Raw genomic sequence first — 60,948 nt, forward strand, 5'->3', positions numbered from 1 at the left:
AGCAATGAACAAAATAGGCAAAAACACCTGTCTTTGTGGAATTCACATTCTAGCTCACACTCAGTATGTCCCAAACCGAAGCCATATACCCTAACCCTGTCCACACCACTCAGTTGCTCTGGCTAAAAACCACAGCTTACTAGCTTTACCTCTAAGGTATTTTTCCTCTTTGGTGCCAGCACATTGATCCAAGAAATCTGTCTCTTCTCCCTGAGCATCTGTAAAAGTTTCCTCATTGGCTTTTTTTCCTCTTCCATTCTAAGCTAGAATGGTTACTTTATTTCATTTTCTAAGAGTGATCCATTTATGTATGTATGTATGTATGTATATATTTATAGAGAGTGATCCTTTTAAATGGCACATCTGATCACAACAATCCCCTGCTTAATTTTTTTTTTCAAATGCAGATCTAATAATATAGAGCCCGCCAGACCCGGCAGGGTCTTGCTTCTGTTCTCCTCCCCAACTTTGTCCTCTTGACTCTGAGTTCCAGGTCCAGCGACTTTCAGTGCATTCTAACCTACGCCTGTCTTTTTCACTTGAGTGATAGTCTTCCTTTTCCATTTGACTCAATTCATGCTCAAATCTCAGGATGAACGTCATTTTTTTTTTTCTAGTCTACAATTCCTGCCACATCACCATGAGTCCCTTGAAGTAGATATTTCTAGTATTTTTTTCCTTATGCTTGCTATTAATGTAATTAATTACCTGTGTGATGATCTGCTTACTGTTTCTACCACCAGATTGTAAGCTCCATTAAGGCAGGAACTGTATGCAGCTTTCTCACCACAGACTTTGCTGAGAGATCACAGTGGAAATAGTAGCCACTCGGTATGTGTTACATTGGTTAAATATAAGGAAAACTCTAACTCCTTCAATTAAGCCACTATTATAACACATTAATGAGAAATAAAATTTCACCATGAAGGGTGTAATTATGGAAAAGGAAGGAGTACTAGTGTACTATCTAGAAAAAATAATGTAACTAAAACTTTCATTGTTTAGGTGACAATAGTGAATTAATACAGATGTTACAGGAGAGAATTAATGTCGATAATGAATGAAAGTGATAGGAACAGAGAAAAACACTAGAGCAGCTCCAACCTGGAAAGACTGGTCGTAGAAATGTCATTAAGGATGGGAAGTAATCTTTCTACAGGAGGATCCAGCAAACCTCACAGTGATTGTTAATAGAATTTCCAGGGACCCCACCCAATGACTTTGAAGCTATCACCTCCCTACACTCAGATACTCCGATGTGGTTGAATAAAGTTGTATAGAGAATAGCACAAAATGCTAAACTGGAATGGGTGGGAGGCTTAGGAGCTGAAAAATGGAGAAAGAAGAAAATACTGAATAGTGTGCATGCAGGTTGATTCCCATGATGACTTTTAAATATGGTTTAGAAGGGATAAATACTTAATGAACTGAAAACTTCAAGGTTGGGAGTGGCCTTGTGCACTGAAAAGTAGTAATTTTCAGCCACTCTGGAAAATGGTTTGGCAGTTTCTTAAAAAACTAAATATGCAATTACCATATAGTCCAGCAGTTACACTGTTGTGCATTTATCTTAGAGAAATAAAAATTTCTCATATAAAAACTTATAAATGAGTATCATGAACATCTTCTGCACATAACTCCTTTGGGTTTCAGATTTCAAAAGAATAGACTGGGCCAAAATTACTTGCTGTGCGGTAATAATGCCATAATGGGAATGTTATGTCTCAAGGTTTAGAACGTCCTAAATTATTCAAAAATCTTCTGAAATTTTTATTTTTCAACCTCAAATGTTATGGTATATCTTGTTTTGGGAAGAGAAAATGCATCTGTATTTCTGAGAGTTTGTTTTTTAAATAAAAGTAAACCAACATGAACAGGTATACATATTGGGAACATATGGAATATATTTCCTATATTTTAATTTAAAAATGTTAGGTCAAACATTCAGAAGCGGCTCCATGCCAAATATTACATCAATATATCATGTAAGTACTACTGATACTGAGGTTCTAGGTCAGTGTTAAAAATACTTAAACAAATCTTCATTTGCATTATTAACAAATTGCTCTTCTTTCAAAGATACTTCATAATATTGCACTGTCACCTTTCTCATTAATTAACTATGATAAGAGGGTCTTAATAGGATTCTAGTTTCCTATTCTTGTTAAAGACCTAAGCCTGAATATACACTTGATCTTAGCCAAAAGGCAGAGAAGCAATGAGACCTAAGCTTGAATAAAAATGGGCTTTCCTTTTCTTTCTGTTGTGTGGTCAGAGTTAACAATGCACAGAACTACTTTTTGAAAGATAGTAATTCTCAGCCACTCTGGAAAACAGTTTGGCAGTTTCTTAAAAAACTAAATATGCAATTACCATATAGTCTAGCAGTTACACTGTTGTGCATTTATCTTAGAGAAATAAAATCTTCTCATATAAAAACTTATAAATGAATATCTATAACAGCTTTATTCATAATAGCCCAACAGTGGGAAATAACCCAGTATTCTTCATTGAGTGAGTGGTTAAACAAACTGTGGTACATTTGCCACTTAGAAATAAAAAGAATGGTTTATTGAGATACAGAACAACTTGGATGACTCACCAGGGAATTACACTGAGTGAAATAAAAGCCAATCCCAACAGGTTACATGCTATGTATATGATTCCCTTATATAACATTTTTTAAATCACCAAATTAAAAAAATGGAGGACTCATTAGTGGTAGTTGTGGGGCAGACAGGAGATGAAGGCGGGGAGTGGGGGAGGAGGTACAGTAGCAAGGGGAGTAGACTGTGGTTATAAAAAGGCAACATAGGAATCCTTGTCTTGATGAGAATACACGGTATCTTTATTTATACATTCACTAGCCAGTGGACATTTGGATTATTTCCAGTCTTTGGCTACTATGAATAATATTGCTACGCATATTCATGTACAAATCTTTATATGGATATAAAGTTTCATTTTCTTGGGTGGATACCTTAGGGCAAAATTGCTCGGTAATTGTAAGGTAACTATCATAGTAGTTAGTGTTTAACTTTTGAAGTAATTGCCAAAATGTTTTCCAAATTGGCTGTGCCATTTTACATTCCCACCAACAATCTAAGGGGATTCCAGATTTTTCTCATTTGCTAATTGAGCATTTGCTAACACTTGGTATTTACAGTCTTTTTCTTTTTAGTCATTCTGATGGGTCGGAGCGGTATCTCACTTTATTTTGCATTTTAATGACTAAAGATGTTCAGTATCCTCTCATGGACTTACTAGCCATTCATATATTTTAGTAGTGAAATATCTGTTCAAAACTTTTGCCCACTTTTAAACTGGGTTATTTTTATTCTTATGACTGAGCTTTAAGAGTTCTTTATATATATTGAATATAAACCCTTTATCAGATATGATTTGTAAATGTTTTCTACTAATCTGTGGCTTATTGTTAATGATACTTTTTGAAGAGCAAGTTTGAAATTTAAATTTAAAAATTTAAGGTCCAAATTACCAACTTTTTCTTTTATGGATCATGCTCTTAGTGTTATTTCTAAGAAATCTTTTCTAACTCAATATCGCAAAGATTTTCTCCTATATTTTCTTCTAGAATTTTTATATTTGTAGCTCATCTATTTAGGTCTACGATTCATTTTGGGTTTATTTTTCTGTATTTTTCAGCTAAGGGTCTAAGTTAACCTTTTTTGCTTATGAATATGCAGGTGTTTTAGCATCATTTGCTGAAAAGACTTTTCCTATTGAATTGCTTAGCACTTTGTCAAAAATCAGTTGACGATAAATGTTTCTTTCTCTTTTATTGTATTGATCTACACGTCTATTCTCATGTCAATATTATATTATTTTGATCACTGTAATTTTACACTAAGCTCTGAAATAAAGTGTAAGGCCTCCAAATTTGTTCTTCAGAATTGTTTTGGTTATTCCTGGTTTTTTGCATTTCCATGTAAGTTTAGTATTGACCTGTCCATTCCTATGAAACAAAACAAAACAAAGCCTTGCCAAGTTTTTTTTTTTAATATATATATATATTTTAGGATTTATTTATTTGACTGAGAGGGAGAGAGCAACCAAGAGAGAGCACAAGCAGGGGAAGCATCAGGTAGAGGGAGAGGCAGAGGCAGAGGGAGAGGGAGAGGGAGAATCAGGCTTCCCGCTGAGCAAGGAGCCCAATGCGGGGCTCTGTTCCACCACTCAGATCATGACCTGAGCCAGAGGCAGATGTTTAACCTACTGAACCACCCAGGTTCCCTTCTTGCTGAGTTTTTGATAGGGTTGACATTGATTTGACTCAACTCTGTAGGTCAACTTGGGAAGAATTTCTATTTTAATAATTTTGAATCTTCCAGTCTGCAGACATGTTATGTGTTTCCATTTATTTAGGTCTTTTATTTCTTTAAGCAAAGTTCATGGGGTACAGGTATATGTCCTTTTTGCTAAATTTGTTCCTAAGTATTTTATACTCTTTAATGATACTGTGAATGCAATTGTTTGTTTTCAGATTGTTCACAGCTTGCACATAGAAATATAATTTATTTTTTGTGTTTTGTATCCTGAAAACCTGCTACACAGATTAGTTTTAGTAGTTTTTTTGGTGTATGGATTTTCTACATATAAACACCATGTCATCTGCAAATAGAGTTTTATATCTTCCTTTCTAATCTGAATGACTTTAATTGTCTTCTTGCCTTATTATGATGGCTAAACCTCTGGTACAATGTTGAATGGGAGCTATATGAGTGGATATCCTTCCTTTTTTTTTCCTGATTCCAGGAAGAAAACATCTATTCTTCCTCTGTGAAGTATACTTAATATATATATTTAATATCTTATATTAAGTATATGCTATATACTTATATATAAGTATATATTAAGTATATGTTAACGATATGGTTGTGCTTTTGGGTTTTTGTGGGGGGGCTTGGGTTTTTTTTGTGGGATTTTTTTTGTTTTTGTTTTTGTTTTTGTTTTAGTGATGTAAAGATTAACATTTTCAGCATTACGTGTTATCTTGTAAAATTAGGAGGACCTCAAATGGCCTAACCACAAGTTCTCCTCCTCATTCTGTTGCCAAGGATAAGGTCCCCCAGCTAAACAGTCCTCCTTATCAAACAGACCAGGCGAAGTTCATGCTTATCTTCTCTCTCAGTATAGGGTTTCAGTTCCCTGCCAGCCCATGAATTCATTCAAACAAGCCAATAACATTCTCCTGCAGGCACCATGGGGCACTTCATTCTTTTGATACTACAAAGCCTGATTGTTCACTCTGTTCCCCACTGCAATTACTGTGTGACTCTTAATGGCATGTAGTGTCCTCCTCCCCTGGACTGTGAGCATATGTGATTAATAAACTGCCATTGATTTCATCTTTCAAGTTCAGGTTTATGTGTTCAGTCACCCCCAAAATCTGGGGTATTAATCCCTCCTTGCCAGTGGAGTGAAGGGGAGGCAATTAACAAATTTTGTAGACTTCCTCTATCAGGCTGAGGAAGCAATCTTCTACTTCTAGTTTAAGAGTTTTTGTCATGAATTGAAGCTGGATTTTGTTGAATGGTTTTTCTCAGTTTATTGAGATAATCAGGTGTTTTTGCATTTATTCTATTAATATGCTGTATTACATTAGCTGGTCTTCATTTGTTAACCAAGTTTGCATTTCTGAGATAAATCCCACTTGGTCACGGTGTGTGATTTTTTTTTTTTTTAATATGTTGCTAAATTTAATCTCTAGTATTTTGTTAGGAATTTTTGTGTCTGTTTATGCCGGTCTGTTTATCTTCTTTCTTATGAAACCTTTGCTATTGGTATCAAGGTACAACTAGCCTCTTTGAATGGGTCTGGAAAATCTCCCTCCTCGTTATTTTCCTGGTCATTAGTGCTTTTCTTCTGTTTAGGGTTTAATTTGCTCTTTGTCTATTATTATTATGCAAGAAATTTACATTATTGATTTGATACTTCTTTTCATATATTAGTATTTAGACCTATATTCTTATTTTTAATTTCTGTCTTAACTTCATCCCATACATTTGAAATGTGCTTTTTCCATTAAGCTTAAAAAATTTTCTAATTTGCCTTGTGATTTCTTCTTAGTCTCACAGATTAATTATAAACACGTTATTTAATTCCAAATATTTGGCAATTTCTCATTTATTTGTGCTATTGATTTGTAATTGAACTTAATTGAGGTCAGAAGACACACTCAGATTGTTTTATGGTTTACCATATGGTCTGTCCTGGAGAATGTTCCCCATGTACTTGAAATGACTTTCTCTGTTGGGTGGAGGGTGTGTGGCTTTTTGCATCTTAACTTGTTATCATCTATATCAGGTTAAATGGATTGATAGTGTTCAATTTTTCTATATCCATTTTGATTTTTATGTCTAGTCATTCTATCCACTACTGACAATGGGGCATTGAAATCTCTAATTATAGTTGTCTCTCTGTCCTTTGAATTTTGTCAGTTTTTATTTCTTCTGATTGGAGGCTTTTTTATTGGGAGTATAAATTAAAAATTGCTTTATTTTCATGATATGTAGACTATTATTACTATAAAAATCTCTGTTTTTGGTAAGACTTCTTAAAGTCCATTTTTTCTTAATGTAGCCACTCCAACTTCATTAATATCCTTTTATTTTCAACTATTTGTGTCTTGCAATATGTACTGTGTCTCTTAGAGACATCATATAACAAGGGGTGCTGTTTAAACCCAGTCTGACAACTCCTTTTGATTAGAGTGTAATCACAGTAATGTAATTATTGGTTTTGTTGGAAATATGTCTATTTTTTGCTATCTGCCTTCTAGTTTCATGTATTTCTTCTTTATATGTTCCTCCTTTATGGCTGTCTATGCCAAATACCATATAGTGTATCATTTAAATACCTTTGCCAATGTTTTAAAGTACACTGTGGAGTTATTTTGTTGGTGGTTGTGTTAGAGACTATATAAATTATAATTCATCACAATCTATGTCAGGTTAATATAGACTTTATTCTGGTAAAATAAAGTAATTCAGCTCCAATACAGCCTCTTTCCCTTTCTCCTTTTTTGTACTATTATTGTCATATAGATCACCTCAATTTAATTTATAAACTCAGCAATACAGTGTTATAATTACTGCTTTACATAATCTCATCTCATGTCTCTTAAGGTAATTAAAAGAAGGAAAGAAAAAATATTTCTACTTTTTTTTTTTTTTTGGTAGTTACCTACGTATTTACCATTTCTGGTGTTCCTGGTTTCTTTTTGTAGATTCAGGTTACCATCCTCAGTCACTCCTATCAGTATGAAGGACTTTCTTTAGTATTTCTTTTTAGGTAGACTTTTCTATCACACTTTCCTGGGTACAGAATTCTTGGCTGTGGTAGTTCTTTCTAGTACTTTGAGTATATTCCTTTACTATCTTCTCAGGCAATCCTAAGCAAATTTGGCTTCCACTTTCTTTTTGAACTCAAAATCGGGTCCTTTTTAGCCTACAATTCTGGTCTTTATATCATCCTGTGCTGGGCTCTCTTGGCTTGTGTTTCCTGTTAGTCCTGAAAACTCCTGAGCTTAGGCAATTGTGCCTCCCCATTATACACAGACTAATCTCTGGGAGAAAATAACTTTGTTGCTTGTTCATAAAAGAAGTGCTGTTGCCATGGCTTGCCAGAAAAACTCCATGAGAAAATATAATCATTGACTCTTGGCATAATTACCTTCTCTTTAGAGAACTAGCCATCTTTCTACCAACCTTTTAAATTTTTGGTTTTTAAATACTCTGATAGCAAATTATTAAAGAAACCAGACTTCTGGTTAGATTTAATTCTTAAGATGCTAGGACCACTGTCTTCATTTTATTTACTAAGCTATCAGATATCAAAATTAGCTCTGGAGTATGGGGCTTTTCTGACCCATACATGACTCATGCAGTCATGGGTTTAACACAGCTCATTCGTACATTCAAAGAATGCAAATTACAATCTTTACAATAAGCGTTTTTCCAAAAATTAAAAAGGGAGTAGAACTGTTTTATGTGCTTCCTTGTTAAAAGAAACATTACCTCTAACAAAAATTGGATATCATGAGAACATCTTTTTTTGTGACCAAAAAGGCAAACAGAAAAAATAAGAAAGCTACTACAAGAAGCATCTTCCACATCTAGGACTGGGTAAACAAAGGGAAAAGGTGGGTGGTATGAAACCTTAAAAGCTTGGTGAAGAAGCCACAGGGAACTGAAATTCAGATTTTTAAAGAGGGGTCTTCAGGCCACTGGTCCTGGTTATCTGTGAGAAAGCGTGCTTATAGGAAATGTTGTTATGGTTGTGCAAGTGTATGTTATGGGAAGGAACTGCCATCTTGGGGCACAGAAGTGTTGCTGGGTTGATGCTCCCAGGAACAGGAAACACGCTGAAAGCAAGCAGTTTTTTCTTTCTGCTTCTGTCTAACACTCCCTCTGTCACCTGCCCATGCAAACACACTCCCCCTCATCCCCCTCCACATTATTGCCACCACAATATAACCATCATACATACTCACCACAAACACATATATACATACCACATATACACACATATTACCAAACATAAAAACACACAACCATGTACACACACATCACCATATGCACAGATATCACCACATACACACACATTACCACATACACATACTACATACACACACCACATATACACAAACACCAAATACACAACTACTAACACAGACACACTCACACACTGCAGTTGGCAGAGCCTAATAGGGAGCCAGCTGGCAAAGCAGAAATGTAGCTTACAAAGTCTGCATTTTGACATCATGTAACACAATAGAAAGTGTAGGTTTGGTGCTGAGAAACGAAAGCTTAGGAACGGACATAGTCATTTAATTCTCAATAAAATCTTTCCCCTACCTACCCACTATTTTTGTTTCTTATGTACTTGAGATCACTGGGATATTCCAATATAAAATAATCAAATTTTATTGTGGTTTATGGTTTCCTATAATTTTGACAAAGGTTGAATCAAAGTTGACTCAAACTTTCTATTATTTGGAGGGATTAGGAGGAAAAAAGGGAAGGGGTTGCTTTTCATTTCCATAATGGACCTAATTTTATTGTTAACCACCTCAAAAATGTTGGAGATACATGAAGTATAAATGGTAGAAAAATAAAACTAAGCTGTGCCAACTAATAAAAGAGATTCCCAATCATTCCCTAAGTGTCTGACCTGGGGAAGAGAGTATAATTTTAATGGTGGATATTTCCAGTTAGGTCGCAGGAGATGATGGAAGAAAAAAAAGACAGTGAGAGCAAATAGAGCATCATTTCTTGAATCTCACCTGCATTTCTCAGTCACCTGAGGACCATCCAGCCTAAATGTGTAGTGCCTTCCAATTTCTGGATGGAAAAACCACTTTGGAGATACAGAAAATGACTAAGGACATATATATATCTAAAGTAATAGAGCTAAGATTTCTTCAAATTAAAAGCAAGGTGGAAATAATTTTACTCTCTGAAAAACTTCAGAATACTGTTGAATAATCTTTGGTACATTAAAAGGAAGAATCTTTAATTACTTTTCCCCTTTAGCCAAGATTTTAAAAACTAACAGGATCTTTGTTAATTTAGTTATGAAAGAATCTTTAAAATGCCTACAAAACTATATACTGATACATCTTTTTATGTCATGGTACTTAACATAAAACCAGGATGTTTTTACTTATGCAAGGAAAGCTTGGTTACATACCTGCTTTTAAAAAAGCATAGAGCCCTCCTCCTAGTCATAAAAAAAAGTATGGTTTATAAATTCCAAAGGATCTTGAAATTGTTATTGTATTTAAGATTTTTGAGGGATTAGAGAAATAAAGGCTATCCTCCATATTTTACAAGAATGGTGGGGTTTTGTTTTGTTTTTTTTCTTTGTTCTTTTAGGAATGGTGGTTTTCAACATAATACAATCTTGCAGAAGGGAAGGGTAACTGGTATGGGTTCTTAAAAACTTTTCCTAGGTGACTTTGATATCTGCTCTCTCCCCACACACCAGGTTTCTAACCAGTGGAAGAAGGAAACATGGAGGTAGAGAATTGGACTATCAGAAAAGATGTTACCCCGTACAAAAAGATTTTCCATCTGATGATATTTGTGATTTTTTTTTTATTATTTTGCATTATGTACTGTCTTAAATAACAATGAACAGCACTAACAAAAAATTCATTGATAACGGGGATTACAATGGTTCATCAAGGCAGGCAGCTCAGTGTGACTGGCATCTGTCGCAGGGAATATTAGAGTACACAAAACAATAGAATAGGAATGAGGACACAGTGTAATTAGGTAAGGACTAGTCCTACTGAGACAGGGCCAAGGGGCATGGAGATCAGAGTCTGTGAGGCTGCCCAAAGAGTGGGCACAGGAGACAGGAGAACCGCCCAGAGCGGAGAGCTGCACTGGGAAAGGGCAGTTCTCTGGGGACAGGACCCTGAGTACAGACTTGTTTCTAATTTTTCTATGGTACAGCTAAAGAATTTCATCCTGCTAGGTCAGCAGCCCAGCTGAGGGCTTTTCCTTTTCCTGATGAGATTTGTGTTCTCCTCCTGCAGTTTCAGACTCCCTTGACTTGGGAAAACAGTCTTTCAACCATCCCAATTTCCACATTATCTGACCATTACTATCCCATATGCCTCCTGTAATTATCTGTGTTATAAAAACTTAGTTATCAGAATAACTTTATGTTGCTCTGGTCTCAAGTTTTGCTTTTTTTTGTTTTGTTTTAAAATTTCTTTATTTTTAAGCAAACTCTACTCCCCACATGGGCCTCGGGCTCATGAGCCTGAGCTCGAGAGCCACATGCTCTGCATGTAGCCAGCCAGGTGGCCCTGTAGGTTCAAGTTCTGAAGGTAAAACTTTTCATGAGGAAATCTATGAAAGGATGTAGAAATACATTAAACCCTTGGCATTTTTAGAATATCTGTGGTGTCCTCTGCCCTCATTTACAAAATGTCCATGTCCTGTGCGTCTATTTGTTTGTTTGTTATTTATTTTAAAGATTTTATTTACTTGACAGAGGGAGAGAGAGAGAGAACAGGAACAGAGGGACAGAAGAAGAGGGAGAAGCAGACTCCCCGCTGAGCAGGGAGCCGGATGCGGGGCTCCATCCCAGGACCCTGGGATCATGACCTGAGCTAAAGGCAGAGGCTTAATCAGTTGAGCCACCCACATGCCCCTCATGTGTTAATTTAAATGAAAATAAATCACTGTAGTCTGTAGGGTTGTTGGGAGAATTTTTTAAATGAGATCATAGAGCCCTGAGCAAGAATTTAAATGTCAGAAGCGGAAAGTCTACAGGGTAGTTTTTTAGGGAAGAATCCAGGGAGAGTCCACTAATCGAGTTAATGATTGACTCATTTTGAACATTATTCAAGGACCACGTGTTCTTCTCTGTCTTTAACAAAAGAAAACATTTTAAGCTCAATTCGAACACTTCAGTTGAAGAGAGACCATTTAGGACTATGGTTAGAATCAGGCTTCAGGGGCCCCTGGGTGGCTCAGAGGGTTAAAGCCTCTGCCTTCAGCTTAGGTCATGATCCCAGGGTCCTGGGATTGAGCCCCGCATCGAGCCCCGCATCAGGCTCTCTCTTTGGCAGGGAGCCTGCTTCCTCCTCTCTCTCTCTGCCTGCGTCTCTGCCTTCTTGTGATCTCTCTCTGTCGAAAAAATAAATAATATATTAAAAAAAAAAATCAGGCTTCAGAGAGCAGAACCACCCAGGTTAGAGCCATCTTTTCCTACTGAGTGAGGTAGGCAGGCTAGGCTATCTCCCTGCCTCATTCTCTCATCCCTAAAATATCAGTAATGATAATACCTGCTTCATAGGATTGTTGGAAGAGTAAATGGGTTAACACATGTCATGGCTTTCAACAGAGGTTGGCTGTTAGTCAGTGTTACATATTCTCTAGTGGTAAATTCAAAAATATCTTCCAAATTAATCTGGCTTCTGGAAATTTATTTTTAACTCAGTTCCGGTAACAGCAAAGCTAGCCTTAACAGTTTTGCCCTACATGGAGAGTAAACTTACAAAACCATGTTTAAAACCTTATTTTCTACTTATTTTTTAAAACATGACTTAAAAAACTATTCCAAGGAACTCTACAAACCTTAATGAATCACTAGTTTATGAAATTGTCATCTCCAGCATCCACTTTGAAAATTAATATATTCGGCTTATTTTAATCTGCTTTGTTTTGATGTGCAACAGTTTCCAAATCTGTTATCTATCTATCAACAACAAATACCTAGTGATGCAGATGGCCTGACTGGGATTGTCAGAAAACTTGGCTGAAAGATGCCGTGGAAACACGCTCAAAGAAAGCAATGGTATCTTCATTTTCCAAAAGTATCTTCATGATATGTTGCCATTTTTAAGGTCATTTCAAATCAAGTAGCAATTATAGCTGCCACATTTGACATTTCATAATTAGTAATTTGTATCACAAAACAACACTGGCTCATCAGCTTTTTGTTTCTTTGTGAATTACTCTTTGGGATGCTTTATATAGATAATACAGTGAGCCTCACAATGTAACTAGTTCTTCTTATAAAGCTTAATTTAAAATGTATATAAAGGATGGTAGATGCTCCTAAATAATGAACATAGGCATTAAAAATCAACTGCTGATAGAATTTGGGCATAAAATTAATGATGCAGTTCATGTTTTCTGGTTATTTTTCATCTATTGCATGGGATTTTCCATTAGAAACAGAGTTTAAGGGCCAGTGTGTCATCCATTTATTTTTTTCTAGGGACAGTTTTTCTTTCTTCAACTTGTTCTCTTATAATAGTCTTGGAACAAGCTATGGTTGTTTCAGCATTATATTGCATATTAAAATACAGTGAACAAACCAGAATAGAAGGCATTCGAAATTAAACAACAAAAAAAAAGTGAGGAAAACAAAAGTGAATGGACCTGGAAATAAGTGACATGTGGGAAAACTATCAAAGTCTTCCTTTTTTTTTTTTTTTTTTTAAATCATTTAGGCAACAAAGTTCTCATTTTGTGGTAGATAATGCATTCCTCATTTCTGAAAGATTATAAAAATAGATTGAATACTTTTAAAAAGCAAGATGGTTGGACTGTAACCATGCTGTGTAAAGAATCATAGCCAGCATCAGTTTCTTCCTGGGAAGTCATTAAAAGAGAATTGATCAGCAGGTTTGATATTTTTTGGCATAAATTAGATTTTATTTTGGACAAATCTTGGCTGAAAACGAATTTGCAAATTAAAATGTCTTCTGATGTAATTACATTGTCTTCTAGTACAAATCATTTCAGAAATGAAAAGTCCAGTTTTAACAAGAAATGAATGCATATTCTTAGTAGAATTAAATGGAGATCCAAATAGAAACTGAAATGCATATGCATTGCGGACCACAAAATGGAAAATATAGGATGCATGGCATCCCCAAAATGCTTATAATATGAGTAGCTGCACATATGACTGTAGGCTAAGTTTGGTACATTTGTTTTAAGGATCTATTTATTTGTAACTTAAGAAATCTTAAGAATTCGAATTTTTTAAAAATGGGGTTTGTTGCAAAACTTTTGTCCATCTGTTCTTGTAGGCAATTAAGAACTTAGGTTATATTTAAATAACATGACTACTGTGTGTTTACTAAGTGGTGGAAATTCTGTCATAGTTAGATGTGTTTGGAGGTTGGGATGAATCTGAACTGGTTTGAATCCTGTTTTATCATTTACTATCTGAGCAACCTTAGGCAAGCCTCATCTCTAAACTGGGGATAAAAAAAAACTTAACTTGCAAGTTCATGGTGATGATAAAAAAGATAGATGAGAGTGACTTGCTGGTGCTCTGGATTCCTGAAATACTCAAGAAGTAGTGATTTTTAAACTTTATGGGATCTTATTAAAAAGGATGTCTTATGTCCTAAGACAAGCAAGCCGTTTGACTAAATTTATTACTCTCTTTTCTGTCATACTCCCATGTACTATCCTCAGAAGTCTTAGAACAGTAAATGTGGGTTTAAATCTACCTTCTTTTTATGTATCATGCCTTTTTTATGTTCTGTTTTTCTCCCTTTCTTGCTTTCTTTTGGAATCACTGCTTTTTTTTTTTTTTTCTAATTCCGTTTTTTCCCCCTCTGTCTGTCTGAAAATGTTCCCTTATTTTATGGGAATAAATCTATGCCATTTTTTGCCCCAGAAATTACAAGTTTATTAGTATTTTAACCCTAGCACAGGAAAATCAACCAATATGCTATTATTTGTATATGTTCTTTTTTTTCATTTTCTCTGTATTTTGCACCCCATGAGACTTATTATTACTTGACATACTCTGTGTTCATTTAACTTCACCCACTTATATATGGCTGTCTTTGGAATTCTTCCTTTCTACAGTCTGCCTTCTAACTGGTGTCATTTTCTGTCCAAAGAATATAATTCCTTCCTTCCTGAAGATCTGCTGGTAGCAAATCCTATCAGTTTTTGCCTGTAATGTCCTTACAATATCTTTATTCCTGAAGGATATCTTTGTTGGGTATAGATGTTGATTATTATTTTCTCTCAGCATATTGATTATATAATTTTTTTGTCCTTTGATTTTTTTTTGTTGTTGCTGTTACTGAAATAGAGCTTATTAGCATACATTTTCCACTTTGAAGATACTTAAAAAAAATGAACTGCTTTAGATTTCTCTTTGTTTTTTTCTGCAATTTCATTATGAAAGTCTGGATGTAGGTTTTTCTTTCTTTCTTTTTTTTTTTTTAAATTTCAACCTGTTCAGAATCTATCACTAAAATAATTCCTTTTTACATCATAGCTAAAGTTATAAGATCATTCCTCATTAGAACCCTCATCTGTAAAAATCTAGTTTTAACCACCATTTTCTACAATTTTAACACCTACTACACTCAAAACAATTTCTTGACTTACAAAATAAAGGAACATTGAAATTTTAAAATTTATTTTCCACCTTTCTTCTGGATGACAGAATGTGAATAGAACACTTGTTACTTTTTTTTAGCTTTCTACTCCTATAGGCAGGAGGTTGAAAATTAAGGGCAAGTGACTGCCTAAGGATGAAGAAAAGCAATTGAATGGTTTTATTGAACTCTTTTTGACTACAGAAAGCCTGTTGGGCTGAAAAACATTTTTTTTAATCTACTGTAACAAGTGTGACCTACCAAAGTGTTGGCAAGTACAACACGGTGTTAAATGGTGGAATTCATGTTATCCAGAAGGGCCAGATGAGAAGACCTGAGGCAGAGTACTTCCCATGCTTCCAGGATACTCCAAAGCAATTGTGGATCTTGTTGAAATTCTTACCTTGGAAGCCTTTTATCTCAGGCAGGACAAAGCTGTTATCCCTAGTCTATGCTAAGAATGTCTAATTTTAAGTGCCAGAAGAAACTTGGCTGTATCTCTTGATAGAATGGTCCTATTCATAAGGGGCTTCAGTAACTGTATGCAAGGGGAAGAATCATTTCCTAAAGTCGGCCCAGGCATTCTGTGAAACATTGTCTTCTTTCAAGAGATAGGGAGAATGGTTCCATGTGAGGAGGGTCTGCATGCATTGGTGTGTTGGTGGTTTTATCTTTCATGGTTCTGTAATCCTCCACAAGGGGAACCCCAGGGACCCTGGATTGAAAAATGGCCTCCAGTTTCTCGTATATCTTATATATCCTTGGAGAAATCTCTGTGATTTGGTTGTTCACTAAAACATGCCTTTACCATATATTTTAATTGACAAACTCTTTCCAGATGTCATTTGACCTGTAAGCGTAGTTAAAAGTGAACTTCTATATTTGGTGTATGGACAGTGTAAATAATCTTGCCTCGATGCTGGCTTTACTCTAGCATTTGCTTAATCTACCAGCAAAGCTGGGATATAAAAACAAAAGTATTTTGAAGAAGTTTGATATTTAATTAAAATATTTTAAAATTTCCCTTGTGACTTTGACCCAGGATTTACTGAGAAGTTTGTTATTTTATAGTATTGTGGGATTTTTCTAGATGTCTTTTATGATTGATTTTTAATTCATATCTGTTATGGTCATAGAAAATATTTTGAGGACAGCCATTGTATTTTAATGAGACTTGTTTTTTGGCCCAGCATATGTTGTTCTATCTTGGTGAAAATTCTGGGTGCACTTGAAAAGAATATATACTCTGCACTTATTGAGTGCACTATTCTGAAAATATCACCAAGTCAAGTTTGTTAAAAGTGTTGTTCAGGGGCACCTGGGTGGCTCATTTGGTTAAGCATCCAACTCTTGGTTTTGGCTCAGGTCATGCTCTCAGGGTAGTGAGTCTGGCCCTTTGTTGGGCTCCATGCTCAGCACAGAGTCTGCTTGAGATTTTTCCTCCTCCCCCTATGCCTCCCTCCTCCTTGTCTGTGCATGTTCTCTCTCTCTCTCAAAATAATAAAATAAAATAAAAATAATATAAATAAGTCTTTAAAAGTGTTCAAATGTTCTGTAATCTTACTGATTATCATCAAGTTATTCTGGCAGTTACTGAAAGAGCAGTGTTTAAATCTCCCCATATGATTGTAGATCTTTACTTTGTTTCTGTCAATTTATGCTTCCAGTATTTTGAATACCTCTGCTATTTGAGCACCTCTGTATTTGAACACTTCTGTTATTAGGTGCAAGCACATTTAAGCCCTTTGGATAGGTATGTCTTTTTGTCAATTTGAAACATCTCTATTTCTGAAAATGTTCTTTGTTTTCAAATTTGCATTGTCTAATACTAACATAGTCACACCAGCCTTCTTATGATTAATATTTGCATCTTTTCCCCATCTTTTTCCTTGAAAACTGTTGGTGTCTTTATATTTAACATATGTTTCTAGTAAACAGCACATTGTTGAATCTTGTTTTTCATCTAGTCAGGTGGTTCTCAACCAGGAGTGATTTTGTTCCCCAGGGCATATTTAGAACTATCTGGAGACAAGTTTGATATTAAAACTGAAGGGAAATGGGTTATACTTCTGGTACCTAGTACTAGAAGCCAGGGATACTATCTAACATCCTGTAATGCACAGTACAGTTTTCTACAACAAGGAATTACAAGGTCTAAAATGCCAATAGTGCTGAGGTTGAGAAACTCTAATTTAGTTTGACAATCTATGACTTTTAATTGAAGCAATTAGTCTACTTACATTTAATGTAATTATCAGCAAGGTTGACTTTAAATCTGATATCTTGGTATTTGTCTTCTATTGTCCTATTGGTTCTTTGTTTCTTCTCCTTTTCTACCTTCTTTTGAATTAATCAAGTTTGTTTTTAGCATTCTACCTCCTCTATTAATTTTATTATGCCTCTTTAATATATCTTGTCCTTTGAAATTTTTGTGTATGTATGCATTTACATCGTTAGGGCATATAGTTTCCTAGTTTACTCAATGGGTTATAGTCTGCTACTATCACTGTTTATTTTCAAATCGTCTAAAATCTGGCCATTGGGAGTTGCTTTAAGCTGACATATATGCCTTTTTAAACAGTTACCTCATATTCTTTGAGCACTGATTGCTTTCTGAAACTAATAGATATTCCAGGCTTATCTTGTTTTTTGCTGCTCCAGCAAAAGTTATGAGAAGTAATCAGTTATTTCTCCAAAGAACCCTGGTTTATTTTAGTGGAGAATAATATCAAGAAGTCACAACATGGGATCTAGGTCTATTCATTACTTTTGGGGCATTAGCAATCTCAAACTCTCTTACAGGCAAAACTAAAGATTATATGTATAAAAACACACACACATAAATGTTTAAACATCCTTACCTCTCTATTAATTTCTCTATCAATTACTTCCTCTTCCAACCCAACATCTTAGAGGTCATTCTAGGTCTCTCCATTTTCATATTTGCAATTCCCTTTTGAACAGAAAATATGCTTCTATCATCCTTAATATATTTTTATATTTGATAAATCTCTCCTGTGTAACCAATCTTCCATTATCCTCTCTCCCTTATCCTTAGTGTGCCCTTTTTAGCACATACCAGATCACCCCTTTTTGTGGTTCTAACTCATTATAACATCCCATGCCATGGACTACACACCCCACCATGAGTGCCATCCAGGGATTTTTTATTTCTAATATATTTATCAGTCCTAGAATATCTATTTTGTTCTGAAATTTCCTCTGTGCCCATTGTATCCATCCTTTCCTGTAAATTCTTCAACACACCTTAGTTTTTTAAAACATTCTTGTCTGCTAGTAATCTACAAGTGTCTCTTGACTGCTTATTCTTTTTTTTTTATGTTTACCTTTTTTATTGTCTCTTTTATTTTAATTCCAGTAACATTACACAGTGTTGTATTAGTCTCAGGTGTACAATATAGTGATTCAACAATTCAATACATCACTCAGTGCTCATCATGATGCTTGTACTCTTAATCACCTATTTCACCCATTCCCCCACCAACCTACTCTGGTAACCATCTGTTTGCTTGTACTCTTAATCACCTATTTCACCCATTCCCCCACCAACCTACTCTGGTAACCATCTGTTTGTTTTCTGTTATTAAGAGTGTTTTTGTATTTGTCTCTTTTTTTTTTCATTTGCTTCTTATTTTCACGTGAGTGAAATCACACAGTATTTGTCTTTTTCTGACTTATTTCACTTAACATTATACCTTCTAGATCCATGCATGTTATTGCAAATGATAAGATTTTATTTCTTTTATAGATGAGTAATATTCATGCATAGACACACACACATATAGATCTATATAAATATCTATATATGTGTATATATTATATCTTTATCCATTTACCTATTGATGGGCACTTGGACTGCTTCCATAATTTGGCTATTATAAATAATGCTGCAATAAACATAGGGGTGCATATATATTTTTAGAGTAGTGTTTTTGTATTCTTTGGGTAAATACCCAGTAGTGGAATTATACATCATACAGTAGTTCTTTTTTAATTTTCTAAGGAAACTCCTTACTGTTTTCCACAGTGGCTGCACCAGTTTGCTTTCCCACCAACAGTGCATGAGGGTTTCTTTTTTTCTCCACATCCTCTCCAATATTTATTGTTTCTTGTGTTTTTGATTTTAGTCATTCTGACAGGTGTGAGGCAGTATCTCATTGTGGTTTTGATTTGCATTTCCTTGATGATGAGTGATGTTGAGCTTCTTTTCATGAGTCTGTTGGCCATCTGTATGTCTTCTTTGGAGAAATGTCTATTCGTGTCTTCTGCCCATTTTAAAATAAGATTATTTGTGGTTTTGGTGTTAAGTTGTATAAGCTCTTTATATATTTTGGATACTAACCCTTTAACAGATACATCAGTTGCAAATATCATCTCCCATTCAGTAGGCTGTCTTTTTGTTTTGTTGATCATTTCTTTTGCTGTGCAGAAAATTATTTTGATGTAGTTCCAATTGTCCATTTTTTGCTTTTGTTTCCCTTGCCTTATAAGACTTATCTAGGAAAATGTTATGGCCCATGTCAGAGAAATGACTGCTTGTATTATTTTCTAGGATTTTTATAGTTGCAGGCCTCACACTGAGATTTTTAATCCATTTTGAATTTATTTTTATGTATGGTGAAAAAAGTGGCCCAGTTTCATTCCTTTGCACATAGCTTTCCAGTTTTCCCAACAACATTTGTTGAAGAGATTGTCTTTTTCCCATTGTATAGTCTTTCCTGCTTTGTTGAAGATTAATTGACTGTATAATTATGGCTTTATTTCTGGGCTCTTTATCTGCTCCATTGATCTATGTGTCTATTTTTGTGTCACTACTATACTGTTTTGATTACTACAGCTTTATAGTATATCTTGCTATCTGTGATTGTGATACTTCATTTTGTTCTTTTTAAAGATTGCTTTGACTGTTTGAGCTCTTTTGTGGTTCCATACAAATTTTATGATTATATGTTCTAGTTTTGTGAAAAAATGCTATTGGTATTTTGATAGGGATTGCATTAAATCTGCAGATTGCTTTGGGTAGTATGGATGTGTAAACAGTATTTGTTATCCCAATTCATAAGCATGGAATATCTTTCCATTTGTTTGTGTCATCTTCAATTTCTTTCACCAGTATTTTATAGTTGTCAGATAGGTCTTTCACCTCTTTATGTAAGTGTATTCCTAGGTACTCTTTTTGGTGCCATTGTGAATGAGACTATTTTCTTAATTTCTCTTTCTGCTACTTATTAGTGTATAGAAATGCAATGGATTTTTGTATATTGATTTTGTATCCTGTGGCCTAACTGAATTCATTTATCAGTTCTAGTAGTTTTTTTGGTGGCATCAATATAGTATCATGCCATCTGCAAATGGTGAAAGTTTTACTTCTTCCTTACCAATTTGGATGCTCTTCATTCCTTTTTCTTGTCTGATTGCTGTGGCTAGTCCTTCCTGTTGACTGCTTACTCTTGATAATAGGTCCAATTCCTCCCCTCTTGATATCTGAAAATTTTAAAAAATGTGTTCTGTATTGTACATAAAAGAATAGTGGAGAGTAAAGTGTAAGCTTGTGTCTACTGAGGGAGTGCACGCCTTTCATTCTGTGGTGATTAGGGTGAGGAACTTATCCTTCGGAATTCTCCACAAGTTGAATTGGGCTGGAGTTGGGCTGGAGCTTTCATTAGATTGAGTTCACCTTCACTTGGCCCTGTCCCTAACTTCCCATGTTGAATCCCTCAAGAGATTGAACAATTTGGTTATTTTAGTGTTCAAACTGGAATAAGAGTTGTTTCACTTTTACATAGTTAAGAGTCAAATGTGATTCCAACTCTGGCGATTGTGATTCACAAAGCTACCTAAATGCCCTTTGTGTCTCAGTCCTCTTCCACTGCCAGTTTCTTGGCAAAATTTCAGGGCAAGGAGGCATGCTTTTTGAGTCAATCTTTTAATGACCTTTGAGACCCATCTCACCAGCCCACAATATCCTCAAAAGTTCAGCCAGTTTCTTTTCTTCTGCAAAATCTTCTCGTCTATGGCAGTTCCATTTCTAAGTCCCCAGCACTCAGACAGGCATGTGTCCCAGCTATAGAAGCTGCTCCAGTCTCTGCTTGCTTATGTAGAACTCATCTCTTTAGATTTATTGCACCTAGACTTGCTTGTATATACTACTCTGCAATAGCTCCAATAAATTGTATGCTTATTTTATCTGGAATTTTTCTCATGCTTCCACTGAACCAAAGTTCTTTTGTATTTTACATCCTAACCAGAAGTGGATGTCAATTTCACTGTTTTTGTAAAAATGAAATTTATATTTGCTTCAAGTTCAAGATAGTGAACACATGCCTTTGTATCTTCTCCTCCAGTTCCTATTAAATTACTAGTAAAGGAACAGGGCATAGTGCCATCAAGATGTAGAGAAAGGCAGGAGCCTTCTCACTAGACCAGTGATTTCAGTACACATCCAGAAGGCAAAATGGTTAGAAGAGTATTGAACTAGGGAGCCAGAGTGAAGCAAGCTGTAGCCTAGTAGCTTCACAGAAGATGCTTCTGGAGAGGAACCTCTGACCAGTCCAGAGCAATCCCAGAAGGGATCTAGCATCAAAGATTGCTGGGAAACGGAGGGGCTAAAAAGTGAGGGTGATATTAGTACAATTAATAATTGAAGGTCTTTATATTGGCAGTTGCTCCTCTTGGGTAAGTTTATGAGCTTATGGCCAGGTGACTGGCCCCTTGACAAAATACTCAAAATAGGTCAGTCAGAGAAAGACAAATGCCATTATGACTCACTCATAAAAGTATATCCATCATAAGAGGTGGTTGTGAGGACTTAATGAAATAATGTATACAGAAGTGCTTTGCACAGTTCCTAGAACATTAAAAAAAAAAAATCGATAGCCATTGTTGTTTTTATTGTGACTGATGAATTAGTTGCTTTATATAGAAAGGAATCCAAAGGTTAGGTGTTGGAAAAAAAGAGTAGTATGGTAGAACAGAAATAGGTGAGAATGGTTATCAATATAGGTAGATATGGATTACAAATTAAAATCCTCACCCCATTTTCCTTACTAATACCTTCTTCTGGAGAAGAAGAAATCAATATATGTAATGGCACCCAACTGAAATTCCATATATACAGAAACAAAATTGTTGAGAAAGTCATTGTGCTATTTGCATTTCTAACCCAGAAGACAAAGGATTTCTTGAAAAAAAAAAAATCTCTGTTGAGTGTCATTAATATCCAATATTATACCTAAAGAATCTTCAATGTCCTGGGGTTAGAAGGATAGAACAAAAGACCTGCTACAAAAATAAAACTGCTTTGAAGTCTCCTGACTTAAACTAAAAAATAATATAAATCCTGCTTATCAATACACTGTTCTATCTTAATATAAAAATACTTTTGCTCTACATGGAGTAAACATTGCTGGTCTAGGAAGATATACCATGTTCCTCTCTAATCCTTGGCACACTACTAAAAATCTTCAGTCTTGGGACACCTGAGTGGCTCAGCTGGTTAAGCATCTGCCTTCAGCCCAAGTCATGATCCCAGAGTCCTGGGATCAAGTTCCGCATCTGACTCCTTGCTCAACAGGGAGCCTCCTTCTCCCCCTACTCATACACATTCTCTCTGTCTCTGACAAATAAATAAATAAAATCTTTAAAACAGAAATCTTCAGTTTGGGATAGATCAATATTTATAGGTACAGACCAAACAGTAACAACAAAAATTAACTAAAACTATCTACTTATTCTAATTAAGACTTAAAAATGCTGTGAGGTCATCACACAAGGTGACTGGTCAATTTTTTATTTTAATCAATCAAAATGGTTTTTATGTATAAATATTTAAAAACTTAGTGACTAACCTATGGATTTCAATTTTGAATCAGCTTTGGTCAATATAAGAATAATAATAGCAACAGTACTTCCCAATACACATAAATATATATTACTGTCAATGAGACAGTTTCTCAAAACAACTACTACTTAAATGTCATTTTTTCACACTTTATGTATTACAACTAGTAGGTAGGGAAGATACCCCAAAAGTGAGATAGTTGTAGTTTCCCTGGCTTTGAACCTAGCCTGAACATGTTTGTTACAGGCCAATTTTTTCTGACTTTATAGTCTAGTTGTCACTGATGAGCACAGCCAACTTTCTTCTTTGTTCATCACTTCCTTTTAATAATTTCCATTTGTGATTAAGTCTCCAATTTGTGTATATGTTTCTAATGGGAAATCAATGAAAGATTCAATCTTTATTATATCAGAGTCCTGATGAAAATCAACTCAGCCAACAAAAAGCTATCTTTTTGCGACATGAGCTATATTTTCATTCACCTGTTTTTCCTTCTTTAATCCTGACACTACTTTTTAAAAAATGTGAAATGTTTGGGGCACCTGGCTGGCTGAGCCAGTAGAGAGTATGGGACTGTGGATCTTGGGGTTGTGAGATGGAGTCCCATGTTTGGGTGTAGAGTTTACTTAATAAGAAAAATATATTTTAAAAAATGTGAGATGTTTTCCTTTCACTGATTCTATAATAGTCTTTAGTAATTATTAATTTAATGAGGCTCTTGAAATAATAGCCACTTAAAATTGTAAGAAAATGAAATAATTTACAATCAAGTTATTCCATTTTCTCCTTAGGATTCTAAATTCACTCAGTCAAAAATATTCTTTTAATACCTCCTATTATGGGGCAAGGCACATTTGTGGGTAATTTAGTATGTTTTCAATAGAGGACATGTTCAAAGATACTGACAGATCCAAATCCTTTGAGCATTCACTATGAAATATACCAAGCAACATTCTTAAAATCAAACCATTTTCTTCTGGCATACATAATGTGAGCTATCCTCTGTGGAAAGGTAATGTAGAACATTACTTTGAAGGAGACTAAACTCTAAATGGGAAAGAATACGTATAAAAAGGCAATATCCAAAGCAGCAAATATATTTAGGCCAAAATTTACAAACAAAATGTACAGTTACAAGTAGATTCTAATGAAGATTTTACTGGGAAAAAAAAAACCTACCCACTAATGCATTAAATATAAATGCATTTTAATTAGCAATGCAATTTTTAATAGACTTATGAAAACACTGGTCATAAAAATGGTCTTCTGTACAATTCTGTATTTATTAAGAAGAGCAAGATAGAAAGCTATGCAAAGATAAATCCAAATATCCCAGGGAAGAAGAGTTTAGTCAGAGCAAACTAAAACAAAAGTTTTTAAATGAAATAATGGCATAACTGAAAAATTATAGGAAGAGAAAGAACTTGACTCCCTTAATTCATCACAGAACAGTATATAGTTTTTTAAAGATGTTTTTAGGGTGTAGTGCTTTTGTGGTTTCAGCAAGGTATCATGTAAGAAATTAAATCAACATTATATTGAAAAACATCTCCATTTTAACTATTTTTTATGGGCTGATAAAGTTTTGCCCTGAAGTAATTCCTATCATTCCCAGTAACTCCTTCATAAATATATGGTATATAAAATGAAAGCCATAAGAAAATTATCCTTACTTATTGCCAGATCTAGTTTTTAACCTTTTAAGTTAGAGTAACCAATCAATTTATCCTTTCAATAATATTCTTTCTCCATATTATATTCTGTCAGTTAATGTTTTAAAATGGCAGCTTTAACTTTGGATGCCACCTCTTAACTTCATTTTATAGTTTTTTGTTTGGGAGGAGAATTCACAAAGTGGGTATTCTCTGTGGTTAAAAATTGGCTCGAGTCACATTTTTAGCTCAGAACTTTTTTGGTCATAGAAAATGTGTATCAGAACACTAGTTTTGTGGCCATAAGTCTGCTATCTGCTACCTTTTGAATCTGATTTTTAGTACCATCTTAATATTATATTATAAAGAACGCAGAATATACCTTTATATTTGGCTTTCTCAGAGTAAAGATATATGCTTTATTTAAAGCTAATTTGCTCAATATTGGCTTGGAATTTAAAAGATTTTACTTAATGCTAATTTAACTTTTTTGTAGCTATAAGCTCATAATTTTACCACTTGGCTTTTCTGCTACACTAATTCTGAACAGTAATGAAACATTACACTATTTCATTTGGATAATGTTGATATAAATATGTAACTAAATATTGGAAAATTTCAAATCAACTTGTTACCAACCATGAACTCTAATAAATGGGCATTTATTATGACTATCACTTTTAATATATTAAAATTATTCAGTAACTGTTTTTTGCACATTAAATGAAAAATTAATTTTTAAAATTTTATTCAAAGCATTAGGAAAATCATATTCAAAACACAGAAATAATCAGACTGTAACAACACTGCATAGATAGTGGTTCACAAGTTCCCTGACACTAAGTGACTTCTACCTAACAAAAACTTCAATTTTCAAGTCACCAGGTAGAAAATGGTAGAGGCATTATTTTCTCTCTGAGGCTGGAAAAATGGCTTCAATGGTGAGAAGTCACATTTTAAACAACAAAGATTAGATTATCCCCTAATTTAATTCTGCTCCCTTCTTGTTACTTCTCAGATAAGAAAATTTAGAATGTAAGGATTACTGGAAGGGAATGGGAGGTAAATTACCTCTTAAGGGATACCCTGGTCAGTGCCTGCTTTAATCAGACAAAACACTGAATTACGTTTTAAAAATTACAACCACAGCATTATGCATAACTAAAATTGCCAATATGAATACTTTCTTTTTTACATAATACATTACATGTATACAAGAAAAAAATGACCTGTTTCCAATCCTTTGACCTTCAGTAGAAAAAAAATGTCATCACTAATGAGAGATCTGAAAGATAATTTTCATGGCAGAGCATTAATTCCAGAGATCAAAATCATTTCTGAATAGTGAAAATAGCCTGAATCAATGAGAAATTGCTAATTTTTTTAAGAGTTTACTTTTTGAAAGGGAAGACAATTTATATGGGAGGAATTTGTAGCTGGAAACATTGTTCATTAAAACAGTTACCTGAGAAAGACTCTTAAAATTGCCAGTGCTTTCAGAACCCCTCTCTCCACCCCAACAATGCAGGAAGGAGTGATTTGCAGGCTTCTAGCTTCTTACAGTTACCTACATGAAGAATGTTTTGAACTCAACAGTTGTTTGGGCTTTACTACTATACTGATTAACAGGCCACAACCAAGACATCTGAATGGTAGACTATAAGTTCATTTTTGCATTCATTTCAGGCTTTTCCCTTTATCCTTTTTTTTTTTTTTTTTTTTAAGAAAGAGTTTGTATTTGTTCAAATGGTCTTGGACTCAAACCTGCTGTTCACACACACAAAAAAACTTTTGTAAGCAAATTGGAAGTTTTCTTATAATAGTAAACAAACTGTCTGGTCTACGTTCTCTAATCTATGCCTAGAAAATAAGGCATTATTCTTCATTGGCCACTGCAGAGCATAGACAAGTGTTTTCTTTCTAATCAGAGGCATATACAAACATTCCTCAAAGTGCATTGTTATTTTTAACCTCTGTTATTCATTTATACAGCATGAGCATTTATGACTCCTTACATACTTGTAGGATAAAATGCTTATTCCCAACATCTCACAAACACCATAATTACTTGAGAAAAGACAAAGTGAGAGCAGCTACAGAAGTAGCAAGGTTTTTTTTCCACAAATAAAAAAACCATATACAAAAAATGGCAAGTTAGTGATAACTGGTAGTATGAACTCTCAATAATATTCCACTTTGGGTTCCAAATTAAGATTTGACAAGTTTGAAGCCTTGTCCTGTGTCCAGCACAGTAGGAAGAAACCAACTCATTTTTAATCTTTTCAAACACCTAAAACAACTTTTGCAGATCCAAAAAAGGTTCAGACCGCACAACCAATTTGCCAAATGCACCAGTGGATAAGTAATACGAGGAAAGTGTAACATCCAGTGCTTGGCCACGTCGCTGCCTGTTGGCAGATGCAGAGTGTAGTCACTCCATCGCTTTGACACACCGTAGACTGCTTTCACAGTGCGGCCCTTTTCAGTCCAGCAGATGTTATTACTGGGGTTGCAGTTATATTCTACCCAGTCTTTTGTAAAGTCACCCAGCTGTGGTGGGTCAGCTTCTTCAATATCTATGGTCTTTGTCATCTCTGCTCCTTGCACTGCAATGTACTGATCATTGATTTTTCTCACTTCTTTCACCCACGGAGTTGAATTCTCACTGTCTAATACGATAATAAGGCGAGAACAGAAGGAGGCATTCTTTTCTCTCCACCATTCTAAAAGTGTGTCAAGGCGCAGTATGTCTCCACCTGTGAACAAAAGAAAATTCAATAGAGTAATAATTTCTGAAGCCTCCTCTTAAGTATAGTTTAAGTTCCTGGAATTAAATATGTAGGCCAAAAAAATAGATGGAGCCTTCCTTTCAAAGTATCTCGTCAGAAGAGTTTTTAAAAACAGACTTTCAACTTCGGGTAAAAAAAATCCTTGTTACATTAAAAAAGGAATAGATTACAATAAATTAAGAAAATTGTATTTATGAAGTTAAATTTAGTGAAAGAAATAAAAATTAAAATTTAGTGAAAAAAATGAAAAGTCAATATTCTATATCACAGGCAGCAAATTATGGTTCATGGGCCACTCCAGCATGTCACCTGTGTTTGTTTGGCCTGAGAGCTAAGAACTGATTTACATTTTTACATGGTTAAAATCAAAAGAACAGAAGTTTGCAACACGTGAAAACACAAGAAACTTAAATTTCTTCTTCTTATTTCCATAAATAACATTCATGTACATTCTGTCTATGGCTGCTTTTGTTCTATAGTGCCTGCGCTGACCAGTTACAATAGGGAACTTATGACTAGTAAGCCAAAAACACCTTGCCCTTTACAGAAAAAGTTTGTTGGTCTTTTGAAAATCACTGATCACTGATAAATTAATGTTACCTTGCCTTATACATAGACACCTACCGAAGGAAAAAGAAACACTCTTCTTCTGTACCAAGAACGAGTTTATAGTGGATTTTTTAAAGATTTTATTTATTTGACAGAGAGAGAGAGAGAGAGAGCACAAGTAGGCAGAGCAGCAGGCAGAAGGAGAGGGAGAAGCAGGCTCTCCACTGAGCAGGGAGCCCGATGCGGAGCTCAATTCCAAGACCCTGCAATCATGACCTGAGCCGAAGGCAGCCACCTAACCGACTGAGCCACCCAGGCTCCCCTAAATATATTTTATTACCTGAAAAACAACACAGGATTAAAAAAAATACATAACCAGAAAAGTCTAAAGCAAATTTGTCTTAAAGCTAGTAGGTTTTACATGTAGTTCATTATAATAGGTCTTTTTGTATTAATTTTGATTTTTAAATATATGGCACTAAAATACTATCTTGACTATTTAATTTTTGGCATCCTCTTAAATTCTGTGACCCAAGCAAGTGCTATCCTTACTTACCCTACTCTTGCCTGTGTTTCAATGGTACATTAATATTCACAGAATCATTCCAATTCTAGGGAATTTATCCTAAGGGAAGGGCAGAAATGGGGACAAAAATTACATATAAAGATCTTCTTCCCACTGCTATCTATGATAGTGTAAAATCTGAAACAACAGGGAATGGAAATTATGAGGGAGAATTATAATAAAATGGTATTTTTTAAAAAATTCTATTGACAAGAAAATGTCTATAATACTAGGAGAAAAAGCATGACATGGAAGTGTATCTACAAAAACAGTAGTGGTTATTGCTGGGTGTTTAGATTTCAGGTAGTTTTTGCTACACCTTCCTATATTTTCCACCATTTTTACACTGAGCATATGTTACTTTAATGATCAGAACAAAGTCTTAACATGGTATAATCTCCATGTTAAGATGGAGATTATGGCACAAGCTCCAACAATTTCAGATACACATCTCTACCTAGAGCAATCATTCTCTTTGCTAAACTATCAAAATGACACTGGAGAGAGAGAGAGAGAGAGAGAGAGAATCCTTTAGTATTTGGATTCATTAGTAATGTGACTTCTGAAGCCAGGGTATAACAACATATTCTTTATGAACAATTAATATTCTTTTATTCATCAGCCTACTATATCTTAGGCTCTTGACAATGAAAAACTATTTCATGAATTGTTCTTATACTCATGCTTATCATTTCAGAGGCACTATCTCAAGACATGGTCTCTGCGTATTACTAATGTGTTGCTTCACAGAGAGCTCCAGAAGATACCTTTTGTTATATGGTAAAATGTTAACTTTTCATTATTGCTAGTTCTATTCAATTACTCATAGAGATCAGAGAATGACAGAGATTACAAGAGCTATTACACAAAATCCACCTGCCACAAAACATCATTGTCTAACTTGCCTTCTACAACTATTTCAATAAATATCCTAAAAGCACATTCTAAACTAATTCTCTTACATACATGCTCTTTAGATATCAATAAGAGACTTAAAGGAGCATTAAAGCCTTTTCAACTGACTATTTCTCTTCTCCTGTTTTGTTTTGCTCTGCTTTCTCCTATGAATAGGTTCTATGTTGCATTTGGCTTTTGGCCCAGATGCAAAGTACTTACATTTATCTCAGCTAACAGCCATCTGATGCAGTTAAAGTAATTGAGACTGCTTTTTAAAGGCTTTGTTTATCTGTGATAAACTGCTTTATAGATTATCTACATTTTTTTCATTTAATTCTCTCTTGTCATTATCATAATTGTTTTTTACTCTGAAACAAGGAGGCAAAAATAACTGATTCCATCTTATGAAACTCCATAAATTAAGGAGACTACTATATATTCGAAGACATACTGTGAGTAAAGGTATCTGATATAAGGGCAAATAGAGATTCTCTTTCTCACAGTGGTACTTCGTTCTGGACCTGCTCTTACTTGCTAACTCCCATGTAAAATCCAGACACGATGTTTCCTATTTTATAGGTTTTTAGAAAGATGTAATTCTCAGAGCTCAAAGCTCTCTGTCACGTGGGCTGAGATGGATTAAAAGCATTTTTCTTTGAGCAGGAGGGTTCAGTACTATCATCTGCCTTTGAGGGTTATGTCTCTAGCAGCCCAAGGCAGGAACTAACTGAAAGGAAGGCTCAGCCTCTATCCCCAGTTCAACCTGGTTACCTCCAAGGGGACTTGGTGCCTCAAGCTGAGAGAGTATAGAGTTGGTGAATTATGGGATGAACCTACCCTTCTTGGAGAAGGCAGGGCCATGTGCTTTCTCCACTGTGTTCTACTTTTTACCATAAAGTCTCCAAAAAGAAAGTTACACATAGAAGAACAAATCTTCTTGGCTAAGAGAGGAATTCTATAATGGTCAACTCATTGGTGACATATTCAAAAAATATTATAAAGATACCATTCCAGAATGTAATTGCTAGATATTAACCTAAAATATAGCCATACTGTATGGTTTTTGTCTTCATAAATTATTGCTAACTCATAGGGAATGAAAATTTAAGAACACTGATATATATTACTTATCTTGGTGTCTATTATTTTTCCTAGGAAAAGAAAAAGTTGATATAAATAGTAGGAAACTGTACATGTAGAATTTACTTCCAAAGCCATCTTTTAAAAGATACTTGAAATAAATTTTTAAAAGATTTAAGTGGAAAAATACAAAGTTTCTGGGAAATGTTTATATTAATAAATCCTTCATGTTAACATACAACAAGCTTACTTTTAAAATTATTTTCTTAAAATACTTACAAATAACCAGGGATATACGCATGACCACCAAAATTATGCCTTTTTCCATTTGATTTGGAAAGAGTTCAGTATTATAAGCAATACAGTAAATTTTCAGTAATCAATCCCAGGTTTTTAGGTCTGAAATGCTATTTCTGTCAGGATTTTTGAATTGACTAGAACCTCTTTTTCTGTGCTCTAAGGTCAAGTACACAGACTGGTATACTTTACCTAGAATTAAAATAGCCATAAAGGCTTAAAAAGTTTTCTACATTGAATTGTTAACAAGTTACAGGTCAAGTAAAAGATTTTACAAACTGTATTCAAGTAATTTTGATGTTGACTACCTTCTTCAACGGTATTTAGGAAATGGGTGAACAGTGCTAACAAAAATATCTACTAAACCAGAACATGCAATTTTCTCTACCTAAATGGTTTTAGCCTTGGCAGCACATGGTACAATGGGGGGAAAATACACTTTAAGGGGTTAGGCAGATCTGGATTTGAATTATGGTTCCATCACTTACCAGTTGTATGACCACAGATATGTAACAACTTTAGGTTTTCATTTTATTCTTTGAAAAATGAAGATGATAGAGGTGATAGTACTTACCTGAAAGTTTAAGTGAAGATTAAATTTAATGTATACAGAGTACCAAGCATAGTAACTGCTTCAAATATGCCCAATAAATATTTGCCTTTACTCCTAGACACCCATTAAGTTATTCGCAAAACCAAAAATCACAACGTATTTTTATGATAAAACCCTCATTTCAAATCTAGCATGCAATTTGGGAAACCATGATGGTTTGAAATAATCTCGACTTTAACCTTTAATCATCCCCACTTAGAGTTCTTATGTTGGGAGTTCTACCTCTGTCCTTCCAGAATGCTTCTGTTTATATTTGTACTTGATTTGAGTATCTATTTCTACTTATGTCTATTTTATTATTTGTAGGTATTCTTAGTGTAAAACATCTATAATAGTTAAAGAAAAAGCAGGATAGAATTAAGTTCTAAAAGAACTATTTCTAACATAAAATAAAATTACCTTTTTTTTCATGATTCATTCAATGATTTTTTTTTGAAAGATTTTATTTATTTATTTGACAGAGAGAGACACAGCAAGAGAGGGAACACAAGCAGGGGGAGTGGGAGAGGGAGAAGCAGGCTTCCTGCCAAGCAGGAACTTGATGTAGGGCTGGATCCCAGGGTCCTGGGATCATGACCTGAGCCGAAGGCAGACGTTTAAGGACTAAGATACCCAGGTGCCCTCATTCAATGATTTCTTCCATCTATCTGTTACTTAAGGAACCCTACTAGGGATCTGCCAGGCTCTGTCATAGGCACTAAGCAAATAATTAATAAAACAAAGCCCATGACTTACGCGGTCTCTATTCTAGTTGGGAAGCCCAATGAACAAATTTACATCTAAAATAGATCTCATTTTACAGTTAGCAAGAAGATTTAATATTACCCCCTCATTTTACAGAGGAGAGAACTGAAACTGAGAGAAGTTAGGTAACTTGACAAAAATAACACTGTTGTGACAAAATCAGGACAAGAACCAAGGTCTCCTGACCTAAGCACTACTCCCACTATATCACCTCACTTGCTGTTTAAACTTCTTATAAGCTTTCTAACATAAATAAAACTGTGTATGTGCAGAACTATTGAAATCAGCACCCATAACATTTAAAGACTTAGAAGTACTGGTCAAGTTAATTAGCTTCTGAAAAATGAAACTATATTTAATAATTCTAAAAATATATTAAAGGGAAACTGATAATTTCTTAGACTAAGCCGATTTTTTCTTCCAATCAATACAAGATATAATTCTCAAAACCTTTAGAGATTACTAATATTATGCTAAACAGGTATGCCAGAGAAGACAAAAACAAAAAAGAATCACCTGTATACTTAGTAAACTGTGAAGCAGAAAATTAAGAATTTTGGAAATTTAATGTTGCAGTGTAAAGGGCAACTTTCCATAAATAGGTCTATCTTTATAATAGTGAAATTGCCAGAGGTACATTTACCTGCAAGAGCCCACTCTCCTGTGCCATGGGTGTGCCCACTGTAATACAAAACATACGTATCATGTCTAGGTCCATCCACAGTCCGAAGTTCAAGGAAAGCTTTCAGTTTGGAATGTAGAGTATCAAAAGACAGTCCACTTGTGGAATAGTCACATCCATAGGTCTCAATCATATGATATGCAAAAAATCTTTGGATAGCATTGAGCATGCCAGTAGACCTCAAATTTAACTCCTGCACATGTTCTGGTGGAAGAAGCGTTGGCTGGCCATCAGGACTGAAGGAAAAAAAAATTATTTTGGTGTTTAAAGAGTGTATTTTCTATGTCACATTCTTACTCTTCATTTGTAATTGAGCATCATAACAGCTGCTGATAACTAAATGGAAGAATTTTTTTAAAACCCTCTTTTCTAAATTAAAGTACTAAAAATTAAGCTTGAACATCAGAACCTAATTACTAAAAGTTACATTTCTATAGAACTTTTCTCTAACCAATAAAATAGTCACCAAACTGAAAGCTGGGAAAAGATCTTCAAATGTAGATAAGACTGTTCTTTGTTCTGTATTCATATTCTTTTACCAAATGACAGATACTGAATAAGACTTTCTAAAAGCAAGATCATACTGATTTTACCCTGCATTTCAAGAACACCCAGGTGGGAACTATAATGAAAGAACTTTCTTTCCTTGACAAAAAACTTTATGGAAGCAATATGCTTTATATTTCTATATTGAAAAAGACAGACTTTATAAGGTTGCATTAAAGGTCTACTAAGTTAAGGAACACAAATGACAGAAGAAATTGTTGGTAAATGACATTTTGAAACAGTTATTAAAATTTAGGCCCACTGCCTTATACTGCTGAACAATAACTGAAGACAGATCTGATCCTAGTACGAATGTAAAATGGTACTGTAGTAAAGATGAAAAACCATGTCTTAAAGCTAGCAGAATCAAAATACCAATATTCAGGAAGAAAAAAAAAATCATCACTCCTATCCAGAAAAGGAAGTTCTTTCAGTAGTTTTGAAAACCTTACATTTTGCTTCATATATTATCAGTACTATTTTAATGACACTAGTTTTCATTAAAATAATAAGACACTTTGTGCTGTATATGTAACATTTAGCAGTCACAAACAGTAAAAGAATAAGCAACGCACTAACAAAAATTAGTGCAAATTGCTATTTCCATGTGTTCTCTCGGCTAAACTGTCACATCTTACTTTATGTGATCCTTTTAAATCTATTCCTTTTACGTCTCATAAGAATTTGCAACTTTTTATAAAGCCTTTAACATGAAGGAAAATATTTACTACAAATACTCTGCTTTTGGTTTTTATGACAACTATTTGAAATAAATTTTTTATTTCAAGTCTTCCCTCTTCCCCACCCCAAAAATCAAAAAAGAAATTATGAATACTTGGTAATCAAAATTCATTAACAGCAAATAACTATTTTTTTCTATTTCAAAGGTACTTACTAAAAAAAATTTTTTAATGTGGCAATATTTACAGATTCAAAAAGATTTCCCACACATTTAAGGACAAAAATTATTTTGGAATAAAACTACAATGAAACAAATATTATGTTTAACTTCATTCCCAATTTTTTGGTAACATTTTCCAGTGAGCAGAGTATTTTTACATTCATATTCTCATCACCTCTTCATAACAGGTTCCTCTGAGATGGGAAGAATAGGTATTGTCATTTGCCTTTTTGGCGGGGGGAGGCAAAGGCAGAGGGAAAGAGAGGATCTTAAGCAGGCTCCACGCCCAGCATAGAGCCCAACTTGGGGCTTGATCTCACCACCCTGAGATGATGATGTGAGCTGAAATCCAGAGTTGGATGCTTAGCCAACTGAGCCACCCAGACATCCCTGTCATTGGCATTTTAGGTAAAAACACTGAAGTTCAGAGAAGTTATGATTTGCTTAGGGTTAACACAGAACTAGCATTTAGGACTCTCAGGTTCAGTATACACTCTATTAAACTTCAGCAGGTTGTTTCTATTCAATTTCACCATGTTGTTTTGTAGGACATTTTCTTAAGATAACCTTTTCTAAAGAAAGGATAGGACCTTTTTCTAAAGAAAGGGTAGGACCTTTCCTTGGAAGCATCATTCATATTTTCTGATTTTTTAACTAAGTATAAGCTAATCACATTTATCAAGAAAATATTTAAATTGAATCCTGAGGATTACATCATTACGCAGAGCTAATAAAACTTTTTAAACATTTGGGGTAAATGAAAAAAACTGCAAGAGCATTATATTTTGAAAATACTATACTTCTGAAAAAATGAGCAATCACATTTTATATTCAAATTCATACAAATATTAGGAAAATATTAAGAGTCAAGTAGTCACTACTAATTACACTAGATTACTGTACCTGCAGAAGTTGGTGGGAATCACAATAGCATATCCAACGGATGTTCCTCCTAAACAGTTACCCAATTCATGGAAGAGACCATGAGCCATGGATTCCAGTGGTAAAACTATCAGAAACATGCTCAAGAAGATTCCATTTGTTGGCTAAAAGAAGTTCAAAACAGCATATTTATACGGCATGTGTGACTGCACTTATGTGTGTGCATATGTACATTTATGTAAGTATATTTGCCCCACTTCCAAAAAAGATAAAAAGAACAATTAATAACCTAAAAACAATTACAGGTTGAAGCAGAGAAAGTATATAAGGTTGAGCAATGAAACCTAAATTAATCTGGAAGTTTCTTGGAAGTTGTGGCAAAACAAATACAGCACAACCTATTTTTTTTAATTTGCCCAGTAACATCCTACCCAAACTAAAAAAAACAAAACAAAACCCTCTTGGTATGACACTAAAGACGAGAAAACAAATTCTTTCCTGTTAAAAACCAACATATTCTAAATCACTTTTCAAATAACACACTCATTTATTTTATCAGAAAAGTTACTTTAGAAAGGACTCATTTTTTTCCTGTGAAAAGCCCAAAATTAAAGAAAATAAAATCTTATAGAAAATTTAAGATTCTAAAGCTATTAAAATGAATCCCTGTCTTAAACTTTTAATAAAGTTTTCCTTTGAAAAGCTCTAGACTCTGTAAATTCAAAGTTGTAAAAATGTGTATGCGTGTGTATATATGTTCTATATACATAAAGGGCATTTAAGCATCCTAAAAGCAGAAGAGAAAAAGGAAGGCAAAAAAACACACAAAAAAACAAAGGACCCATTTAAGCGAAAAGAAAATGGATAATAATCACTCAGTCTTATCTATAGCTTCACAATGCTAGTAGTATTCCCCATTCTTTGTGTTGCTACTGCACATACTATATGGTTATATGTTTGCTTCTGTTCATGAACATGCATTTCTCTAATTCCTTCAGAATTTTAATAAAAAATGGGGTGGGGGGTGGGAGGTTGGGGGAGCCAGGTGGTGGGTATTAAGGGCACGTATTGCATGGAGCACTGGATGTGGTGCAAAAACAATGAATTCTGTTAGGCTGAGAAGAAATTTAAAAAAAAATGTAAAAAAATTAAAATTAAAAAATTAAAAAAAAATTTTTAAAAATGGGTGATTCCCGTAATGGAAAAATGGATATAATGCCCTATTTTGGGTATACTGTTTGCTATCAATTGCATAAAATATAGTACGTGCTCAATTTAGAAACATGAGAAAATATAATTGAGATAAGTGATTAAAATCATTGCATGTACTGTCTTCCACACATGCTTTCTGAAATACCTGACTTCACATAATATATATACATGTTTTTTATTACAGTAGGATAATGTTCTATACACTAATATACTGTAAGCCTATTAGTATAATGCTAATCATTTGTAAAGAATGGCATTCCTCGGGCACCTGTGTGCCTCAGTTGTTGGGTGTCTGCCCTTTGGCTTGGGTCATGATCCCGGGATCCTGGGATCATCGGGCCCTGCGTAGGGCTCCTTGCTTGGTGGGAGGCCTGTTTCTCCCTTTCCCACTCCCCCTGCTTGTGTTTCCTCTCTTGCTGTGTCTCTGTCAAAAAGAAAAAAAAAAAAGAGAGAGAGAATGGCATTCCTATCATATGTATAAAATTTTAATTAGCTGATTCCCTATTATTGCTATTTAGATTCCATTTACTTTTCTATTTTAATAAAACAAGAATAAGTATGGAGTTCTCTTGTAATTTTTAAATCCCTTTGATAATCTGAGTTTCATCTCTGGTGAAGTGTTAAATACTTTACTCATTTTTCCATGGGGCTGCCTTTTTATTATTACAGCTTTGTTTTACTCTCAGTATATTTGACTTTTGTGGGTTATATGATGAATGCTTCCCCCCCCTTAATGTTTTTTTTGGCTTAGATTTTTTTTTTAAAGATTTTATTCATTTATTTACTTGAGAGGTGCACAGGGTGTAAGGGCAGAGGGGGAGGGAGAGGGACAAGCAGATTCTAAGCAAAGCACAGAGCCCAACTACAGGCTTGATCTCACAACCCTGAGATCAAGACCTGCGCAATATCTAAGTCTGACATTTTAACCGAGCCACCCAGGAACCCCTTGCTTAGCATGTTTTTAATTGTAATGTCACTCTGTGTAAGTTAAAGAAGTCTTCCTCTACCCAAAGGTCAAGAAAGATTATTTTACATTACCCTTGAAAGGCTTTATTGTTTTGCTCTTCACATTTTTAGGTCTATAATCCAAATGTAATTGATATTTGTTTATGGTCCAATTCCATTTTTTCTATTTGTACAATTACCAATCACTGAAAATCTCAACAATTCCACATTACTCTACAGTGCCGTCTCTGCCATAAATCAAGTATTACGGGATTTGTTCTTATACTCTATTCTGTTCCATTAGTCTGTCTGTCCTTTCAAATATTTCCTTTGGCCTTTATTTCCTTTCTTCTGGGACTCCAATAAAATAGAGGTGTTCTCACTGTATCCTCTTTGACTCTTAGTCTTTTATATTTTCCCTGTTTGTGCTCCTTTCCCTTTTGTGCTCCTTCTTGTGTAGTTTCTTCTGGAAATTTATCTTCCAATTTACTAATGCTCACTTCAGCTTTATCTATTAGTCTTACACACTGAATTTCAGGTATTTTATTTTCTGATTCTAAAACTTACTTTTTCAAATCTGCCTTGTTACTATTTTATAGTTTTCATCTTCCTACCATTATACACTATCTTTGCTTTTATCATTTTCAACTGGGTAAATATGGTTTATCAAGACTTTCTGGTCATCTCTTGCTTGTTGGTCCTGCTGCTTACCGCTCTTGATGCTGTGTGTGTGTGTACCTGGTTATATTTATGATCTAAACACTGTATACAAAAATACACTTGTGTGTGTATATATGTGCGTGCATATATATGTGTGTGCGTATATATGTGTGTATATATATATGTGTATATGTGTGTGTGTGTGTGTGTGTGTGTGTGTGTGTGTGTATAAAGTCATCCTAGGCCTGAAATGCGTCCTACAATTATGTAACTACATATATATACTCACAGGACCCATTTCACGCCTAGGATAATGACACCTTTCTCCAAGAGGATTTTTGTTCGTTTCTTCCAAAGAGCTGGGGGCATTACAACTCAGTATCTTAATCCAGGTTTGACCACTTAATCCGGGTCACATCACTCAAAGGAAACAATGTCAGAATGCAAATTCATAACAGCGCTGCAATGGACACAGTTCCACCCTTTTCCTTCAGTGTGTCATTTACAATGGGAGGTAATTAACTTACCAAAGACCCCACCTCTGAAGTTCTGGGCTTTGATTTTTGCTCTTGATGGCACTAGAGGTACACCTCAGCTTTAAATTACTTCCTTCTTCAGTTTTAAACATGTTCACAGGGAACACTGTTGAGTATTACTATCCCCGAAAGTATAAGTATTTTCATTTACTCAAGTCTTCTTTCAAAATCCTCAGTGGAGTTTTAAATTTCTTTGTAAAAATATCGTAAGTTTCTTTTAAACCTTTTTCATTTTATGTTTGTTCTATGAATGGAGTGATTTCCATTACATTTTCTGATTATGCACTTCTAGGACACTGACTTTTGTATATTTACATGTTGTTATTTGCCACCTAAATGTATTAAAAATATATACTCCCACTATACATCACTTATTTCTTCTTATATTACCTACATCCTACAATTCCAAGAAAATTTACATAGTTTTTATAGTGGCTATGTTAATGGTAACTATCCACAAAATCAACCTTTTATGACAGAGTTTACAAGGTTAAAGATGCAGCATAATTCTCACAACTGTTAGGACAGCATTTTCAATTGATTTCCCAGTTAACCCTTAGGTTTGCCAGGTAATCATCTTACCTATAAATACTAATAATTTCATTACTTCCTTTTTCTTCTATACCTTCTATTGCATATGTTGCTCCAAGATAACCAAAAACCTTTTGTTTTAGGGGTTTAATTCATCAAAGGATTACTTCTACATTATGTCAGACATTCATATAAAAGAATTACTAAATAACATGACCAATATGACAACTTGATTATTTCTACCTTTAACTTTATATAACTAGTACTTTTCTGATCAAGATAGCAATGAAAGAAACTAAATAATTCACCATGTTATAATTTATAGCAAGAGTCACAAAAACCTTCAGGGCCAGAAAAGTGGTATGTGAAGCAGCTGTGATAAACAGTGGTAAGGATTCTAAAGGAAAGTGCATTGTTGCCTAAAAGCATACATTTTTTTAAGGCATTTAAAAAAACTAAAGTGTAACTGACACACAGTTATATTAGTTTCAGGTGTACAACATAGTGATTCAATAATTCCATACATTACTCAGTGCTCACCCCGGTAAGTGTAGTCACCCTACAACATTATCATGATATTATTTATATTCCCTATGTTCTATTTTCATCTCTGTGACTTGTTTATTTTAAAGCTGGAAGTTTGTACCTCTTTATCCCTTACATCCCTTTTGCCTATGATCCCACCCACCTCCCCCGTGGCAACCACCAGTCTGTTCTCTATATTTAAGAATTTGTTTGTTTGTTTTGTTTAGATTCCACATATAAGTGAAATCATGCAGTATTTGTCTTTGGCTCACTTATTAAAGGCACATATTTTTAAAAAATAGTTCTGCCTAAATAAAGCTGCTCTACTCAATCTTACAGGCATGTTTATTTATTTATTTTGCTATAGAGATATAATTACAAAACAGAATTACAAAAAAAAAGCACCTTCTTAAAAAAAAAAAAAAAGTCCCTGCGCCTTATTCCAAAAATCAGGATACTTTCTAGAAGAATGAGAAGTTCAGTTTTATACACAGCCTTTCTGTACTAAGAGTTACTAGGAAATTTCATGACATAGATATGTAAAGATTATTCTAAACAAGGAATTTGATATTCTGGAGTGAGGAACTAAATTTTGGCATGTAAATTGTAATAGAATGTTGTACCATGAAAAAAATGTTAACTTTTCATTTTGTTTAATCAAACCATTTTCCTTTATTTAAGACTATTCATTAACTTCCTATCTCCCCATCTTTCCTATGTCTTAAAGAGAATGGAAATTCCCATTTCTGAAAGTGGCCCAGACATATTTAAATTTGGCCCTACTTATCAAATTATGTCAAGGGTATAGACTAGCCTTTCTTTAAATATTCGTATGTATAGAATATCAGTGGTTATTACTGACTTCTGTATTACCTTAAAGAATTTTATAAACCAACTAAGTTTTTTACTGTGAAATTATATCATAGTTTTACCATTAGAAAAAACATTGCATTAATGCAGTTCACTGATAAATTATAAACTATTTAATGATAAACTTCAATTGCAAATCAGTCAGTACATGACTCAAATAGGAAGCCTTATTAAATAATTTAAAAATCTAATTAAAATGTTAACTGATAGTGGTGTTATTCAATACTCTCATGTCAGTTGTACAACACTGATAGTAATATTTAGTAGGACTAAATAAGCAGATATTCAGAAGGCTACTGATAATTCATATACAACAGATGATCTGTTTTTATGATCTTAGATGAAAACTGATAATTTTATGTTGTCATTAATTTTTAAGTCAAATTTAACAGAAAACATTAAATATTTGTATTATTTTGAGTAAGCAAGCTTAAACAGTTTTGAGTATACTCTCAAGATAACACACATAAATAAAAGTGAGCAGTTTGGCAACACAAAAAATTAGCAATCTTAACTGAACAGATGGTAAATATGTCCAGGGGGAGAAAAAATAAATTTAGGATGTTTTATCCACGTGGCACTTTCAGAAAGCTTCAATTTTACTGGCATGCAAACATTTACAGCTTTAACCTGAAAGTCATTTGTGACTTTGATGTACTCCTTATATTTTAAACAACTCCCTGTAATAAATACGATCAATTTACCCAAACAAAACTATTAAGAATAGGTACTTTTCTTCCTCCATTTCTCCAAATCACACTAAGCTCACTATCAAACTATAGGACATGATGCAAATTTCAAAGCAGGCAGAATCTGAACACACTATCAGACCAATAAACAACTCTAAGTAATATCCTTTGTAGAAAAGTAGTTACTAGCTATTCTCTGTTCAGCTGGGCTTTTGAATCAGGATCAAAATATTCAACACTTTCGTATCATAAAATTTCTCAGATAATCGGAACAAAATCTCTATGTAATATATAGATATGAATGTTGGAATTTCATTTTAAAAAATCTGGCATTTACATAAGAGATAAAATTATTGTTTAGAAGTATTTTTGTAGAGTCATCTTAAGTAAACCAGTCTGAGAAATAGTACACATGGAAGTCTAAAGAAAATGAAGCCCAACTAAGAAACAGAATACATAAATGTATTATTAGAAAGCAATATATAAATGAAGGTAACATGCTCTTTAATATGAGAAGCCCATATTTAAGAAACAATGGGCAACCTCCAAAAATTTGCTCAGTAGAGGAAATTTTAAGAACATTAAAAGCTACCTCACAGTTTTAAAACCAAGTGATTTCTTTATACAGAGGCAATAGGGTCTAGTGCAAAGGACTTAAGCTTTGGAGTTAGACTTTGGTTCAAACCTAGCTCAGCCATTCACCATCTGTGAGTACATGAGCAAATTAATTTACCTTTTGAGTCACAATCTATAAAAGGAGACTACTATTTATTTTGTGAGCTTGTAGTATAGATTAGAAATATGTGAACATGGCTAGCACAATAAATGGTAGCTGTAATTTGCAGTGAAGCATTTTTAAATTGAAGTCCTTATGAGCAAGAAAACAAAAAGCTAAATGACTATTACTATATAGGAGATACTGATATAGAGTTAAAGCTCTAGTAAATTTATCAGGAATCTTTTTTGAGTAACCTCAAAATACAGATAGCAAAAACAGACATTTTTTAGATGACAATCCTGATAAAGGTAAAACAACAGTGGTATGGGAATCAAACACAGGAAGTCCACTGAATTTTACTTTTCCCGTGGGCAGAATAAAGAGGTTACATTAGATAATCTCTATGCTCATTTCCAACTCTAAAAATACATGGAACTAAGTAAAGTGGTAAAGCGCTGTGAAGGCAGATTGCCTGGATTCTTACCAGCACTGCAGCCTTGAGCAAGCTTCCTAATCTCTCACGTGTATTTCTTATCTATGAAATGGGAATAATAATGGTACCCATCTCAGAGTGTCATGAGGATTAAGTAAACACAGAAAGTACACAGAATGGTGTAGAGCACATAGACAACAGTTAATAAATGGTAAATCTTATTAAATGGAAAAAATTCTCTGTGGTCATTAAAATTTTTAAAAGCTGGAAAATCATCTGGAGAAAAAAGAAAAACCTTGTTTTTACTTCAAGAAAAACAAAATTAGGACCATTGTTGGCTTTTTTAGGGGGAAAAAAAGTACTCCTGTTTCATAGCATTCTGGCAGAAGTGAAAAACATCAAATTAAAAGAATGCCCTTAAGCTAAAAAAAAAAAAAAATTAGTGTCCCCCCTCTCTCATCTAGACTAAAATAACTCAAAACTTTAGAAAGAGAAATGAAACAAAACAAAAAATTATGAAACATGTGCACTTCTAGTTTTGGCAGCAGGTTTGAAAACTCCCTGTTCCCCATGCCAAGTGAAGTAATATGGCTGATCCTGCCATCTTGCCAGAAATGAAACTGCTGCATCCGTGGATTTCATCTCGTCATTGGATATGAAGCTGATCTTGTTCCATCTGTCCCACCCAGTGATTGCCATTGCTTTTCCCTATAGAGAAATCAACTGTGATTATGGTTTTTCTGGTATGGGTCAAAAGGCTTCCACAAAAAGTTACATCATACTCCCATGGAAACTGCAAATAACAATGTTTGGCAAGGAAAGGCATATAAAATCTCATGTGAATGATATCAGAGAGAATCTCTAAACCAAAGATTGAGCCATGGGGTATACTTCCTTGGGTATCTGGATGCTTTCCTCCCCTTTTATTCTTATATGAATAATCAATTATCACAATTTCTGAAAAACTTATAGCTGAGTAATAATACTAGTACCAAATGCTGTGGTACTCAGTCTGTCTCATTGACTTATTTTTTTAAAAAACAAGGATAAAAGAGGAAAGCAAATAGTACATTCAATGAACATAATACAAATTGCAGGAAACAACAGCTGCAATGTTCCATTTTAAAGTTAGAATGAGATTATGAATAGAACACAACAAGTTAATGGTAAATTCCAGATTTTTAATGTAAATGACTTAGAATGATACTACTGACTCATTCTGAGAATGTTATTAAACTCAGTAAAACTATGGAAAAACAAAGAACAAAGCTATCCATGTGGGATTAGTTAGGATTCTATTCAAATGCAGTCAAAAATTTCTTAGGTAGGACATCAAAAGATTCATAAAAGAAAAAAATTGATAAAGTGGACTGTGGCAAAATTTAGAACTTCTGCTCTTCAGAAAACACAGTAAGAGAGAAGATAAGCGGGGCGCCTGGGTGGCTCAGTGGGTTGAGGCCTCTGCCTTCGGCTCTGGTCATGATCCCAGGGTCCTGGGATCGAGCCCCGCATCGTGCTCTCTGCTCGGCAGGGAGCCTGCTTCCTCCTCTCTCTGCCTGCTTCTCTGCCTACTTGTGATCTCTGTCTGTCAAATAAATAAATAAAATCTTAAAAAAAAAAAAAAAGAGAAGATAAGCCATGCACTGGGAGGAAATATTTCCAAGTCTTATATCTGATAAAGAACTCGTATCTAGACTATATGAAGAATTCTCAGAACTGACTATAAAGAAAACACACAATCCACATTTTTAAAAATTGCCAAGAGATCTGAACAGGTACTTCACCGAAGACCTACAATAGCAAGTAAGCACAAGGAAAGATAAACATCAGTAGTTACTGGGGTAATAGAAAATAAGACCACAATGAATTACCACTAGACACCTATTAGAATGGTTGAAAAAACAAAAACAAATAGACAATACCAAGCACTGGTTATTATGTGGAGCAAAAGGAACTCCTATACACTGCTGGTCAGAATGAAAAATGGTACAGCCACTCTGAAAACAGTGCGGTAGTTTCTTAAAAGTTAAAAATGATTCATGTTTATCACATGACCCAGCAATCCCACACCAAGTAAAATAAAAATTTACCTTAACAAAACACCCCGTCTATGAATGTTTCTAGCAACTTTTATAATTACCAAAAGCTAATTTCAGCATCCCTCAACTGAGAAATGATTAAACTGTGAGATACCCATAAAATGGAACATTGCTCTGCAATACAAAAGGAATAAACATATACACAACATAGATGAATCTATATAAATTATGCTAAGTGAAAGAAGCCAGATTCCAACAACTATATAGTGTACAACTTGTATATGACATTCTGCAAAAGAAAAGTGGCTAGGGACAGAAAACAGATCAGTGGTTGCCAGCTACCGGGATTTGATTACAAAGGAACAGGAGGGAATTCGGGAGAGTAATGCAACTACTCTATATTTTGACTGTGGTAGTGGTAGTCATACAACTATTTGTGTTCGTCAAAACTGCAAAATTATACACAAAAAAGCATGACTATTACTAAATGCAAATTTTTCCTTAATAAAAAAAATTTATATATTATTAAGCTAAGTAAAACTAACAAAACCCAAAACTAGTGGTAGTCATACAACTATTTGTGTTCGTCAAAACTGCAAAATTATACACAAAAAAGTATGACTATTACTAAATGCAAATTTTTCCTTAATAAAAAAAATTTATATATTATTAAGCTAAGTAAAACTAACAAAACCCAAAACTAACATGCAGATAAGCTTAAAATAAGAAAAAGTAGCTAAGCCCATTTTTGGAAATTAAAGTCCAAGCTACAATTCTGCTCAAGACAGATTAATCCTATGCTTTTGTTTGATTTCACTCCTCTAATAGTAAAATAACAGTACAGTGGACTACTTAAAAATATACTTTAAAAAAGTAAACCTACTATAAAATATTTTGTTCATTCCAAATGCCTGCTAGGTCATTAACTCAATGAAATCCATCATCCTACATTCCCAACTGCTCTCTTTATTCTTACAGCATTTTTTTTTTACATGTCTACCATGTCAGAACATTATTCAACTCTACATTTCATCAACTTATTCCAAGTTCTCTTTATATTATACTTCACAACGGGATCTTAGGGGAAAAATGCTGTGCTAAGGGTAAGACTATCACCTTAGTCAAGGTCCTTACTTTTGCTTCTAGCTAGCTACACTTGATTTCAGGCTATCTCTACTTTAACTGATCCTATCTTTGGCTGAATGATGTGCTCAAAAGGTTTAAGTCTCTTTGTCTTTTTTTTTTTTTTTCCTGCCACACTGGGTCTGCACCCACCCAATCAGTGGAACTATTTTTCCAGTAGAAATCCAGTAAAGGAAATTTTAATGAGATAATGGAAAATACCAGTTTACATTTGAATATTACTCTCACAGAAATGTGAAGAAATGGGTTTATCGTTAAAAATAAAAATGGGTGTATTGTTAAAAAGCTAATCAATATCTGTATGATTTGGGACTGTTAAACATTGTTCAAGTTCTACAAAACAAAATCTAAAGAATTTGAGATAGGGCTTAGGACTTACTTGTATTAACAATGATGTTATGCCAAAAATAGTCCTGGCCTTACAAAACTCTTAATTTTTTGCCTTTCACTATCTAAATTTCTGATGTTTTCATCAGCCAAAAGGGTTGGGACTTTATGTAAATCCACTGGAATGTTTCCTAAATTATGTTTCACAGAGAGGTTAATAGGTGCAGTGGGAGGAGGTGGTTAATGAGGAATATGGTCAAGGATTTCCTGGTTAAGTTTGGAAATGTTTCTCTTTCTTTGACATTTTTTCTCTGAGGACACTCATTAACATCTCACAGAAAACCTGGCAGAGCACAGTTTGAGAAATCTTTAAATAGAAGATTAATTAAATTAAGTTGAAAAAATTTAACAGCATCAAAGACACAATGCCTACACCATAGGCAGCAGTTACCAAATAGCGACTAACAATACAGACACAACTCAGGTAAGATGCATGTTAGTCTTAAAAGCTAAATTAGTACCTTGTTACTCAATGGGTATACTTTTGACCAGGAGTTTCTGTATCACCTTTAACTTTTCAAGCTGTCTCCCAAAATCAATTTCAATCTTCAGAAATTTAACAACATCCCCCACATGATTTCAATGCACGTTAAAGGTTGAGAAGCACTGGCCTACAACAGGAGTTGGCAAACTTTCTGTAAAGAGCCAGAGAGTTACTATTTTAGGTTTTGTGAGCCACGAGGTCTCTATTGTACTCAACGAGGGTGTTTATTATGATTAAAAAAGGTCTATATGTTAAGAAGGTATAGTAATTAAAGATGTAGATATACACTTGGAACAGAACCGCAAAATACATGAAACAAGAAAATGACACAACTGAAAGGACAAACTCACAATTTAGCCACTTACGATGAAGATTTTTAATATTCCTCTCTAAGTCCTAACGGAAATAGACAGAAAATCAGCAAGGATATAGATTTAGGAAGAAAACCCACCAGCTTGACCTAGCTGGTATTTATAAAACACTCTACCCAATAACAGTAGAATGTTCATTCTTTTCAAGTGAACATGGTGTATTCTCCAGAATAAAACATGCCAGGCCCCAAAACAAGTCTTAATAAAAGACCTAAATCATACAAACTATGTTCTCCAATTACATGTAATTAAATTAGAAATCAATAACAAGGAAATGTGGGAAATCCCTCAAATATCCCGTTGTCAGACAACCAATGTAAATAACCTAAAGGTCAAAGAAGAAATTTCAAGGGTAATTAGAAAATATCTTGTGAGACAGCACACTCCTAGTATAAGGTCAGACATACCGATCAATAGAACAAAAAAGAAAGCTCAGAAATAAAGCCTTATATTTCACTGACTTTGGACAAAGGTATCAAGGCAATTCAACAGGGGAAAGGATAGTCTTTTCCTGAAATAATTAGAAAGTCATATTTTAAAATAATTAGATCCTTACATCATACCATAGACAAAAATTTTTTCAAATTAGATCATACACCTAAATGTAAAAGTTGAAATAATAAAACCACTAGAAGAAAACTAATATAGAAGAAAAATCTTTGTGACCTAGGGTTAAGCAAAGACTTCTTAGATATACTAAAAACACAATACATAAAGAATAAGTTAATAAATTGGTCTTCATGAAATTAAAAACCTGTATTCTTCAAACTATGTCATTAAGAAAAAAGGTCTGGAAATAATTTAGTACTATGCAAATAATGTATGTAGGTAATGACAAAGGATGAGCAAGCCTAATCTTTAAAAAAAAAAAAAAAAAAAAAAAAAAGGATAACTCACAGACTGGGAGAAAACATTTCCCAATCATCTGACCAATGCCCCGTATCCAGAATATAAAAAGAACCCTTAAAGTTCAATCATAAGAAGAGAAGTAACTCAATTTAACAATGGGTAAAAGATTCAGATATTTCAAAAACAAAGATAAGTGAATGACTAATACACATTAAATGATGCTCAACATCATTAGTCATTAGAGGCATACAAATTAAAACTACAATGAGATAGCACTCCACACCCAAATTAAGAGGCATTCTCAAATACATCAACATTAAAATAAGAATAGAACAGAAGGACAGAAGCTGGAAACTGATTTTCTTATTTTTGCTGACCTAGTCTTTGGAAAGCTTTTGTGTACTTGCAATGGTGCACACACCATATTTGAAGACCACTGGTATAAGAAAATAAGAAAGATAAGCTGGCTTAGACAATAACTGGTTCACAGGATTTGATGATCTGGAAAGGTGTCAAGCATGAATGAGGCTGATGCGGGGGCAGGCTGGAAAAAGACCTAACAGGAAAAGGTGAAGGAAAGAAACAGAACTCTTTTAAGAGTTTCTGACATCATCCTCCATCATCATCATCTGGATTCTGACAGTCCCCAGAACTAGCAAGTAAAGTGAGGAAGATAGCCTCAGGCAACACCCACAATGTTTTTTATCATTTACTCAACTCCTACACAGGCTCCCTTCCCTAGCCCACACAGACAAAAAGGCACCATGCCCAGGCAAGTCTCCACATCTCCCTTCAAACACTCACATCTAAAAATCACTGTGTAGCAAGTAACTGAACCAAAGCAGAAAACTGTACCAAGCAGAGGGGACCGTACTTTCTCCCCTACGCCTTAATCTGATGTCCTCAAATTGCATTTCTCACGCTGTAATAATTGTTTACATGCCTGCCTCTTCTCTAGCCCATTAGAGATTGTGACTTAAGACAAACATTTCTTATTCATCTTGCAATCTTCAGCAGCCAGTACAATATAGGACATATCCTGTAGTCAATGAAAATTTAAATAGAAGACCAGGCTTGTTAATATTATAAATATAAATTCCAACCATGCAATTTAAATATCTTTGTCTACAAAAGAACTTCTAAATTTCTTTAACATATCATGGGCAGCAAATGTATTGTAAAACAATTTTTCTTTCTTATGAGAGCCACTCATCTAATAAAGAACCTGATACATTATATATCTAATCACCTTTGACATAAATGGGAAGTGGCTATATAAAAGAAATGTGTTGTAGTGAAAGACCACTGGACTAGACAGAAGCTGGGTAACCTGGTTAGGGCTAGTCCCAGAGACTCTAAATGTTGTCTTCTCAGGCATTCGAGTTTCCTACCGTGTAGGATTAATGTGCAATCTTTAAGCATCCTTCAAATGTTAATATTTAAGGATCTTTAATCTCTCAGTGTTTAACTAATAAACAGTTAGAAGGCAGGAGCATTTCACTTGCTGAGTATTCCTAACATTTTCGTACCTCTTTGCTAGAGATAAAACTAAATTATACTGTCAATATTCATTCAGTACTTCAAATCCATGAACATCAACAAGCATCAAAAAAAGAGTCTCCTTTTGAAATTGGGAACGTCACTTTTCGATTCTAATAATTTAACTCTTTTTTTTTTAAATAATTTAACTCTTGAAGCAAGCATTTAATCACACATCATAGGCACTGACATAATAAACAAACTATATGCTTACCTGCCAGGAAACTGCTCCTAAAATCACTGTTGCAAGAAGACTAAAAAAAACTAACTGCTCTGAAATTAAGCAAAAGTGACGCATCCCTTTGGATGCCATGATTCTATCAAGGCTATTGTTATCTACCCTGTGGGTGAAATATACTTTATGGCAGTCATTTAATTTGGTATGGAATCCCCAAAGAGTTAAGAGAAAAATAATATGGCAAATCATCCAGAAAATTCCAAAAATGGAAAAGCCTGGAATTACAAAATACCAGAGGTGAGTGTCTCTGAGTTTAAATGCTGAAAGAATAAAAAAGGTAAGCTCAATCATTCCTGTGAAAACCACCGAAAGTCTTCTGCATATTCTTCCACGGTACAAAAAGGGTTTCCACCTTTCAGTCACTGAAAGTCCACTAAAATAAATGTCAAGGAAAGGGTCAGTTATCAGGCAGATAAAAAAACATGCAAAAGCAACTGGATTTTTGGGAGTTTCCAATGAGGAGAAAAACAGCAAGACTGCAAAAATAACTAAGTTTGGAATAGCTAAGAAAGACTTCATTCTCAGGTCAATAATCAGCATGGCCAAAGCTACAACAAGTAAAATGACACTCAGAGACTTCTCCACCAACATAGTTGTGCTGGCAATAGCAAATCCAACAAGTTCCAGAAATTCAACTGTGGTTAGTAAAGTGGGTCGATGACGGACATATCCAGAAATTCTCTCCACCAATGCACATAATATCCTTAATACTATGGAAGTTAGAAGCAAATATTTGGTTGATTCTTCTTTCACATCATTTTTAAAGGATGAATTGTCAAGGAAACATAGGAGGCCAAGCAAGAATCCAAACCAAAGATTGGAGAGACTTAAACTTGCTGCTTCCATTGAAAAATAATAATAGAGTATGCTGGCAATTCCAAGAACGAAAAGACCAAGAATAAAAATTACCAAAATTAAGGAATTTGCTGTTTTTTCCCATCTTACATAAAGACCTAAGCATATAGCAACCAGTAAATTGATTCTGGCTAAATAGCCAAGATAACGCACTGAAGAATGCATATTCACTTCTCTGTTGACTTCTTCCAGTCTTGTCATTGCTAAATACAGACAATGACTAAAGCAGTAACGCAGTGATTTACACATGTAATCTGGCAATTTGGGCTTTCACCCCGTGGTAGAAAAATTAACTGCTTGATTTTCATCCAGCAAATCCAACGTATCCGTAACTCCTATTTCAGCATTTCCTCTGGTGGAATTTTTGTTTATAGTGGTCTAAAAAGAAGAAAAAATATGTCAGTGTTAATTTTATATAATTTATCTGTTATATCTCTCTTCTTTGTACAAAATAATAAATAAGTCAGAAATAAAGTTTCTTCTGAAACTCGGTTTTAAATTTGACTTGCACGTATTTTAATGGTAATTGTTTCTGGTTTAAAAAATCAGTTCCAAATAAAAATGACAGCGTCTTCTACTTAACATATGCTAAGAAGTATGACTAAATCACCATCAGTGAAACTGTTTTTCCAAAGACTAAGCCATTCTTACTTCAGTGGTTGGTTTTTCAACTACTATGTGCAAATGTGAGATTCCCAACCTGGCTTTTTTGATTGTAGAAGATGGATTTGGCACCTTCAAAAACTACTCAGCAGCTAACCGAATGATTTATGTCTAATTTGAAAAGCACTAGTATCCAGTAATAGCAACTGTTCCTACCTGCCTAAAATCCTCTCCATCTTTTTACAAGGCAGCTCTAACAGGCTATAAAATCTTAGTCTTTACATTGTTTAACTAATAAACTTACCAGAAGTAAAGCTTAACTGTATTAAAGTGATTCCCTAAAGTTAACCCATAATTTTCCCTGTACTTTTAACACTACTAAATTACTTGGATTATCAAACCTCCTTTCTAGATCTAAATACTATCTCTGTAGCAAACCACTTCCTGAACTTTCTAGTCAAAACTGTAAAGTGAGAATGCTAACCAATATTTACTGTAAATTAAACTTTATATTTTACTTTTAAAAAGTTAACAATTATTCGCTAAAGAACCCAGATAATTATTTTAATCTTTGAGTGCCCCCACAAATTGCACTTAAAACATGACAGTGGTCAAAAAGTGCTTTACCTATCTACCAGATAATTCTTCAAAGTTTCTGGTATACTGTTTCAGAACTGATCCATTCAACAGCTCACAGTCACACTAAATATCCATAGAGAATTCAACCAGACAAAAATCCAAAAAATGACTTGTTTGTAATCAGCTTATTATAGTTTCTTAATAGTAGGAAACATGAGGGGTGCCTGGGTGGCTCAGTCCATTAGCGTCTGCCTTCAGCTCAGGTCATGATCCCCTGGTCCTGGGATCGAGCCCGCACTGGGCTCCTTGCTCTGCGGGGAGGCACTTCTCACTCTCCTTCTTCCTCTGCCTGTAGATCCCCCTGCTTATGTGCCTTCTCTCTCCGACAAATAAAATATTGAAAAAAAAAATAGTAGGACACTAAAAGAAAGACCTGAGAGAAATATGATAACCTGGAATTAACCCTTAATTAACCATTTGGTTAGAGAAGAATTTTACTGAGTGACAATCTTACAGTCTCTAGGATGTTCCAAGTACTATTACTAATTCTACTTCAACAAGGATTTTTTTTTTTTTTTTTTTTTACAAATAAGCCTACTTAATTAAGTATTCTGATTTTCCTCAATTACATTTTCACCCAATCATTTCTTAAGATACCATACACTGCTAAAGAAAATATCTGCCTTTTGTACATTTTGGCTTTACCTGTTTTGCTTATATGTTAGACATTGATAAAATCTAGAGGGCTTTGCATTTTTTTTTAACATCACTCCTGTAATATAATCGTTCAATAAATACACTGGAATATAGATCTTCAAAGGGTTGCTGGTATGGTCTGGGCTTAGACAACTGAACACTGCTAAAGAAAAAAAAATAATCACACACCAGGCTCAATGGATGCCACTCAGTTCATGAGACATCGTTCTGTTTCTTTGGTCACCACTCTCCCATTCTTTTTGACTATCCAACCTCTTCCTTATTCTCAAATCTCTGACACCCACTTCCCACTCACTGCACTCTCACTAGATGACTGCCTCCAACAGAGTTGTCAGAAGAGAGCTTACTTGAGTTTCCAACACCACAAACCCACCTCTACCGACATCTCCTGATACAGGGAAAGAAGGGTATCCCTTCTCTATCCAAGACTAAATCTTCCAGACATACTGGATATCTTTTCCCCTCTACCCCTTCAGAACTTCACAATCTCCTCGTTCTTCAAACTCCCACTCTTTCTTATCCATTAGCACTTAAATATTTGCAAAGCTCTTTTTAAAAATACAAAAAAAAAAAAACCCAGAAACAAAACCAATCTTCATGCACCCCCATATTCTCTTCCAAGTTCAATCTTCTATCCTCTTTTGACAGCTACTATTTGATTGCTTCACCTCCCACACCACTCAACAATGTTCCCACCATACGACAAACTGCTCTGCCAAATTCTAAAATGACCTATAAGCTCGTAAAAACAATGCATCCTTTTCACTTATTATCCTGCACTTTCTTCAAGCAACATTTGACATGGTAGACTCCTCTCAATTTCTGAAACCTGACCTTCCTTTAGCTTTCAAAGACCAACATTCAGATTTTCTTTCTAATTTAGTGATCTCTCCTCCTCTGTCTTCTTGCAGACTCTTGATTCTCAATCCATTTCTTGGATGTTCAATCCCAGGCCTAGGCTTTTCTCTCATTGTACACTTTCTATGAGCAATCTCATCTATTTCCACGTCTTCAATTATTCTCTCTCCTTAATGATATACATATATTAATCTACCTGATAGATATAAAAGCACCAGCTCTCTTAGAGGTAAAAATGCTAGAAAAATGGTAAACAAGGGTGCCTTGGTGGCTTAGTCAGTTAAGTGGCTACTTCAACTCAGGTCATGATCTCATGATCTCGGGGTCCTGGGACTGAGCCCCACATCCGACTCCTTGATCAGTGGGGAATCTGCTTCTCCTTCTACTCTCACTGTGCTCGTGCTCTTTCTTGCAAACAATTAATTTTTAAAAAGGTAAACATGTAAATTATACCCATAACATCCATATCATATATGTTACCACACTGTCGAAATCAACATGTAGAATATTTCTAAATGGATAATTTACAAGTCTTTCTACATTCTGAACTTCTTCCAAGGACAAACTGGCTGAATCAGAGAGTAAAACAACAAAGCATCAGTCTTTTCAACTGGTCTGCTATTACTTGATTCAATGAGAAATTACTTGCGAGAGAGAGAAAAATGGAGCACACACGAGTCAATCGGCATAGGGGAACTCCCAGAGTCTGTTTTATATAACCCCACATACTACTCTAACCCTCCTCTCCTTCACTACCTATATTGAGTCCTCACCAAGTCCCGTCCACTCGTCCGCATATCTTAAATGTTTCTATTTCCATCCCCAAAGTCAAAATCCCAATTTTGGCCACCATCATGTCATGCTTGAATGTCTCCCTATATCTACCACTGCCCTCTCCAAGAAGTGTTCCTTGTAAAATAAAAAAATTTGTTAGTTCACTCTGTTATATAAAAACCCTCCAAGGGGCGCCTGGGTGGCTCAGTGGGTTAAAGCCTCTGCCTTCAGCTCAGGTCATGGTCTCAGGGTCCTGGGATCGAGCCCCGCATTGGGCTCTCCGCTCAGCAGGGAGCCTGTTTCCCCCTCTCTCTCTGCCTGCCTCTCTGCCTACTTGTGATCTCTGTCTGTCAAATAAATAAATAAAATCTTTAAAAAAATTAAAAAAAAAACAAAAACCAAAACCCTCCAATGTCTTCCCATCATCTTAAGCAATAAAGCCTAAACTCCTTAAAACGCCTTATAAGGCCTTTTGGATATGAATAACTTTCCTGCTGCATCTTTTTTCCTCTTAAACTTTCTATACCAGCAGTACTGACCTTTCAATTCTGAAGTGTATCACTGCTATCCCCTTTGCAGGTACACTTCTTCCCTCTTCCTAGACCCATCCCAGTCCTCATATCTGGCTCACTCCTACTCTTCAGGTCTCACTGAAATCATTTTCTTGGTGAGATTACCCCTGACTCATTTATATGATCCCTGCACTTCTTCTATAAGAAAATGCTGATTCTCATTTGTTTAAGGTCTGCATTCTCTACTACATCAATAAGGTCTCTGGAAGTTGGGCTTTAATACTGTGTACTCAGATCTTAGCAGAAAATTTGGCACCAAGCAGGTATTCAACAAGCACCTGTGAAAGAAACTGAGACTAATACAGAAATGGTTATTTAAATTTAATAACAATGCCAGTTATTGGATGCTTATTAATATAAGAGAATAAAGTTGTGTAATATCCCACAGCTCATAAGTAACAGAACTAAGGAAGAGTCCATGAATATTTGGCCTCTTTCTCTTTTCGCCTACTTCAGCCTTCACTTAATTCATCCAAATTCCTCCAAACCAGTTAGTTCTCTTCTGTGATCTACCTCTAGGGAATGGCTCACTAGAGCCACTACATACACACTGTATCACTTGCATCAGCTTTGGACTCAGAAACTATTTCCGTCCCATCTAGGAGAGGCGTCAAAAACTGAAAGAACCATACTGAGCACCCAAGGTCGGGGAATTCCCGTGCTTTGATTCTATGAATTCATGTTAACTCTTTGGGCCCATTACAAACGAGGACAATGTCAACTTAAATATTCAATCTCTTAGTACTGGGGCAACAACAGCAATTCTTCCAGAAAGAGCCTGCCTGTTCTCTACCACCCCTCTACTTTGGGAGAAGGCAACCATAACTGGGGGCCCAACTGCCTGGGGAACCGCGGGGGATATGGAGCACCCCACCTTCCGTCCTCAAACCCCACCGTCAACGACTCCCGGGTCAGGTATCACAATCTCTCCCCCGGGTGACCGGCTGTGCGGAGCTAGGCTCTCGAAATATGCAGAGCCCTGGGCAGTGTCTGTGCTCAGGTCTTGCCACCCCGCTGTTCACCCCGACCCCCCTACCTGACTCGGCCGCCGCCACCAACGCTCTCTCAACCCCCCGAGTCGGCTCTGGGGCCAATACAGTAAAGGGAGGGCCCTTGGGGCTGAGCATGCGACTCGGAGCCGGGAAGTGGCACGCCGGGGCGGGGTGGGGGGGGTTTCGAGGGCCGGAGGCCACAGACACTAACACAGGCCAGCCTCGTTGGAAACTTTCTCCGTTACCGGTTCGACTGCGGCCGCCATGTTCCTGCCGCCGAATCCACGACGGTACGGAACGCCGCCGGGGTCAAACCGCGCAGCGCGTTTCCTCCCTGAGGCCCGGCCCCCTCCCGGCCCAAACTCTCCGTGCCGCCGCCGCCGCGGCAGGTGTGCCTGGCGTTGCGATAGCACACACGCACCCCCTACCTAAGGTGCCGGCTGAGTCCAGTTTCCTTCGCTTTCTGGGAGTTAGGATCGGCGGGCCAACGGGGAGCGGGAGGACCACCAAGGATCACGTAGACCGTGACCATGAAGCCTCTAGGCGCCGCGGGGGGCTGGACCGAAACTGGGGCAGGACAGGCGGGACGGTCCGCACGTGGGCTGTAAATACCGCAGGAGGCGTTGCTGTTCTTTGGTACCTATGGCATAATGCGTGGCTTTGTGTCCGCCTGACTAGCTGAAGCCCAAGCTCCTTAGGCTCGCCTTCAAAGCCCTTCTTGCCTCCTTTTCTAATTAAGACTTCTTTTAAAAATCACCAACTGGGTCTTCACTCCACCGACACAGCACTGAGCTCCCCAAGCCTGGCTTGTTCCTTTCCCCTTCTTCCACCTCCCCTTATGCGTTCACCAACCTTGTTCTTATTATTATTATTTTTTAATTTTTAAAATTAACATGTAATGTATTATTGGCTTTAGGGGTACAGGTCTGTGATTAATCAGTCGCCCAGGACTGATTCTCATTTGTACTCTGAACTCTCTGAATAAATGTAGGGGGAGGCAGCGCTTCACAACAGCGGAGTCCGGTGGATTTGGAGTTTGGATCCTGGTTCCTCCTCTTTTTTATGTGCAACCGGTGTTTGTCTGTCAAAAAAAAAAAAAAAAGTAAACCTTCCTTGCAAAGATATTGTGTAAATAGTATTTTTTTTTCTGGCAGAAGGTAGGCCTTCAAAAACTATGAATTCCTTTCCCTTTCTAAGAAACCCTCCCTTTCTGCCTGCCTTCTATCCCATCATTTTCTGCTCCTTGTAGCTCTTAGGTCAGTTAATCTCTCTGAACCCCAGTTTCCTCATGTGTTATTGGGATACCAATAAACCCACCTCACAGGGTTGTTGTAGGGATTAAATGAGATTATGTATGTAAACAAATACCTTAAAACCTTTAGATTTTTTATCCACTTTAGGACAAAGCTCAAAATCCTTCAACAGGTATGGACAAGTTCTGTAGCCTGGCCCTTTTTTACCTCCAGCTTGACTCGCACAACACTCCCCCAGTTGTCTGCACCCTAGTCTGCTTTCATTTCCTCAAATGCCAGGACATGTCCAGTTTTGCTCAAGATTAAATCGGCCTGGTGTAGTACAATAGTTGTTACTTAAACATGTGTTAAATAAAGTGATAGAACACAATAGGCCTCTGACAATCACTAGTTCTCTCCCATTTATTTTCTGTTAGTATCATCTATACTTTTATATCAACTATACTTTTCCTATCTTTGCTGTGAATTTCTTTATTTTCATTTAATAGATGTTAGGGGGTTGGGGTGGGCAACAGATCAATAGTGATAAAGAACTCTCAGACTCAGATTCCTCCTATGTAAGTAAGAAGTGTGAGACTCTGTCCAGACTCCTGTCTTGACTCTAAAAGCAGTCACTAGCCAATTCCCAAATCTGTAACTCTCTTTGCAGAACACCTGTCACATTTCCAACTACCTACTAGATGTTTCTACTTGAATACATTGCCATCATTTCTAATTAAATTTCCTTTTAATTAATTAATTTATTCATTTATTTTATTTATACATATATAATTTGTGGGTTGGTTGGTTGGTTTTGCATTCCCACCACCTGAACCTCCGTTCTGTGTTTGGAGAATTCCCCACCTTAGGAGTCTAGTGGCTGAATCTGAGATGCCACGTTCTTGTTCTACCAGTCATGTACACCAGCTGGGAGCTGTCGACTCAAAAAAGCAAACACAGAAAGCCATGCTTCCCGAGTAACTGCAGAAGCATAGCGAGGTAGGCTCCTGGGACAATAAAGTGGTTTTAGCAGCTGGCCTCCAGCATCCAGGGTTAGTGGTGTCAGTGACTAAAGATGCCTGCACATGCCTACAGCAACCCTAAAGCTGTCTCCCATCAGTTCAGTGTGTGTTGTTACTGGTTGTAGTCTCTGACCACGCAGGTCCAAGCTCCGTTTCCAGCCATCCTCTGAGCTACCCAGTATCCTCCAATAAATTTGTTTTTGGCTGAAATCAGCCATAGCTGTTTCCTGTTCCTTAGCACGAAGGTCTCTCATTAAAACAGTGCTTTTTCATCTTCCTCAAACATGATCCACGGCCTTGTGACCTTGAAACCATCTTTGATGCTTGTTATCTTGTCAGTATACTTCAGAGTACTTCAGTGAGATGTGTATGTGTTTGAGAGTTAACTTTCATCTGCACACTCCAGGGTGGATAATTAGCATTTGAAAGACTAATCAGGAATCTTCACTATAAAGTTGGATGCATAAACGCTTCCACTATCACTGTTAATCTGCACTAGAGGTATGTTAATTAACATTAAAGATGATAAATAATTTTTCATTGTGGAAGTAACAGGTGTTCAAGATATGTGGCTGACTAGAATGTTGTACAGGCACTTCTGTTCTTGCCTAAATGGAGTATGTGTAAGAAGCTTCTGAACGTGGCCTACTGACAGCCTTCAGAATGGATCCCCAAATCTAGAATGCTGTTTAGTACGGTGGCACCAAATTGTGTGTGTGTGTGTGTGTGTGTGTGTGTGTGTGCCTGCTTGTTGATAAATATTCATCTGTGTAGTTACATGAAGTCTGAGACTTGGTTTCACGCTAGGACACCACCTAGTAGTAAAGGGAGAGGGGAGTTCTCATCCATCGTTAGTTGCTGAAGGCTGCCAGTATCAACTGAAAGAACCTGACAATTGTGAAGGCCAAGTATTGTTCGTCTTCATTCACTCCACTTCTTGCATTTATCATTTCTTTTCAAATTCCACTGTCACTACCCTAGTTGAGGTCCTAACCCCAGAATTACTTCAGTAACTTCTGTGGTTTGTCCTCTCGATGCCAGCCTCACCCCCGTCTAATCCATCACTGTAACCAATACTCTCAGAGCACCTTTCTGTGTCACTTCTCAGATTAAAGCCAGTGACTTCTGCAGGCTACAGGATAAAGTCCAAACCCCTTCTCCTGGCGCCTGAGGCCCTCCAGAGATGAACTAAACACCCCTCTGCCTGGTAACGTTTATCCTGAAATTAGAAGAATTAGGGCCAGTTCCTGACATCTGGCACATCCTCAGTCAGACACCTGGCTCTACAGCAGCCGCTTCGGAACCGCCTCAGTGACAGGGGAGCTCAGCCGCAGTTACCGATGGCAGTGTCCTGATCCTAATAGCAGGAACAGCCATTCTTCAACCCTCGGTTCCGTGCAGGCACGGTGCGTGTGCTCCAGGCCGAATATCTCACCCAGAGGAATTATGTCAGACTAGGAACACCTGTGGAAATACCTTTTTTTTTCTTAAGTCAAGGGAAGAGGGGAGGCAGAACCTGTGGCAGGATAAATGGATGATGATATCTATTTCAGTCCTCTCTGGCAGGGAGTCCCAGAGGAGCCCTACATTATTTCTTCCCATCTTCTTTCTTGTTTTTCCTCCTAATTCTTTCCAATCTCCAGAGCTGAACCAACTCAGGATCTGCATACGTGATCTGCTGGGTCTACTCCCTTGTTATTTCTGTGTGATACTTTGAGATTATAAAGTGCTTTCACCTATGTCCTATCATTCACTCTCTGTAAAAGCTGATGATGTAAATATCATCATCATCATTTTACAGGTAACATAACCAAGGTCCAGAGAAATTACACTGTCCTGAGCAGTAGCTTAAACCTCAGTCTTTTGGCTTCAAGTCATCAAGTGCAACTTTCTAAATATCCTTTCCCTCTTGGGGGGGGGGGGGACACAGGTATTTCTGTCTCATTATTGCTATAAACAGTAATCAGGAAAATGTTACAGTGTTCAGTCCTGGCATACTCCTTAGAATCCTCTGGAAGATTCTTAATCTACACCCATACCCAGGCCCAGCGCAGATCAGTTAAACCAGCCTCCTCTGGAGTGAGTCCCAGGTAGATGGTGTTTTCTTAAAGACTCTTCCTGCCCTGCTGGGTGCTTTCTTCCCCACCCCTCCTCCCCAGTGATTCTAATGTAAAGCAAGTTTTGAGAACCACTGGGTTATTGCTATCAGTGCAGTGGTTCTACAAGGGTGGTCCCTAGACCAGAGGTATCAGCATCATCTGGGAACTAGTTAGAAATGCAAATTATCAGCACCCCCCCCCCCCAGATCTACTGAATCAGAAACTCTAAGGGTAGAGCCCAGATTTTAGGATTAGGTGCATATATCAAAAAGCTCAACAACCGTGGCTTAATATCAGTTTATTTCTCACATAAAAAGTCTAGAGATAGGTATTCTAGAGCAGATGTGGTGTTTCTTGGTGTTAAAGATCCTGATTCCTTTTCTCTTATTTCCCTTCCACTAAGAACATGGCTTCCTCCTCATAGTGTAAGGTGTCTGTTTCATTTCCAGCCATCACTTCTGAATTCTAATCAAGAGAAAGGAGGGAGTACAAGAGGCAAATGTAGTCCTCCACCCTTACTTTAATGACACTTCTTGGACTTATATGAAACACTTCAGCTTAACATCACTTTGACTGGTACTTAGTATTTATAGAATCTGGGGAAAGTGGTAAATTTGGGGGTAGCTATATGCCCATCTAAAAATCAGAGTTCTTGGGGCGCCTGGGTGGCACATCTGACTTCAGCTCAGGTCATGGTCCCAGGGTCCTGGGATGGCTCACTGCTAAGCTCTCAGTGGGGAGTCTGCTTATCCCTCTCCCTCTGTCCCTCCCCCCCCCCCCCCCGCATGCTCTCTCTCCCTCTCTCTCTCTCAAATCAAGAAACAAAATCTTTAAATAATCAGAATTCTCTTTTACAAAGAAGGAAGCAGAAATAAGGATGGCAGCAAGCCGTGTTTGCCAGAGCTTAACTACACTTTTTCCTTACACCCCAAATTCTTAAGTCAGATAATAGGTGTTATTATTGTTTAAACCACTTTTGACTTGCCCTTTCAACTAAGGCACCTTCTCTCATTAGCATTTTACACTGTATTAACCATGGTAAATATTGCATCATGTGACTCAGCCATGATTTAGTTATCCTTTTCCTTAATTTGGGAAATTTAGAATGTTTTTGATTTGATCAAATTCTGCAACTTTGGCTTATTGCACTTGTGATATGTTATACTTCTGACCATCCTTTCGGAATAGATTCCTAATAGGTTAAAGAATATGAACATTTTTAAGGCTCTTAATTCTTAATGGCTGATTTTCTTACCAGAAAGAAACCATTCTGTGGTCCCGCTGTCAATTAACTAAATTTTTGGCAGCAGAAAACTTTCTCTTTAAAATTTTTTTATTTTGCAATATTTAACATTTTAAAAATAACCTTTTAAAAAATGCATTTTCGGGGTGCCTGGTTGGCTCAGTGGGTTGAAGCCTCTGCCTTTGGCTCAGATCATGATCTCAGGGTCCTGGAACCCAGCCCCACATCAGGATCTCCGCTCAGCAGGAAGCCTGCTTCCCCTCCTCTCTCTCT

The 60,948-nt window shown here is 35.8% G+C and overlaps 1 protein-coding gene across 3 annotated transcripts; it reads right to left on the reverse strand.

Annotated features, from left to right (window-relative positions):
* Positions 1 to 25,161: 25,161 nt before the first annotated feature.
* TMEM168 (transmembrane protein 168) lies at positions 25,162 to 55,365 on the reverse strand. Of its 3 annotated transcripts, none has more exons than XM_080818151.1 (5): positions 55,325 to 55,365; positions 49,106 to 50,362; positions 34,982 to 35,124; positions 32,593 to 32,867; positions 25,162 to 27,171 (listed from the first exon to the last, which is right to left on the reverse strand). In XM_080818151.1, exons 2-5 carry the CDS (start codon positions 50,231 to 50,233, stop codon positions 26,624 to 26,626), a joined length of 2,094 nt encoding a protein of 697 aa, XP_080674277.1. In that variant the 5' UTR covers positions 50,234 to 50,362; positions 55,325 to 55,365; the 3' UTR covers positions 25,162 to 26,623. The 3 variants fall into 3 exon arrangements, with proteins under 3 accessions (XP_080674277.1, XP_080674276.1, XP_080674275.1); XM_080818150.1 differs by having other exon boundaries at positions 55,291 to 55,365; XM_080818149.1 differs by having other exon boundaries at positions 55,124 to 55,363.
* Positions 55,366 to 60,948: the final 5,583 nt, after the last annotated feature.

Source organism: Martes martes (assembly GCF_963455335.1).
Source record: "Martes martes genome assembly, chromosome: 11".
In the NCBI taxonomy this organism is placed as follows: domain Eukaryota; kingdom Metazoa; phylum Chordata; class Mammalia; order Carnivora; family Mustelidae; genus Martes; species Martes martes.

What these genes read in the sequence shown, in the direction of transcription:
- TMEM168 (XM_080818151.1), bottom strand. Translation starts at nt 50,233, where the DNA reads ATGTGTAAATCACTGCGTTACTGCTTTAGTCATTGTCTGTATTTAGCA. An exon ending in TAGGAGCAGTTTCCTGGCAG is followed by an intron (nt 35,125 to 49,105) that starts GTAAGCATATAG and finishes AACTTCTTTTAG; the next exon opens with CCAACAAATGGAATCTTCTT. An exon ending in AGGAGAGTGGGCTCTTGCAG is followed by an intron (nt 27,172 to 32,592) that starts GTAAATGTACCT and finishes TTTTGTTCACAG; the next exon opens with GTGGAGACATACTGCGCCTT.